Source organism: Xyrauchen texanus, chromosome 17 (genome assembly GCF_025860055.1).
Source record: "Xyrauchen texanus isolate HMW12.3.18 chromosome 17, RBS_HiC_50CHRs, whole genome shotgun sequence".
NCBI lineage: Eukaryota > Metazoa > Chordata > Actinopteri > Cypriniformes > Catostomidae > Xyrauchen > Xyrauchen texanus.
In genome coordinates, this window is record NC_068292.1 from 3,908,993 (window position 1) to 3,981,081 (window position 72,089).

Below are 72,089 nucleotides of genomic sequence, written 5' to 3' on the forward strand. Positions count from 1 at the left end.
TCCACTGTGCATTATAATGAGTGCACTATTATTTCTGGGCTTAAATGATGCAATAACTGTGCAGAGCTTTTTAATCTTTTATCCTCCATTTTCTACTTAAAGGTGGCCCCTGTACCAAAATAAATGCACGCCCCTGCTCAGTTGAATAGGCTATGTAAGCCTGTATATTGACAAAGCAGATTTCCCTGAATCTCAGAGAACACACAAAATAACTGCATCAAAACTAATAAACTATTATCAGAAGCACCCTTAGTGATATTTATTTGGAACCGGGCCTATCCATGAGTTAGCAGCTACACCCTAAAACAAGCTACTATGAAGAAAAGTATTTTTTGTTATAAATTATGTAATACAATCAGCAGGAATGTATATTTTATTAACTCTATACCCTAACCCAAACTCCAACCCTAAACCAAACCGTCAGTGGAGTAAAAACTTAACTTTAGAGTGAAAATGATCCTCAGAATTGTACTGACAATTATTTATGTGAATGCAATTACTTCTTGATTCCCATGGACCAGAACCCAGGTACAGGGTACGGTAAGGTTTCCCACACAATGTGCTGATAGGATATCAGTAATTATCAGTAATTCAGAAGAATGGGGTTGATTTCATGTTACATGAACTTTTAAAAGCTACATATTGATTTCCCATGTGATCATGTTGGCATAAACCCTGTTACCATCATATTCCCCCTTATTAAAGTATTTATTTTCATAAATAAAAATCTTGATATGACATTGTCATCCTTTCAAGAAATGAACTTTCAAGGTTTCAGGAAGGTCTACTCTTTTTAATCTGTGTTTCAAAAATGAATTTTGTATTTTGTTTATCAGTAAGGGATGAACAGGTTCAACCCTGTTGCCATGATTTTGTATATTAAAGAAATTACTGTGTCGGGAGTAGTTAACTAAAAGTAGTGATGCTACTAACTTGAGTAAGTTCATGTAAGGTATGAAATATGAATGGTGCAAACTGATAGGTTCTTTGTACTTCTAATTTGTTAGCCAATTAGCAATTTACACTGGTTTTTGCTGGGGCTTTTTCTTCTATTAGCTTGCACAGTAAGGTCTGCTTTGGCCATGACACATAGAAGCTCACATTTATCAAGGAAAGCCCTAGCCAAATCAATTTTTTTTGTTTGTTTTTCTGAAATAGCTTCCCCAAAACTGATAACTGATTGCGGATATTTGTAGAAATATGTGCATTAATTATCTAATAACCTTGAGCACAAGATTTGTAATCTCAATTAAACTGTGAGTAAGGTCTGCTTTGGCCATGACACATAGAAGCTCACATTTATCAAGGAAAGCCCTAGCCAAATCAGGCATTGTAACACATCGCTATCTTAGGTAATTATTTGAAATAAAACTACACATAGATTAAGTCACTAGTTAAATATGCTCTGGGATTTCCAGGTCCAGGTAAACATTACGAGTCAGGTCACTAGCTTTTTAAGCTATTTGGCCAAGCAGGCCAAGGCACACTTAGCACACATTCACTCGATGCACATGGCTCTTCAGATCAGCAGCAGTAAACAAGTCTTGGCGGTGGATCTGATTGTTTGACGGATTTGAGTGAGTGTTTAGTATAATGAGTTTGTGCAGCTTCCTTGCTTTGTTGGGGGATTGTATTTATGTCTAATGCATGTCTTGTGTTTTTCAAATTGTGCAGCAGCAGCAACATGTCCACATGCTTAACTCAGTATGTCTGTGTATGTTCTAGCAGTGGCAAGTCTCACTTCTTGTTCATCAGCAGTATAGCAGATCTAGTACACCAAGACCAATATCCTATCAATATGTCATACCCAAATTAACAAATCTTTCCATGATTTACTATTTTAAATTTTTTTGAAAAGTGTAGCTTTTCCAGAGACAAAACACAACATTTGTCATATTGTATTGTGAACACAGCAATCGGCTAAGGGAGTAATCAAACACACTGCTGGGAAAACCAAATCATTTAAGTGAATCCGATTTTATAGACAGTTCATGTAAACAGTTCAAAATGTTTTATTTAGCATTGGGAACTCTGATTCATTTCAGTGAGTTGGCTCTATTGGATGGTTCATGTTAATCAGGGGTTTACAAACTACACCCCACTAGCCATCAGCGGCCCGCCAACTGCTCTGATACAGCCCGCAAGAGATTTTAGAAATAGAACAGAATTTGTCCCTCTATTGAGATATTATATGAAATTCATATTCTTAACACTTAATGTCACTTTCATGTGCAGCCACAATTCACAGTACATCCTCAATACTAGAAAAAAGGATTCACAATCTTCTCAATGCCACTTGCGAATGAGGACATAAGAGAGAGCGCTTAATACACTTGTGCATTTGTGCCTGTACTGCGCTCGCTCAGCTTGCCCATGCGACATCTACAAAATAAAAGAGTGGATACAATTTTTTTATCAAATTAAAATCAAACTTCTATCGCAAGTAACAACAGAACTGAAACTATAACTGAATTACTGAAAAGATTAATAATGAGAAGTGTTATTCCTTACCTAAATTCATTACAGGAAATATATAATCTGATTCTGATTGTGATGGTTAACACCAAACACTGCTCGGTAGCAGCTCTATGCATTGCAGTGACACTGAACATATGTCAAAAGTATCAAATTGTGAATAAGTGAGAATAATATTTCAGAATATTATAATATTATAGCATACAATATATATAGTGGCAATGTAGTAGCATCCAGACCTGAAATTATTACAGTAATGCTGCCCACGACAATATTTTTATGCATTTTGGCCCCAAAATAAAAAGTTTCGACACCCCTGATGTAACATAAATCAGGGGTGTCCACACTGGGTTTTTTTTTGTTTGTTTTTCTGAAATAGCTTCCCCAACACTGATAACTGATTGCGGATATTTGTAGAAATATGTGCATTAATTATCTAATAACCTCATCATAACCTTGAGCACAAGATTTGTAATCTCAATTAAACTGTGTAATTGTCAACCCTGTTACAGACACAATTATATCCCAAAATAAATTCAAATGTATGCCCATTCTTGTGTTACTTAGTAATTTTTGGGTCATTGACTTCATTAGATGTTTGTTTTGGGCATAACTCAATCTCAAGAACATTGCTAATACCATTCCATGCAAGAGGAAGTCACTTGATCACCTGAGCAGGTAGGGGAGGGTTTGACCAAAGGACAGCAAATAAAATCAGGGCTTCCAGTTTGTTTACATGCAAAGGGCGTATGTGTGTGAGAGGAGTGTTCAGACAGGCCCACCGCCAGCCTCTGAGCAATGCTTACATAGTCAATGTGGTTACCTTTGTGGTGGGAAAGCGAGTGGTCTGGTTTGTAGGTGTAATCACTGCCACTGTTTTATTGGTTGAATGAGCTCTGGAATGTGAGTTCCAGTAGAGGCGGAGATTTACTAAACAATATCTTCCAAGCAGCCTTAATAAATGATTATTGTGCAATAAAAGCATATTTAATCACCACATAATAAGAGAGGTCTGGATAGCTGTGTATGTTTGATATGTTTTTGTTTCACCTGAATTAATTTTTATTCCTTCCTTTTACATTCAAGCTGTTTAATTTTTGCAGTGGAAATCCCTGTGTTTCTCAAAGACATTGTTTCCTCAGTGCGTTGCTCTGGAATGCATTCAGCATGTCTAGACATGCCCAACTGTCACCTCAATATTCTTGGCATTAGGTTTGTCCACAACAAAACACACGCGGAAAACTGGCATTCCTTAACATCATCATGCCAAAACCAGTATAATATGTCCCAGTCATGCAATTTCCAGATTCTCTGGATTCTTTGGTTATTTAGTTACCATTTCCGATCACATCATATTTAATCAAAAAGTTTGTGGAATGTCAGCACTGTTGTTTACTAGGATTCAGACATCATGTTTTGTACAGTCCAAAAGTGCTCTAGTGTCAGTGCTTCTGTTTAGCATTTTTCTAATTTAATAATAAAAAAAGATAATTCAGTACAAATCATTTTATCAGAATACCAATTTAAGAGAAATGTTGAATCAAGATTGACATGAATTTCAGAAAGTCTTAGTATGTGTTATGTCACCCTTGTGCTTTAATGACAGCATGCTCTCTGGCATGAACTCAAAACCTTATGATCCATGTTATTCAGCATGATCTGAGAATGTTCAATCTCGTGTGCTTCAGTGGAAGAAAGGAAATCTGGCCTTTTGTACATAGGAGTTAGTTAACATGCTCAAAGTTGCATATTTGATTAGTGACATGTAAAGGTTGACTGATATTGGATTTTGCCAATACTAATAACTAAGGTGGTGGAAAAAGCGATCACCGATTAATCAGCTGATATGGTTTTGATTTATTTATTTTTCTCTTCAATTTGGAATGCCCAATTCCCAATGCGATCTACATCCTCGTGGTGGCATAGTGACTCACCTCAATCTGAGTGGTGTAGGACCGAATCTAAGTTTCCTCCGCGTCTGAGACCATCAATCCATGCATTTTATCACGTGGCTTGTTGAGCTACTGTGGAGACATAGCGTGTGTGGAGGCTTCACAGTATTCTCCACGGCATCCATGTAAAACTCACCACATGCCCAACCGAAAGCGAGAACCACATTATAGCGACCACAGGAGGTTAACCCATGTGACTCTACCCACCCTAGCAACCGTGCTAATTGGTTGCTTAGGAAGCCTGACTGGAGTCATTCAGCACACCCTGGATTCAAACTTGTGACTCCAGGTGTGGTAGTCAGTGTCGTGTTGAGCTACCCAGGCCCCCTGGCTAATATGGTTTTTAAAATCTATTTAGTGATTTTAAAGAAGTTTCTTCTTAACATTTTTCTTAGACTTTCCTTACTATGAAATGTCAGATTTAATTTATTATGCTGCCAAAATCCCAATGAAATCCAGAAAAAAGATTTGGTGCAAAACAAAACTGAAATACACCTAGGACTCTTTAGGAGTATCTGTGCTTCCAGCTGCTCACACGAATACATGGGTCCTAATGCCCCAGTACATTGATGGGGACACTGTACTGTAAAAAAACATCATCTGTCAGATGAGATGTTAAATCAAGGTCCTGACTCTCTGTGGTCATTAAAAATCCCAGGACCCTTCTAGTAAAGACTAGGGGTGTAACCCCTGTGTCCTGGCCAAATTCCCCCTATTGGCCCTTATCAGTCATGGCCTCCTAATAATCCTGATCCATTAATTGGCTGCATCACTCTATTCACTCCTCTCCACCAACAGCCTTTGAGCATTCTGGCACACTATGGCTGCCGATGCATCGTCCTGGTGGATGTTCCACACTGGTGGTGGTTGAGGAGAGTTCCCTGGTCACTATGTAAAGTGCTTTGTGTGTAGGATCAAAAAAGCTCTATATAAATGTAACACATTAATTCATAAGGAAACCAGCCTTTTACAATCATCTACAATGCATTACTTTGTAAACACTATAAAAAACATAAATTAAATGAAACCATTGGCATACCAATTTGAGTAGTAATTCATCAACAGCAGATCATCAACAATTGCTAGTCACAAATGCCTGTTTACAAATCTGTGTGCCCATAAAATCTTTAGTGTAAATGGTAAAAAAGATTTGGTTTGTTGTTCACAATGGAGGGGCTTGAGGAAGAGACTCAATCCTATGGAACAACTTATGGATAGAGACAAATTACCTAAAGTATTGGGAGAGGTGGAGGGATGAACTTTGCAGCTGTTCACGCAGATATTCTGTAAAAGTACAGAGGGGTGCATGGGGGCAATAAGGTCCACAGTGCCTCAGCACTCATGCTGGGATCCCCTACTCACCTTGTGTGTCGTATATCACGCAGGGCTTTACTGTGAAATGAAGTCACTCTGCTGTGGCTCAGCGCTTTTATTGCTTGTGCTACTAGATATTTTTCAAAGGGCCCCTGGGGCATGCTGGGTACGAGATGAAGTGGGCGAGGGGTTCATAACTCTCAGCTCTCCAACTCAGCATGATGACCACTTTCAACTTCACAGATGGGACAAGCAGAAGTGATGAGGGCAAAGGCGAAAAAAAGATAAAGATTTTGGGGAGAAATTTGCCTTGAAGTGTGTATGTTTCTCATATGGCCTTGTGTATTTGGGTCTCTTTGATGAAAAGTTTACTTGACAGGGCACTATTGAGACATGGTTGTGCTCATTAAGAATTGAATTGAGAGCACCATTTAAATCAGTGTTTCTCAAACTTTTTATGAGTAGCCTTGCTACTTCATTCTCTGACCCTTGAATTCAAGCAAATGACGGCAATGTCTGGGTCCTATATGTAGCTGCTGGGCTATAAAAACCACATGGATACAAAAATGTATTTTGGGGTTTATCTGATGGGCGTTTTTATAATAAAACAACAACAACAGCGATCGATGGGGCTAAACTGTAACTAAGGATAAAAAGAATAAAGGAAATACAAAAATGAAACTATAGAAATGAAATATGGTAGAGGCTAATGTAAAAAGAAAATACAAACAGAATATACATTACCTTTATACATGCTTATGTAATTCACAGCATTATATGCATTCAAGTACTTGCTCAAATACTCACAGTACTTTATGCATTTAACACAGCTTAAATAACTCAAAGCATTTTGTGCATTTTTAAACAGGCTTTAAGGACATGTATTGCAGTTTTAAACAACAGAACTCACAGTTATTCACTAAACTGGAAAACTCTCTGGGCTATAAATCATTAAATAAGACATGATTTATTCTAAACTTAAATACCCTGTCATACATGTGTGCACAGAATGTGGTCAAACTCCACACATGCAATCCATTTGCATCCTTCAAAAATAATCAAAAATATTTAATTCAATTTTAACATACAACTCTTCTGAACACATATTTAATGCAATTTATCAGCATTTTGTGTGAAATTTGATATTTATCCAAAGAAATCTCAACCGATGAGCAAAATCAAGACCTGCTGTCGTCCATCCTGTTTTTTCCGACAACAAAGCACGTGAACACTATGTACTCATAATTACATTTTCAGAAGTAGGGAATAGGATAATTCCAATAACACATGAAGGCAGCATTACATCTCTAATCAGGACGCATGTGCAACACTGATGAGGTCTTATAGGGGTCCAATTTATGACGAGTTGAATTACATGAAATTTCTACACTTGGCTACATATAATAAGAATATGTAAAGACAAAACAAATAATAAAAGTGATATTATTATTATATTTCAAAAAGAAGTGAAATTACCAAAAGTAGTGTATATTTTGTCCCACTGAAATCTACTCATTCTACTGTACGGTATTGATTTTGAGTTGCAAATGCAGATCTACAATTTTTGATAATGACAATAGTAAGGTTATCTATAACATCTTTAAAAAGTACCAAGTTAACACATAAATTATTTTGACAGTGTGACTTATTTGGAACTGTTATGATGCAGGAGGAGGCAGACAAGAGGTTGGATCTAATCGCGGCTTTTATTGCTCAAAACACTGAATAAACAAAACACTGGGAACAAAATAAAACATCCACGAGGGGATAACCAAGACTGTAAACATTACAAATACGAAAACCTCAAAGGAACACGAACTGGGGAACCAAGGCATAAACAGGAACAGCGAAACATGGGAGAAACGTCCATAACAACATTCATGAACATGAAACGACAACGATCGACAATGGAGAGAGGAAACGACAGGGTTTAAATAGACAGACACAGTGATAACAAAATAGGCGACAGGTGCGGATAATAACGCTGAGACAGCGGTGATGAGGAGTGAGGAAGAAGGGAAGTGTAGTTTTAACAGAGACAGTGAAACACAGGCGGACAACAAGGAATACATGACAGGGAGCGTGTTCGGTGAAACAGAAAACACGGGACGGACAACAAGGAAGAGTGACATGGAACGTGACTGGCGAGGGTGAAACGGAAAACACGGGGCAGACCACAATGAAAGGTGACATAAACGTGACTAGTGAAAACAGAGAACACAGGGCAGACAACAGGGGAAAGTAACAGGAATGTCTTTCTTCAGGTTTTTATTAATTTAAATTCTGTCATCTCTTGGACTTTCTTAAGTGAAACAAAACCAGTTATATTTTCTTACACCCAAATTGAAATATATATATATATATATATATATATATATAAAAACAAAAAAACAGGGTAAATATATATTTACCCTGTTTTTTTTAGGAATTCTGCTTTTCTATTTCATCTTTAAAAAAATATATTTTGCCTTTGTCCTTGTGAAAATTAACCATTGCTATATATATATATATATATATAATGTTCTGACATAGCTGCATGTAATGATTTTAGATGCGTGTTTAAGACCTTGAGACCGGTCTGTGAGTAAAAACGCACCTGCTTTGTGCTTGCGCTTCTCTATCTATTAAGCCAGTATCAGAGATATTTAGCAGAGATTGGTCACTTCTATTAAAATGAATGGGAGAAATCGGAATGCCCAACAGTCACCAACTGTCAACAGTGTGGAAAGTATCTTCAAGCTTACAGGTAAAAGAGCCAATCACCTTTTAGATACAGACATCGCCTGTCAATCAACTCGAGAATTTGTAACCTAACGTCCCCTCTCTATTAATTTGTTCTCAGTGCCTCTTGCCATCCTTTGAATGCCCCTCTGGGCTGTACCACCCTGTTGAGAACCCCTTATTTAAATTTTAATTTGCTATTCAAGAATTTGAATTGAGGAAGAAAACAGGATGCAAAGTTGTACATCAAATTTGAGTTTAAGGACATGCAATTTAAATGAAATTAAAATGAAATTTTTAGTGTAGTTCTTAATAATATATTACATTTTTAACTGTAATGCATACACATAATATATGGGCTATTTCCAACAACATTAGATCATATTAATGGCTCATATAGAAATGTGTTATATACTGGATACATAATATTCTAATTTACAACTACTGTATTATTTTTTAATTTATACCTATATATTTAGGATGTACTGTACAAGTACACTGCATGCACAATTATTAGGCAAGTGAGTATTCTGATCTAATCATTATTTCCATGCAAATGGTGGTATGTATTTGTGTAATGAGGGAGGGTTTGGCAAAAGTGACTAACATCTTATATCATGGTGTGCATGATTTTTTGTTACGATCCCTGGTTGTCTACCCCGTGTTTTCCATGTCACCGTCACCACGTTTCCCGGTCTTCATCACCATGTCATTGTTCGCACCTGTTTGTCATTTGTGTAATCATGTGTCTGTGTATTTAAGCCCTGTTTGTTCCTCCATTACCCTGTCGTTCGTTGTTTCAACTGTTTTGATGTCCCATGTTCAGATGTTTGCTCGGTTACCTGTCTTCCCGTGTTCTTTCCAGCCGTGTTCAACCAGTTCGTGTTCCCTAGATGTTTCCGTGTTTTTAGTTTTGTTTTACCCATCGTGGTTATTTCCTTTGTTCCTGTTTGTCTTGTTCTCACTCTTGTCAAATAAAACCTGCACGTAGATCCAACCTCCTCGCCTGCCTCCATCTGCACTCATAACATTTTTAGGCATCTTCATTACCTCAGATAAAATAGGCCAAAAAAGAGATTTAACTGACACTGAAAAGTAAAATATTGTAAAATGCCTCTCAGTTGGATGCAACACTATTGAAACAGCTAAACTACTGAGGTGTGACCACCGGACAATCAAACGTTTTGTTGTGAACAGTCAACTGGGGTGCAAAAACGCATGGACAAGAAAATGCGTAAATGAACTGCAAAAGACTTGAGAAGAATTAAACGTGAAGCTACCAGGAACCCATTATCCTCCAATGCCACCATATTGCCACCATATTCCAGAACTGCATCCTGCTTGTAGTGTCAAGAAGTACAAGATATCAAGTGCTCAGAGATATGGCCAAGGTCAAGAAGGCTGAAACACGACCACCACTGAATATATTCACAAGTTGAAGCATCAAGATTGGGCAAAGAAATAGAAAAAGACAGATTTTTCAAAGGTTTTATGGACAGATGAAATGTCAGTGACTCTTAATGGACCAGATGGATGGGCCTGTGGCTGGATCACAATGGACACAGGGCACCACTTTGAGTCAGGCACCAGCAAGGTGGAGGAGGGGTACTGGTATGGGCTGCTATCATTAAGGATGAGGTAGTTGGACCTTTTTGAGTTGAAGATGGACATAAACTCAACTCTCAAACCTACTACCAGTTTCTGGAATGTACTTTCTTCAAACAGTGGCAAAGGAAGAAGTCCTCAGCATTCAAGAAGTGTCACGATACACACACAAAAGGTTAAGATCCAAGTGCATTTATTAGGGTAATCCAAAATCCGTAGTCAGCCAGGCAAGGGTCAAAATCCATACAAAACAGTCCAAGAAACCAGAAACAACGAGACAAGAACTTAGAGGTGCTGGTAACATTAAACAGACATTAAGCAAGGACTCAACAACTAACACAGAAACAGACAGGGTATAAATAGACCAGTGCAAACAATGTGAGTGGGAACAGCTGTGTGTAATGATCAGTGATGAGTGACAGAACAGGATGATGGGAAATGTAGTACATGAGGAAATGTGACGATCAGGGAAAGAACTTCTAGAAAACCCAGGGAACAAACCAGACACTGTGACATGACCCCCCTCCACGGAGCGGCTACCAGACGCTACAAGACACCACTAAAAAACAAAACAAAAGTCCAGGAGGGAGGTGGAACAGTGGAGGACCAGGGGGAGGGATGGGGGGCCAGGTCCATGAAGGGGAACAGGAACAAGAGGTGATGGCTTAACCGGCAGCCAGGGAAAAACAGAGAGTCCATCGGGTGGCCAGGGAGAAGCAGACAACAGTCCATCGGGTGGCCAGTGGTGAAGACCGTGGCAGAGCGACACGTCCCATCAGGTGTCCATGGCGATGCAGACGACCTATCGGGCGACCAGGGCGAAGCAGACGACCCATCAGGCGGCCAGGGCGAAGCAGACGACCCGTCGGGCGGCCAGGGCGAAGCAGACGACAGTCCCTCGGGTGGCCACGGCGGTGAAGACCCCTCGGGCGGCCAGGGCGGTGTAGACCCCTCGGGCGGCCAGGGCGGTGAAGACCCTTCGGGCGGCCGTGGCGGTGAAACAGGAACAGACCCTGGCTCAGGAACAGGCACATACACCGGCTCAGGCACAGGAACAGACACCGGCTCAGGCATCGGCTCAGGGACAGGAACAGACACCGGTTCAGGCATCGACTCAGGCACAGGAACAGACATCGGCTCCGCAGACGTGACGTGCTTGGATGGCTTGGGCAGAGCAAGACGCTTGGGTGACGTCGTAGGAGGTTCTAGAGGCGGTGACCTGGAAGGCTCTAGAGGCAGTGACCTGGAAGGCTCTAGAGGCAGAGCCGAGGGAGGCTCAGGATGCGGAGCCGAGGGAGGCTCAGGAGGCGGAGCCATGGGAGACTCAGGAGGCGGAGCTGAGTGAGGTGGCGCCATAGGAGGCTCTAGAGGCAGAGACCTGGAAGGCTCTAGAGGCGGAGCCGTGGAAGACTCGAGTGACTTGAGGGGCAGAGCCCTGGAGGACTCCAGTGACTTGAGGGGCAGAGCCCTGGGAGGCTCGAGAGGTGGAGCCCTGGAAGGCTCGAGAGGCGGAGCCCTGAAAGGCTCGAGAGGTGGAGCCCTGGAAGGCTCGAGAGACTTGGGAGGCGGAGCCCTGGGAGGCTCGAGTGACTTGAGAGGCAGAGCCCTGGAAGACTCGAGTGACTTGAGGGGCGGAGCCCTGGGAGGCTCGAGAGGCGGAGCCCTGGAAGGCTCGAGAGACTTGGGAGGCGGAGCCCTGGAAGGCTCGAGAGGAGGAGCCCTGGAAGGCTCGGGAGACTCAAGAGGAGGAGCCCTGGAAGGCTTGGGAGGAGGAGCCCTGGAAGACTCGGGAGACTTGAGAGGCGGAGCCCTGGGAGGCTCGAGAGGCGGGGCCCTGGGAAGCTCGAGAGGCTCGGGAGGCGGAGCTGTGGGAGGCTCGGGAGGCCTGGGAGGCGGAACCAGCGACGAGGGCTTTGTGCTGGACGGAACCCGCGGTGATGGCCTTGTGCTGGACAGAACCAGCGATGAGGGCTTTGTGCTGGACGGAACCCGCGATGAGGGCTTTGTGCTGGACGGAACCCGCGGTGATGGCCTTGCGCTGGACGGAACCTGTGGTGATGGCCTTGTGCTGGATGGAACCAGCGGTGAAGGTTTTGTGCTGGATGGAACCACGTGCACAGGAACCTGGCTGAAGGGTGACTGGACGGCAGCCGATGTTGGAGTCCGCGACGATCATGTCCCCCTCCATGGCCTCCACGATTCCCTGAGAATCTGACTAGACGGGTTCCCTCAAAGGATTGACGGCTGGATGCTATCCTCTCCTCTGTCCTCTGAGCACACATGGCGAAGACCTGAAATAAAGTCATCTGAGACCCTGACTCTCCTCCAGTGTTGGGGGAATGGACCCAGAACCCCGTACTGCTGGATCCAATCATCTGTCACGATACACACACAAAAGTTTAAGATCCAAGTGCATTTATTAGGGTAATCCAAAATCCGTAGTCAGCCAGGCAAGGGTCAAAATCCATACAAAACAGTCCAAGAAACCAGAAACAACGAGACAAGAACTTAGAGGTGCTGGTAACATTAAACAGACATTAAGCAAGGACTCAACAACTAACACAGAAACAGACAGGGTATAACTAGACCAGTGCAAACAATGTGAGTGGGAACAGCTGTGTGTAATGATCAGTGATGAGTGACAGAACAGGATGATGGGAAATGTAGTACATGAGGAAATGTGACGATCAGGGAAAGAACTTCTAGAAAACCCAGGGAACAAACCAGACACTGTGACAAGAAGGCCATGATCTTTATGCAAGACAATGCTCCAGCACATGCATCCAAGTTCTCCACTGCTTGACTAGCCAGCAAGGGCCTCAAAGATGTCAGGTCTACAATTATATATTCCGGATTTATAACTATATACTCAGAATTACAACTATACATTTACTATACACACTGGTCTGAACTGACAAAGTCTGCGGTAACTCAGATAACCGCTCTGTACAATTGTGGTGAGAAGAATATTGTGGCAGGGCGGAGGGCGGGGCCGGGTCATGATCCTACACACCCGGTCCCGTATTAGGCTAATTATGCCTCCGTGAGGGATAAAGGTTGACTGCAGAGGATCATGCGGGAGAGAGAGATCGTTTACGGACATGTCCGTCATGTGTGTGTTTGTGTCTTCTTTTAAGTTTATCATTAAACCATTATTTATATTGAAAAGCCGGTTCTCGCCTCCTCCTTTCCATTGATCACTTTACAAATAGTGGGTTGGTGCTGTTTTGGTGGCAAGAGGGGGACCTACACAATATTAGGCCGGTGGTTTTAATGTTGTGGCTGATCGGTGTATTATATAATAGATTAAAAATAGTTATTTTTAATGCAATGGGTTGTTTTAAATAAATTTACATAATAAGTCAGAATTTATAATGTAATTGTGTTTTGTCATAATGTTGTGTACTCTAACTGCGCTAAAATGCAATTCATTAAAATCCTGTCCCTCTATTTCCAGTTCAACATACTGTGGGTTGGGACAAATTCAATTGAAATTCCATTGGGAGCTGATTGAGGTGAATTCTGCTCAACCCTGTTAGAAGAGACAGAGTGAAAAGAGCAAATGACAGCAGAGAGAAGGCAGATATCTCACAAAGTCTGCTACATACATACCTATATCTTATCTGCAGAGAAACAGGTTTAGGATCCCATTAACTTGAACTGCACAACCCCCACATAAGTCAATTTATGTTGATTCCCTTATCCCCAAAACAGTCTTTCTGTGTGTGTGTGTGTGTGTGTACATATGCCAGCCAAAAGATCAATTTATTGATTCCTCTCTGCTACTCAGTCAAAGGAAGAGTATGTACAGATGCATAAACACATGTATACTGTTCTGTTTGTGACACTCAAAAGAATAATCCATTTAAAGCCTAGGCAAAAGATTCAGATGCTACCATGATGGAATCATGCTACAGTACTACCGCTAAGTTGCAAATGTTTACTGTTTCCTCATTCACAGTCATTCTAATTCTAATTCTAATTCTAATTCTAATTCTTATGAACCTTGAAGTATCATGCAATGTGAATGGCACTGATTACCATTAAATATGAATCTGGAAATCAATCAGTATCATAGTGTTCAACCTGCTATGTGCAAGAGCTGTCTGCCTGTACATATTTGCTGTATTTATAAATCCCAAGCACTGTGGTTTGTGGTTTATTCTAACCCCTAGCGTATGTACTGTATTAACCTGTTCAGAGACAAAGATTGTTCCAGGGATACAAAAAAATGTGACCATGCTTTACACTAAATCCAGCATTAATGATAATCAACAATAATAATAATAATAATAATAGGGTTCTTCATCACTGTAACACACATGCCACTTTGGCATCTTCCCATAGAGGAATACCAAGTGGACTGTCAATACATGACAAGTGTTACTGAGATTACTGTTTCATGTAAACATGACTTTACTTTGCAGCAAATGTTGGTGTCCTTACTGATGTTATACACATTCATTTGGGAATGACACAGTTTAATCTACAGCATGCATTTCCCAAGGTTTATTTAAATATTTATAAAAGGGAAATACAGTGTATAATTTCTGGGAACATTGAGTCACTATTATATTTGCTATGGCAAAATCATTGAACCATATTTGTTGGATATTATCTGTAAAATTCCATTCAAAGGCCAATAAAATAGCTTAGCAATTACAGTCTTCTTTCCTGTGTTGACACATTTCTTATTGAAGGTGGATGTTTATGTAACGGTAGCCAGCTGGTACATGATAGCTGGGCAGTGTGTAAACGTCACTCTCCTGGCCTTAAGAGATGCACTATCGAGAGATGCTACAGGCCATGGCTTTTCTAGCCTCCTTGTTAGCACGTCTGAGTCCCATGCCAGGATCGATTGTTCAAATCCTGCTTGGGGTAGGTCGAGTAGGGCCAGTGACATTTGGGTGGGACATTGTCTTTCTAGAGAGAATGTGATTGGACAAAAATCTGTGAAGTGCAAGATGAGTCATCACTATTGTGGTCCGTTTTCTCTGGGGAAAAAAAAATCTATTTCAAATGTGTAGTGTTGGGAGTTCTCCAGGACCAGGTTTGGGAAACATTACTCTAAGCATCCCGTTGGCTTAAAAGCAAATAGACATAAAATACAAACTTCAGTTTTCGTTTAACGGGTTCCTTAAAACTATCCAAACACACTGGAGTTTCAGAGACTTAAGTAAAACAGGAGCACAATCTTGGCTGAATGGTGGATGCAAAGTAAGGTTTGATCAGAAACGCTTAAGATCTAAGAGTCGGGTCCATTTTTCCCATTAGTAGAGAAGATCTGGAGATCATAGAGAATCATAAGACACCTCAGAGATCTCACTTTTCACTGAAGAGGAACTCACATTTCACTTTCAACATACTGTAATATCACCCACTGATATGTGAAACTGACTTAATCTGGATGCAGTCCATCATCTCCAGTCAGTGCTAGTCTCAACTGCCCTCTAGACAGGAAAATGTAACATCAGGGGTGTTTGTTTAACAACTGACTCTGAGTGCCAATTATTATTCAAGCACGTACAGTATCACACGCAACAGTTATTCAATCCATTCCAAAGTCTGATAAAAGCTAAGGAATGAGGGAACAAACACAATGTATAATTATTCCTTTATTTAGTGAGTCAGTTAGTGAATCGTTTTGTTGCTCATTGACAAATGTAAATTCAGGTGAAGTATCACATTATTCAGTGGCTGGTGCTTTGCAAGAATGGAGAAGCACAAACTACTGTATTCTGTCATTTCTGGGTCTGCAATGTTGCTCCCAAAAGTCCCGAAACTACTACTCAAACAGTGAAATTACTGAAGCTAAATAATTGACCATGCTCAGAACGTTTTTTTGCCATAATTACAAAAACCAATAGGCCAATGAGCATTTTGTTTGGAGAATTTGTTTCGGAACCTGATGTGTTTTCTCCCTTTGTTTAGTTTGTTTAGACGTACAGTACATGAATATGGAAACTGCACTCAGATCCGCACCAAAACAATCGGTTTGAGACCAGTCAAGACTGGAGTGGTTTGACTGTGATGAGAATGTAATCTGACCCACACAGAGCCACACAGTATCCCTATAAAAACCATGAACAAACATGATGGATCCACGGATGAGAGAGTGAGTTGATAGAGACTGAACATTAGAAGTTTCACTTGACAGAGGGGAAGGATCATGGAAGATCCAGCGAGAACAGATACTGTTAGCTGAATGGATGAATGCACCTCAGGTAGCAGATCACAAGTTTAATACTGACTGTAATCTCACAATCTCAATCAGTTAATCTTGCAAATTCTCTTTTCATGCTTTGCTAAAGGGGTCATGACATTCTTTTTTAGAAATGTATTATCTTCCCCGAGGTCCACTAAAGCACAGAAACAAAAGACAACAGTGAACATGACAGCATAAAATAAACTACAAAGGACTACAAAAACCAAAACAGGAACTTAACATAACCCCCCCTCAAAAGGACCGGATTCCAGACGGTCCTAAAGAAAACGACAAGAACAACAAACACAAATAAATGTCCAAGGGGTGAGGGACTGGAACAGGGGGAAAACAGACAGACCAAAGGGGGCACAAGGGGTACAGGGACAGTCCAAGGAGGCACAAGGGGCAATTAGGCAGTCCACGGGGGCACAAGGGGCAATTAGGCAGTCCACGGGGGCACGAGGGGCAATTAGGCAGACCAGGGAGGCCAAGAGGGCAAACAGGCAGTCCACGAAGGCGCAAGGGGCCGACAGGTAGACCAGGGAGGCCGAGAGGGCAGGCAGGCAGTCTATGGGGGTGTGAGACGGGGCCAGGGTCAGGTGGCCTGGGGAGCCTCCACCGGGTAGGAACAGGTTTAGGAGGCCAGGGAGGTGGCCACAAGACAAGGACTGGTTCAGGAGGTCTGGGAGGTGGCCGTAGGGCAAGGGCTGGTTCAGGGGGCCTGGGAGGAAGATTGGACACTAGGGGAGCTGGCGGAGCCAAGGAGGACTTCTGAGGCGGAGCAGTCGAAGACTTGGGTGGCGGCGCCGAAGGAGGCGTAGGCAAGGCCGCAGGAGACCCTGGGGGCGGAGCAGAGGCAGGCAGAGCCGTGGGAGACACTGTGGGCGGAGTAGAGGCAGGTTGAGCCGTGGCAGACTCAGGTGGTGAGGCCTTGGGTGGACCAGGAGGCGGAACTGTGGTGGGCGCGGCCAAGAAGGACTTTGGAGGCAGAGCCGTAGAAGACTCAGGAGGCAGAGCTGTGGGAGGCAGAACCATGGAAAGCTTTGGAAGCTTAGTGGGCAGAGCCGTGGGAGACTCAGGAGGCAGAGCTGAGGGAGGCTCAGGAGGCAGAGCAGAGGGAGGCGGAGCCGAGGAAGGCAGGGCCGAGGAAGGCTCGGGAGGCTCAGGAGGCGGAGCCGAGGGAGGCGGAACCATGGAAAGCTCTGGAGGCTCAAGGGGCGGAGCCGTGGGAGGCTCAGGAGGCAAAGCCGAGGAAGGTTCAGGAGGCGGAGCCGAGGAAGGCTTTAGGGGCGGAGACCTGGAAGGCTCTGGAGGCGGAGCCGAGGGAGGTGGCGCCGTAGGCAGCTCTAGAGGCGGAGGCCTGGAAGGCTCTGGAGGTGGAGCCGAGGGAGGGTGCGCCGTAGGATGCTCTAGAGGCGGAGCCCTAGAAGGTTCTGGAGTCTCTGGGAGAAGAGCCGTAGGAGGCTCGGGAGGCGGAGCCCAGGAAGGCTCGAGAGATTTGAGGGGCGGAGCCCTGGGAGGCTCGGGAAGCTCGAGAGGCGGAGCCCTGGAAGGCTCGAGAAGCGGAGCCCTGGAAGGCTCGAGAGGCGGAGCCCTGGGAGGCTCGGGAAGCTCAAGAGGCGGAGCCCTGGAAGGCTCGAGAGGCGGAGCCCAGGGAGGCTCGAGAGACTTGGGAGGCGGAGCCCTGGGAGGCTCGAGAGACTTGGGAGGCGGAGCCCTAGGAAGCTCGGAAGACGGAGCTCTGGAAAGCTCAGAAGGCGGAGCTCTGGAAAGCTCGGGAGGCTCAGAAGGCGGAGCTCTAAGAAGCTTGGGAGGTGGAGCTCTGGAAAGCTCGGAAGGCGGAGCTCTGGAAAGCTCGGGAGGCTCGGAAGGCGGAGCTCTAGGAAGCTCGGGAGGCGGAGCTCTGGAAAGCTCGGAAGGCGGAGCTCTGGAAAGCTCGGAAGGCGGAGCTCTGGAAAGCTCAGAAGGCGGAGCTCTGGACAGTCATGGCTACTGGCGCTGGCTCTTGGACGGTCGAGGCTACAGGTGCTGGCTCAGGGACGGTCGAGGCTACAGGCGCTGGCTCAGGGACGGCCGAGGCTACAGGCGCTGGCTCAGGGACGGCCGAGGCTACAGGCGCTGGCTCAGGGACGGCCGAGGCTACAGGCGCTGGCTCAGGGACGGTCGAGGCTACAGGCGCTGGCTCAGGGACGGTCGAGGCTACAGGTGCTGGCTCAGGGACGGTCGAGGCTACAGGCGCTGGCTCACTGACCTCTGAGGCGACAGGCACTGGCTCACTGACTTCTGGGGCTAAGGGCTCTGACTCGTTGACCGTGGCTGACGAGGGCCCAGGCTCGTTGACCGTGGCTGACGAGGGCCCAGGCTCGTTGACCGTGGCTGACGAGGGCCCAGGCTCGTTGACCGTGGCTGACGAGGGCCCAGGCTCGCAGACCGGGGAAGGCGTGGGCTCTGGCTCGCAGACCGGGGAAGGCGTGGGCTCTGGCTCGCAGACCGGGGAAGGCGTGGGCTCTGGCTCGCTGACCGGGGCTGACGAGGGCTCTGGCTCGCTGACCGGGGCTGACGAGGGCTCTGGCTCGCTGACCGGGGCAGGCGTGGGCTCTGGCTCGCTGACCGGGGCAGGCGTGGGCTCTGGCTCGCAGACCGGGGCAGGCGTGGGCCGGGAGGCGGATGCCTGTCTTCTCCTCCTCCTCCTCCTCCGGGCGGACGAAGTTGGCCGTGCGGGTTCAAGGGAAGCCATAGGCGTGGGGGGTTGTTCGCTGACAGGATGGGCTGGTGTGTCAGGGAGCGGTGAGCTGCACGCTAGTAGGGTCGTTCCCAGGTAGTCGCGGAAAGTGCAGCCGGGCGCTGCCTGTGGCACCTGCTCCCTCAGCGAGGGGTTCAAGCTGCTCCTGAAAAAGATCATCAGTGCAGAGTCCGGGAAGTCAGTAGCGTTCGCCAGGAGGAGGAAGTAGCGAGCGTGGTCTACAAGTGGGTAGTGTTTTTGCTGCAGATTGAGCAGCCGACATTTGGCCCGAATAGCTGCTGGATCCATGTGTGGTTCGGTCGTTCTGTTACGTTTGAGCAGCGAGGCAGACGAGGAGATGCGGATCCAAATGCAGTTTAGACTTTTATTAAATGAACAAACGAATAAACAAAGGAAAAACCCACAAGGGGGAAATAATCTTAAACGGAGAACCAGGACAAACATAAACAGAGAACTAGGGCAGCAAACATTCATGCACACACATCAAACAACGACCGACAATGACTAAACAAAGAACCAGGGTTTAAATACACAAAGGAACAGACGAGGGAATGAGGGACACCTGGGGCAACAATCAGGGGAAAACCAATCATAAAAAGAAACTACAAAGGACTACAAAAACCAAACAGGAAACAGGAACTAAACTAAACTTCAACATAAAAGCACAGAAACAAAAGACAACAGTGAACATGACAGCATAAAAGAAACTACAAAGGACTACAAAAACCAAAACAGGAACTTAACACATACGACACCAGCTGTTAAATTAATGTCTTCTAAAGTGACACAATTGCTTTTGGTGGAAAAAATTATAAATATCATGGACATTTTTATTGGAGAAACACCATGTGATGTGTTCAAGATCAAGATCGTCTTAAAGAGACAGTAACCATATTGCTATTGTCCATAACATTTATATTCCAAGTAAAAAAAAAAATATGTTTAGTTTTTATATTTATTTTTTCTTATTGTTTGGCTCTTTTTTTAATGGTATGTAAAAATTTGAAATTCTGAGTGATCCTTTACATCTGGAAATATTTATGTAAAGTTACAGTTCTCTAGTGTTATTATTTGCTTAGATAGACTTTAAATTATACTTGACATTAAAATTCACTTATTTTTTACAACTGATTGAATGAAATTCCAGGGCTGAATACAAATCCAACTCTGGCCGTGGTTGCATGTTTAAAATGGGTGTTGTTTAATATTTCCTGAGGTAATTCTAGCATGAGTAGCGGCAGAACAGGCAGATACAAATGTGGCTTCACTCTTTCTGTGTATTTGTGTGTGCAAGTTTGTGTTCTGGCATGAGAGGTTGATAGAGAGAGCTACATGACCTTGAAGGTAATTTTCAAAGCAGAAATAATGCAAAAGCAACTAATAACGGATAAACATAAACACAATGAAGATTTTACAACTCATATCTACCCTTACAAAAAATCTATAGTTGTGGCAAAGTAACCGCAAACTTGCCACAAATTTTTTAAACTTATTATTTTCACATGCGAATGAGCTTGTTTGCAGCTCTTCATCAGTAGTGGTATCAGACATTTGGCAACAATGGACAATTTGCCTCAAAGCACATTTGCATGTGAAAATGATCAGTGGCAAAATTTGACATGAACTCTTGATTTTTGTAAGGTCAACCGTTTGTCGGGTAAGGTTTATTTGCAGCACAATCTCTGATTGGAAAGTACATTCTGTAACATGTGGTGACATTTTGCATAACTGTGACATAAACAATACTCTAATATTTGTACCAGTTGACACATTCTTTACAAGTATATCATTTTATCCATTATATTGACATATGAGTTAAATCATGAAAAAGTGCACACACATTCTGACCAGTGAGTGCACAGTTTGCTCACATGTGACTTCAGTTAACACAGTTTTGGTCCTTTTTGTAATATTCCCTTATGAAAGCGAACTGAACCATGAAGAATATCTAATATTGTTACAATTTTAGCCCATGTTTCTGAACATTCAAGCAAACAACAGGTCTTACAAGGCCCTAAGTTAATCAGCTTCATCAGCTAGGTTTTACTGGTTAAAAGAATGGCTATACTTATCCACCAGCTAGACTAGCACCAAACCAGCACTAACCAGAATAAACCGGCCTAGACCAGCATGGGATTTTCTTCAATTGGACTGTCTTGGACTTCATGGAAATATAAATGTAGAAATAATGTGGATTATGTTACTTTAACGAACAGTGTGATGGTGATGTTTGATATTTGACACTTTTATATAAGATACTATATATTTAACATGTCATTGCTGCATTTTGATGAAATTGTAAGGGAAGCTGTGCTTCCTGTGTAGTCTTATAGAAATCACCACTATGCTTAAAAGAATCATCATTTACTCACCCTCATGTTGCTCCAAACTCATATTACTTTAACAATACTACAGTACTTCAAGGACTTTAACACTAAAACTAGTTCATAAAAAAACATTTTGTTTACCCACTGACCCACAACACTTACTTAGTTTACTAATTTTAACCACTAATGTTTCTGAACATAAATAACTAATAACTTCGCATTATATACATATTTTTTTTTGTTATAGCATAATTTAATGTACAGCTGCTTTGAATCAAGACCTGTTGTGAAAAGCGCTAAACAAATAAATTTGACTTGACTTGACGTTTGGTCACGAGGAGTGCAAGAACCAACGAGGGTTGATTGTATCAACATACAGTAGCTGCCATAATGAATTTCAGTGTTGTTTATTGACTTTATTATTTCAGGTGAAAGTTAAACTGTGTGTGTGTGTGTGTGTGTGTGTGTGTGTGTGTGTGTGTGTGTGTGTGTGTGCATGTGTCTGTGTGTGTGCGCATGTTTATGTGGTTTACAAGATCATTTTTTTGGTTACAAACTGATCATTACCAGGGTATTATGCTATAAATGTGGTTTATGAGGACATTTCTAGTGTCCCCATTATTCCAATCGCTTAAAAACGAAACAATGTTTTTTGGAAAATGTAAAGTTTTTTGTGAGTATTTGATTTAGGGTTAGGGTTTGTACAGTATAAAAATTAAATGTCCTCATAAGGATAGCAGCACCAACATGTGTGTGTGTGTGTGTGTGTGTGTATGTGAGCATGTATTTATCACTTTGTGGGGACCAAATGTCCGAAAAAGGATAGTAAAACCCGAAATGACCCTTGTGGGGACATTTTGTCGGTCCCCATGAGGAAAACAGCTTATAAATCATACTAAATTATGTTTTTTGAAAATGTAAAAATGCAGAAAGTTTTCTGTGAGGGTTAGGTTTAGGGGTAGGGTTAGGTTTAGGGGATAGAATATAAAGTTTGTACAGTATAAAAACCATTATGTCTATGGAAAGTCCCCATAAAACATGGAAACACAACATGTGTGTTTGTTTGTGTGTGTGTTCTGCTATAGATCACATGAGAGATGACTTGTTATATTTCCTAGGCAGCTAAATATAGGTCAGCATGTGAAAACTGTTTCACTCTCTCTCTGTTTGACACACACACACACACACACACACACCACACACACACACACACACACACACACACACACACACACACACACACACACAGACTCTAGGGGACTGGTGAGCTATGCTGAGAACAGGTGACTGGATGACGTATGCTGGATCCTTGTGAGGGCAGTTTCCACAGCAGAATACCTGATCGCAGGCACGTTGCCCGGGTGACGACGTGTGAACTGGGAAAAGCTTGGATTGACTCTTAAAGTGACACCTAACTCACCCAGTGCACATTGAATATGCCACCTAGTTGAATAATAATCTGTTTTAGAGAGGATTGGAGTAGTTTTTAGGATTAATATTGCTAGCTTCTTACATAGAGTGTAAGGTTCATGGTTACAACACATCGGGGTGGGGGGTGGGGGGGTGTTGTCAGCGCTTGGGGAGGTTAATCACTCACCCTTCAGTAGCTCAATGCCTCAGGAGACCCGACTATTACTAAACATTGAAACTGTCTTGCCTACTAAAGAGCAAACCTTGGTCTGTCTGTACAAAGGACAGGACAGTTCCTCTGGGTTTAAGCTTGTAATTTGCTGAGTCAGTGGCCACATTCAGCATAGATGTTTAAAGAAAAAGTCCACAGTAGCAAAGATGTTTCTCGATCAGGGGTCAATGGAAAAATTAAATATTTCAAAATCATGTTTGGCTTGTTTTTGGAAAGGTTAAAGAGATAATTTACACATACGGTAAATTAAAACGATGTCATCATTTACTGACCCTCATGTAATTCTGACTAATTTTATTTTGTTTCTTCTGTGCAACACAAAAGACAATGTTAGGAAGAATGTCCCAGCTGCAAACAACAAAAGTGCTTCATGATTTATACAGCCAAGTTCTAAGAAGGACATTAATCTTTTTATTTCCATTCTTTGCCAAACATCTTTTTATAACAAAGCTCTATGTTACTTTGGAAGACTGTATATGTAATGAAAGGTAGTGCGTGAGTCATATGGACTATTTTAAAGTGCTTTTTTTGTCACATTTGGTGCCTGACAGTATAAATCACCAACCAATATCCATATACTTGTAACATCTACTTTTGTGTTTTCCTTAAAAAGGCAACCATACAGCTTTGGAATGACATTATGGTTATTACTATACATTTTGACAACTTTTTAATTTTAGTTAATTTGTCAGGCCACATTCTTGCATGCAAAAGTGATGATCAAAAGTCAAGGACATAATGCACTTTTTGTAATTTGATCAAAGGCCTGTATTACCTGTATGATGTGTTTATAGGACCCATTATCTATTGTAGTCATCTCCATAAGGATGCTTCATAAGTAAAGTATTTCTGTAATTCTTGTTTGCAGTGTCATGAATGATCTACTAAATGATGATGTGTTACTATCCCTTGGATTTTGTTCACTCTCAGTTTCATCTTAGAGCATATAACAGGGTTCAGTGGAAAGGAGAAGGCGAGAACCGGACGAAGCATCAAAGTAATATTTAATTAAACAAAAACAGACAAACATTTCACACATACAGGGCAGCTGCCTGTAGCTCTCTCCTGAACTGCTGTCTCTGGTGGCTTTTATCTCTCTTGTCGGCTTGTTTAGCCTGATTAGGGGCCAGGTGTGCGTCATCATGGCCCGAGCCTGCCCTCCTCCTTGCCACACCCCTCCCTCCTTTCCTTCAGACTGGGGAGCCTCCGGCATGACGTACATCCCCCCCCCTTTGCCGACAGGTCTTCCCTGCCTTCTCGGACCTGGGAGGGAGACAACCAGAGGGAAAAACAACAAAAAGAAAAGAGGGAAAGGAGAGAGAGAAAAAAATTACTTGCCGGTTCTCTGATACGCCGTAGCCTGGTCCTCAGTCACCCTTCCACCATCTAGTGGATAACAGCCGCTCCTCCTTGGGTGGATCTGAGGCAGTCCTCTGGCCCTTGGTGGACGGAACACCCTGACGCATTTTGGTGGATGATAGGGGTCTCTTCCGCACCTGGCAGCTGTTCTCCCACTCCAGGCGGTCAGCAGTGATCCCCTCGCCGCTCACAGACAGTGGTCTTCTCTTTAACGCATTTTAGCGGCCGGTGAGGTCTCCTCCGCCCCTGGCCGCGGTAAGGAGCCCATCCTCCCCTCGTGGTTGACAGTCATTCCAACGCTTTCAGGCGGCCTGGCTCCTCCATCCCTCGGCGGATGGCCACGGATGCTCCTTTGGAGTGGATGATAGTGGCAAGGACTCTTCTACGGTGCATCCCTCCTCCTTCCCGGGCTTCGGCACCAATGTAACAGGGTAACTGGGAAAGGAGGATTCGAGAACTGGACGAAGCATCAAAGTAATATTTAATTAAACAAAAACACACAAATATAAACACATACAGGGCAGCTGCCTATAGCTCTCTCTCTCCCGAACTGTCGCTTCTGGCAGCCTTTATCCCTCTCGTCAGCTTGATTAGGGGCCGGGCATGTATCATCACATCCCGGTCCCGCCCTCTTCCTTGCCACAGTGCTGTTATAACACAATATCTGAATCACTATTTATAGTAATTGGTGCTCAATACTGGACATGTAGGCAAAACATCAGGGCTGGATTATGAACCTCAGCACATACTGGTTAAAACCTGACCAACATGGGCCCGGGCCCCATGGCACATAAAGTGTGAGCTGACATTTAGGGACCCCATGGCACATTTATACAGCACATCCAATCTTTTTGTTGTTTTTGTCATTTTTGGTGCTTGACAGTATAAATCACCAACCACTTTCCATATACTTCTTTGTAACATCTACTTTTGTGTTGCCTTAAAAAGACAACCATACAGGTCTGGATCGACATTAGGGTTAGTACTATACATTTTGACAACTTTTAAATTTTTAGTTGAGATAGTTTGTCAGGCCACATTCTTGCATGCAAAAGTGACGATCAAAGGTCAAGGACATAATGCACTGTGTGTAATCTGATCAAAGGCATTACCTGTATGATGTGTTTATAGGACCTATTATCTATTTTAGTAATCTCCATAAGGATGCTTCATAAGTAAATTTTCCTGGAACTCTTGTTTGCATTGACATGAATGATCAAATAAAGAATGATTTGTTACTAACCCTTGGATTCTGTTCACTTTCAATTTCATTTTAGTGCTGTTGTAACACCATATCTGAATCACTATTTACTGTAATTGGTGCTCAATACTGGACATGGGCCAATGGAGCCAGTGGCCCGGAACCTCAGACTGTGAGTGGCCTCCAAACTGCCACAGGAAGTTGAACTCCATGGTTCTCAATGTATACAGTGCAAGTTGACCTCTAGTTCTCATGGGCCTCTTGACTTTTAAAGTGCAAGCTTACCACTAGGTCCCCGAGCCCCCTTGGGAGATGGCATATGAAGTGCAAGCCACTACGAGCCCCATGACACAAAAAGCATAATCTGACAACTAAGGGCCCTCAGCACAAAATGCTTAATAACTGACCACTAATGCCCCAAGGCCCCTCAACATATAGTGGTTAAAAATGGACCAATAGGGTATTTTTTCCCCATGGCACATAATGGTAAAAAGTGACCACTAGGGGCCCATGGCACATAAAGTCAGAGCTAACAATTGGGAGCCCCAAGGCACATAAAGTGTGAGCTGACCACTAAGCCCCCACCTGGCACAAAATGCTTAAAGACTGACCACTAGGGCCCATAGAACCCCTTGGCTCATAATGGTAAAAAACATATCGCTAGAGCCCCAGTGCCCTCAGAACATAATGGTTAAAAACTGTCCATTAGTACTTCCTAGTTTTTTCACACAATCTGTGAGCTAACTACTAGGGGCCCCAGGCCCTAGTTTTAAACTGACCACTAGAGTCCCTGGGCCTCATGAAAATTAAAGCATGAGCTGACTAACAGGGATCCAAATTCCCTTAGCACAAAACTAGCACTAACAAAACACAAGGACCCCCAGACTTCACGTTTCACGTTACAATCGCCACAATGGCACATAAAGCGTGAGCTGACCACTATGGCACCCGGGCTTCTCTACATATACAATGTATGCAGATCACAAGGGTATCCAGCTACCATTATTAATTGTAAAATGTAAGTTTACCAAAACATATATTACCTTTTTTTCAGCCAAATCTCTCTTGTAATTTTTATTTGAAAAAGGGGTCTGTGTCAAGGGATTCTCCAAAGATGTGTGGCCAGGGGGCCTTGCAAGACTATCATCTGAAACTTATAGTTATTGAAGTTGCCCCATGGCACATACAGTGTGAGCTGACATCTAGGGGCCCCATGACACATAAAGTGTGAGCTCACCACTAGGGATCCTGCCACCCCCAGACTGACCACCAGGTCCCCCAGGACCCCTCGACACATAATGGTTAAAATCTGACCAATGAGGCACCTGTGTCCCTCAGCGCAAAATGCTTAAAAACTGACCACTGGGTTCACAATGAACCTTGGCACATAAAGTGTGAGCTGACATCTAGGGGCCCTGTGGCGCATAATGTGTGAGCTAACCACTAGGGACCCTGGTCCCCCCAGACTGGCCACTAGGGCCCCCCAGAACCACTCAGCACATAATGGTTAAAAACTAACCAATATTGCCTAAAAGGCCCCTCAGTACATAATGGTTTAAAACTGACCACCATAGTCACTGTGTCCCATGGCATAACATTCTTAAAAGTGTTCACTAGGGCCCCCAGGCCCCTTTGCACATAATGGTTAAAAACTGAATAATTGGGCCCCTGTGCCCCTTGGCACTAAATGCTTAAAACTTACCACTAGGGCCCCAAAGCTCCTCAGCACACAACGGTAAAAAACGAACTATTAGGGCCCACAGGCCCCATAGCACATAATGGTTAAACCCTGACCATCATAGGCCCTGGGCCCCATGGCACATATTATTATATTTTATTTTATTTCAGACTCAAAATAAAGGTCCATAAGAAACATACAAAGAAGACAGACAGACAGATAAAAACAAAGGATTACTATAATCCATATAAACAATTTCTCCAGTGCCTCCAAAGCAGCGAACTGTACCTAGTACTGCTCTGGTCAGGCCATATAAAAACAATTATAATTTCATTTTGCGAGTCCATAAGTCTCATCATGAATTTATAAACAGCATTTCTTATTACAGCATTTAATGTGTTCACATCATTCTGCACACATAACTGGCTTGCACTGGTCCAACGAGGTACTTTCAAAAGAATCCTAAGAGCATCGTTATATGCCACTTGTAACTTGTGAAATACAGCTTTTGTGTAACAGCACCACAAGTGAGCAGTGTAGAGTGGTGTGCAGTAGGCTTTAAACAAGGCTATTTTTACATTTTCTGTACACATTCCAAATTTCCGTGCCAGCATATTTGCCTGTGCATACAATTTACAGTACTGACTCTGGATGTCATCATTATCAGAGAGGTCACTCCTTATAATGTGACCAAGGTACTTCACTTTTTCCACAACTGCCAGATCCCTTCCTGACAAGTGGAACATGGGAAATACAGCATTACGCTGCTCTCCAGACCTCACAATCATCACAACAGTCTTTTTCGGATTAAACGAAAAACATAAATTGTGAGTTAAACACAAGGGCCCTGTACCCCTTGGCATAACATGTTTAAAAACCATCCACTATTGCCCACTGTCTCCTCAGCAGACAATGTTTAAAACACTGTCTACTAATGCCCCCTGGCCCCATGCCCTCTGCGTAAACAACACATGCAGATCACAAGGGCCCCAAGCTACCACTGACTTTAAGTTGCTAAATGTTAGCCTACCAAAATTTTAGCCTACCTTTCCGTTACCTTTCCTTTCCTTTTTTTTTTTTTTTAGAAAAAGAAGTCTGCCACAAGGGACACTCCAAAGATGTGTGCCCAGGGGTGCATTGCAAGACTATCATTTGGCCCTGACACCATTTTAATTATAGAAGTTGTTTAACTTTGTGTATTTGTAAGGAGTAAATCACATTAGTGAGTTTGAATTGTAGTCAAGAAATTTGTCTATGTAGTATACTTCAAGGGTAGGAATTGCCACAGACCTCCCAATTCGAAATTACAAATACATTTATTTGCCAATTTAACATATATTGCCATTTTCAAAGTATTGCAATTCTGTTACATGTAGTATTGTGATTTGTCGTTAGAATATATTTAGCTGTGTTAAACCACGTTTTAAAGAATGTTCATTGAAGAACAGTTGTGCCTGACATGACAATTGTTGACTCTGTAATACAGAATTTGCAGGTAAAAGGTAGGGATGTGAAATACTACCAATATTCACAATCAACTAGTTGGTGTGCTGTCTGAGACATCGGTGTTAAGGAACCCATGTATAATGAGGCTGCTTTATGTCAATGTGACCCTTATCAGACATGTTTCATAAGGACACAAAGCACAGCCCTTTAGCAGGTTAATGGATATTTAAAAAAATAATCTAAATAACTAGCATGATATAGCACAAAACTTTCAAAGTAAAACAAATGTAAGAAACAAGAAAAGGTAATCCTCGCTCCACGTTCAAAAGTGCAGAACTGTTAGATTAAAAATTAAGGGTGTGCAACATGTACTGTGATCCACAACAAGCAACTGTTTGACAAGTCTTTTTTACTGCAACTATTTATTATGCCAGTTTCAGACAGAATCTGCAGAATTACTCCTGAAAAATACTCTCCACAACACCTCACAAATACATTTGTGGATTATGCATAACAACAGGAGCATTACCCACAGCAAAGGATCTGACATCTGACAGTGAACAAGCAGTGCTTTGATGGCTGGAGCAGCAGTGCATTAAAAGGACTAAACATAAAGAGTAACAATAAAAATTATTTACTTCTTAGAAGAGAAAACCTGTTCATGTGGAACTCTGCACAAATTTACCTTCTTATAGATCTATCATTGTATCAGCATATTACGATAAACATAATTCTTTTACTTCAATTAATAATTGAGTTTTCATTAGGGAGTCGATAAAAAATAGCTTGTCTCAAGAATCGCAATTTGTATGGGGTCTTGGTAGCTCAGCAAGTAAAGACGCTGACTACCACCTCTGGAGTCATGAGTTCAAATCCAGGGTGTGCTGAGTGACTCCAGCCAAGTCTCCTAAGCAACCAAATTGGCCCGGTTGCTAGGGAGGTTTGAGTCACATGGGGTAACCTCCTCATGGTCGCTATAATGTGGTTCTCGCTCTCGGTTTGGCGTGTGGTGAGTTGTGTGTGGATGCCGAGGAGAATAGTTTGAAGCCTCCACATGCACTATGTCTCCATGGTAATGTGCTCAACAAGCCACATGATAAGATGCGTGGATTGACGGTCTCAGACGCGGAGGCAACTGAGATTCGTCCTCTAACACCATGAGTCACTACGCCACCACAAGGACCTAGAGCACATTGGGAATTGGGGAGAAAAAAGAATAAATTTTTTCCACACACCTAGTATTAACTACTTGTAGCAGCACATTGTCTTGGATTATCCATGAAGAATAAATACTGAAGGCATCATCAAATGTGTCATTCCCAATGGAAGCAGTTCCATTATGCATTGCAACATATTGAAGAAATGTTTCAAAGATGGTAGATTAAGTAAAGAACATATTGATTGTAATTAGTTCAATTAAGATTTTCAGTTCAGTGTAATTAAAAAATATATATTTTATATGCATATGTAGAGCATTTGAAATGAACTTATGAGGTTCTTTCCATTAGGATTCCCTCTTAGAAGGCAACTGCCAATTCAAGTAGTAAAATATCAAAAGCCCGAACATCATCATAAACATGGTATTTTCTTGTAAGCTTCACAATGTGGTTCAGGGAATGATTGGATGATGACAGGCTTCTGATCTCAGTGTATGGTGTGGCCGGAGGTGGAATGTATGGAATTACATCAGCTGCTCGGCCCATTTCTGCTGCAATATGAACAAAAACAGTGGGCCAAATCACTGTGCCATTAAAGGAATAGTTCAACCATGTTCATGTCTCAACCCCCTATTAAATCTTTCCTCTTAAAAACATATTAGATGCTAGGCAGAAGGTCTGAGCTGCTCTTTTCCACACAAGGAAAGTGGATGGTGATTTATACAGCACTTCCAATCTTCAAAATGGACAAAAAGCAATCTCTCCCCCCTTGCCTTTGCAAATGCTTTGTCCTACAGTGCACTTGTAGATAATTCACTTTTTGTACTATAGGTATAATTTCAGCGAGTGAAACTGGAATGTTTGGACTGGCAAAAACAGCAAACTCACCAGACAGAAATAAATTTTTCCTTTAATAAAAAACAATATATTTTCAAAATAAATATTTTTAATAGTTTTACTAAAAACACAAAATGATGTTAATATTTAAATGTACAGCACCAATAAATATATTAATGTGAAAATATACTGAAAATGTGTCTCTACATGGCAAACAAACAAACAAAAAACAATTCTGGCACTTTCACACAAAGAGAATGTATCAATCACAAAACCTTGACACGATGCTGGTTTCGTTTCGCCACCAAACTGATCGCTTCTAAGAAAAACCATTTGAACTAAAAAAGGCGCTTTAAGGAATGTTGAAGTTTAATTTCTCTTTTCAGTTTTCTTTCTATAACAGCCATCTACTGCTTTTCAGAATGGTGACAATGTCGATAAGAAACAAAGCAAAACATAATCAACAATAACACTGTATATAAATAGATCAAATTAAATACACAGAATACTGAACATTTTCTAATATTATAAATTAGATGTAGTGAACTATAAAAAGGGATATTAAACAGATATTGTGTGATAATTAACTGCTAAAGTGATATGCAATTTTCTCTTTGGAAAACGTTATGAACCTTAAATAATTGCGTTATCCGTTACTACTATGATGAGCTGAATGACATATCTTGGCAGAAGAAAAGTTGTATTTTATGCCATATTTTTCTAATTTCCATATATGTTATACCTAGATTTAATATCCCTTTAGTATTATCACACCAAGTCCTATTGGATGTTAGTCAGTACAGGTGTCTTTTGACATAGACTTCACCCATGTAAGGGTTACGTATCACAGAAATAGATAGTTCCGCATTCCTGTCCCATGCCTGGACCCACAGTTCCAATCAGTCCGGATAAAAATGTCTTTATGTCACTTCCCCACCTTTGCTTGTCAGTCCATAACTGTTCATATAAAAATGTGGAGGAGAGTTATCGTTATTAAGTCCTGGTCTTGAAGTATAAATCCACAGCAGTCCAGTGAACATCGAGCACTGTGTGGTTTTGAAACTAAGCTCACAGTCCAATCACAGGCCCAGGTGCAGTGACACTGAAATACATCCTGTTCACACGCGAGCAGCGTATTCGTTTACTTGTATATAGTGTGTCAGACGATAGCAGCGACACACATTGTCATATACTGTATATATATATATATATATATATATATATATATATATATATATATATATATATATATATATATATATATATATATCTTAAACTATACATTGGGATGATATCTCCTGCCCTCGTTTCAATCTCTGTCTTTTGTTGGGAGTGTTGTTTTCAGTAAGTCCAGGGAATGAATCCTCAGGTTTTAAAAGTGCTGTGCTGTAGAAAGAAATTCCTTCATTCAGTGTTCTGCTCAGCGGACTGCTCATCATCTTGGTTTTTCACATCTGAAAGAGAAAATGTGATTGGTTATTTATCTGTTTTGCCTGCATAGCATTGTTGAAGAGCTAGTCACAAGTTATCTTATTCACTTTTTGATCTGTGACTCCTCCCACCCTGTTCACTCACTCAACTTATCAGTAGGGCTGTGTTCAGAAAGGAATACTAGCATCTATTTTTGGTTTTTAATAGTATGTGCATTTGGTACATACAATGAAACGATAACAGTTAACACAAGCTCTTTCGACATTTAATTAGGTACAGGTTATGAATTATAGGTATCAAAAATGAGCATTTTTACTATCAATGCAGTTGTTGATACCAGGAATGTATATTTAGACTAGTTACAATTAAGTTATTGATATCCAAATTTTTTTTATTAGTAAATAATACATTGCTTATGTGTTAAATAAATGTATTATATTATAGATTAATTGCATTATAGAAATAAATTATAGACTTCTGTTTCTGAGTTTTAAACATGAGTGAATGACATATAGTTGTACAATTGTACTTGTCGAAAAGTCAAAGGGGACAGGACATTTAGTAAATTCCCTGGTTTCTGTTACAGCAGCGTTGCTCTGCATAGCCGTCCATTGTGACATCTTGTGAAATATTGTTAAACCGCAATCTGGAAAACTCAATTTTGATTGGTCAATGGCGCCATCTAGCGGTCTGATATCTCTTGAGTAATAACCGCACATCCGGGGATTAATACGTATCAGACTGCTCATCCGGTTATTGCAAGTCTTTCCTGCTTCTCTTATCACTGTGTGATCTCTACAACTAAGTTAAGCCAGTTGTTATCACAAAATAAACCCCTTCAGGGTGATACAATATGCTCCGCTTTGGGTCTGGTCCTGATCTGTCAGGGTTTATTTCGCCATAACAACAGGATGACTGTACAATATTCCTCTCTTATTTTGCATGTTAACCTAAATTTTGTATGAATTTGTTTTTTTTTCCTGGATAATTAATTACATGGAAATAGAAGGGTTACTTGAGCATGTTTTGGCAAATGTCCTATGTTCTACAGGTTTTTCATGCATAGAGAAAATTGTGTATAGTATTCAAGTAGTATGTTATTGTGAACATAGCCAATGTAGTATCCAGAGTTCAGACATTACACTTTTGGATGAGGTCAAAATTATGTTGGGGTGGAACAATCGCCGGACCACTGGATGTGATCTCCCTTAAAGTTTGAGTGCTAGGATTTCCCCTTACTTAAAATACATTTTCTCCAAATTATATTCAGAACTCAAACAAAGGCCGCATAAGCTTACAGTTTAACCATTAGTTAGGTATGTTGATGATTAGGGCCATGAGAAGCAAACAGCATGGACACATTTTACATATATTCAGTTTCTATTAATCATTTGCTGTATCAGTCAATAGCTGACATACAACTGTACACAAGTATGAACAGTATCTGAAAACATGAATCGTTGATGGTAAGATTTTGCTCATGATGACAAAATCATTATACTGTAACTACAATAAGTTCTGACACATTAGGCACATACAATTACATTAAATTAAAAGTATAAGGTGTGTCAGTAGCATTCTCATGTCACACTCTAGTAAATACTTCGCAAACACACACAAATGCAAACACATACCTTGATACCCCCCCCAGAGATCCCATTTCTGATTTTATTTAAACACACTATTATATTGCTCTTTGCCAGAATATGTTATCTTCAGCAATGTTCTACCATATATTGGTTAATCATTTCTACTCTCAAAATAAAAGTGTTCACACCACAAAATGGAGCATTGCACACCACAGACACTACACACAGAAACAATGTCACCACAAACATGCACACACAGTCCAAATGTATGAGGGAAATGCAACAAACTAGACAATCATCTAAGCGGCATGCATATTTCGCCTGGGCTTTATATGGAACTAGATGAGACGAGGTCAAAGCGTGTTGCACGTCGTGACAGTTCATAAACAAACCTGCAAGTTCTTTCGTTTAACTCAAGTTGTCTGGACTTGCATTGCAATTGTGTGAATTTGCAGGAGCATTTACAGGTGAGGGGGTCCTGCATATACAAGCGTTTTCTTCTGTCTGAACAAGGTTCACAGTGGCTGCAAGAGAAGCAGAAGGGAGAGACACAGAGACATCTAAGCACTAGTGATCTGAGCAGTCATACACAATCACACACAACCTTCCCCCAGACAATAAGTCAGATCAAGATTGCTCCATAAAAGCCAGAGAGAGCGATAAATGAAAGCAATCACTAGTCAGATTTTTTTTAGTTTTGCTGATTTTTGAAGACAAGATAGCATTAGTGGTGGGAGGAAAGCAGAGATTGTGTGTGTGATTGGACTGATTTCTGTCATCTGTAGTCTCATTCATTCATTATCCATCCATCCATATGTCCATTCATCCATCATTCATTCCTGCAACATCCATCCGTCCATATGTCAATCATTAATTCATGCAACATTCATCCATTTTTTCATCATTCATTCATGCAACATCCATAGAACCACCCACCATCCCTCCATCTACCATCATTCAATCAACATCCATCTACCCCCACCCACCCATTCCATTCTTGAAACATCCACCCACCCCTTCATCCTTTATTCAGTACCCATTCATCATTAATTCATGCAGAATCTATTCATCCACCCATCCATCCATCCATCCATCCATCCATCCATCCATCCAACCACCCACCCATCATTCATGCAAGATTAAGTTATCCATACATATATCATCATTAAGTCATCCATGCAACATCCATCCATCATTCATGCAACATTCATTTATCCATCCACCCCTATCCATCCATACTTCTATCATTCATTCATGCAACATCCATCCATCCAACATTCATGCAACGCTAATTTATCCATCCATCCATCATGCAATATCCACTCACCCCCTCTATCCATTCATCCATCCATTCTTGCAACATCCACCCACCCCATCATCCTTTATACAATACCCATTTATCATTCATTAATTAATTCATACAACATCCAACCATCCATCCATCATTCATGCAATATCCATCCACACCCTCTATCCATTCATCCATCCATTCTTGCAACACCCACCCACCCCTTGGTCCTTTATGCAACACCCATCTATCATTCATTCATTCATGCATCATCCATCCACCCCCCCATCCATTCATCCATCCATTCTTGAAACATCCACCCACCCCATCACCCTTTATCCAACACCCATTTATCATTAATTCATTCAACATACAACCATCCATCCATTCTTGCAACATCCACCCACCCCTTGATCCTTTATGCAACACCCATCCATCATTCATTCATTCATGCATGCTTCATCCATCCATCATCCCTGAGCACACATGTGACATGGTGATTAGTGGCAACAGTGAATTCAGACAGGAACAGTTATTAGACTGAGACAAACACACAGACTGCTGCATTCACATTCACACAGTAGGAGAGAGCGGTGCACAAACTAACACTTTTAAGTTTTCTTAAGTTTGTGTAAATAAGACGGAGCACATTGTAACAAGACCATTTAACAGCTTATAATCACCCTCTAACAACTTTATCTGATCTAATTAAAAAGCCTAGAAGATAAAATACATTTTCATGTCAATAAAAGCTATTTATTAACTTTGTCATATATAATATAGCAATAATTTTGACACTTGACAATATATACACAACAAAGCCACAGCATTGACCGAAAAAACACACACACAAACACACACACACACACACACACATTTAGGGGAATTATGTAAATTATATATCTGACTGCATGGAATTGCATATAGTTTTTTGGAATTGGGGCACATTGTAACGCAGTGTTACAACATGCCCCATCGGCGCAACTGGGATTCAAACCTGGCTGGTCACTTCTGCTGGCTATCTGAGAATTAAAAGACTATGTAAGATGCTAGCTAAAAGATTGGAGATTAAAATGATACCAAGTTTGCCTCATTTTAAATAAACAGTAAAAACAGAGATGAAAATTTACTTTGATGTAAATTTTTACTTTTGCTAATTTAAAATGAATTTTGGAGATATCTTCCAAAGTTTTTTTAATTCTTCTGCATTTTTATTTGATCTACACAGTGTTGATATGGCAACAAGTAAACAAATGAAGTTTCATCTTACCAGCGTGAGTGGAAACGTTTAAACCACGTGTGTTATATCTAACCCCACTCTCCCCTAAATTACCATGTTTGAAATATACTAAATTTAACACAAATGTATCTCGATCCAAATATCATAAAAAAACTCAAGGCAAACTGTGGAAATAACACTGAAAATAAACTTTCTGGAGCTGATTGATGCGGTACCTTTTGTGTCAATGTTACTGTTTTGAATGATTTCTAAAATGATAGACTTTCTAAAGTGTCAATCTAGAGGAGAGAGTCAATCTAAAAGCTGCTATTGTTTGAAACAACAACAGTCAAGTCAATGGAAGTCAAAATACAGGTGAGAAATCAGATGAGCATGATGTCATTCCAGCTGTGACAGCATATTTGTACAGTAATGACAGAGACAGCCAAGGAACCTCTTTTTATTTATCTTTGCTTTCTTTCTTCTTTGAGGGCATTGGGCCAACAGTATGAATATGAGTACAAATAAATGCAGACTAAGGCTTTAAGCCGACAGGACAAGTAAGATTACAAAGAACAAACAAGCTGCCTTGAAATACAGCCAGCAAGCAACAGCAAACTACTGCTTGAGCGCAGGTGAGCCAAGGAGCTGGCATTGCCTGTATCTCTCTTTCGGCTTTTAACCATCCTCACTCTGGGTTTCCTGCAAAACAGGAAAATAACGCAAGAAAAGGACATCTAAATGAAGTCACAAAGACTCCAAATGACAGAGAAAGATAAATCAGCACAAGGGATTTTTGAAGACCAGTAATTTGAAAAAAGTAAATACTGAAATAAAAAAGTATGTAATGATATTAGACTTTCTATAGTTCATACGAAAGAACGCACATGCTCTGTGAAGAGCATTTGTGTCTCGCATTGATGTGACTCGGCACGTAAATGGACAACTTCCTGTCTAGGTGGGGCATTAACTGATTGGTGTCAAAATATCAGATCTGTGCTTTTGGACTTTCCTGACGCTGGCAAAGAGCATGTTTGAGGCAACTGGGATTCGATACTGTACAACTGGGAGTCACTATGCCACCACGAGGACTTAGAGCGCATTGGGAATTGGGCATTCCAAATTGGGGAGAGGAATGGAAAAAACTATTTAATAAATAAAAAATAAATAAAACAAATATTTTGTTTAATGTGCACTGTTTAATCAATATTCTGTTATTTTATTTGTTATATAGATTCAAATTAGTTTCTTTGTTCTTTATTTTTGTAAACTTGACTGTTTACTTAAATAATTACTTAAAAAAACTTCAAACACTGTTTACTCTCATTTTTGTTGTTTAATCTAGTCCTTGTTCTATTTTTATTACTTGTTCTATTGCTTCAAATTAGCATTTAAGTTCTTTATTTATGACTTGAAAAAAAACAAACAATAAAGCTGGATTTAATAGCATATTAGTTTTTCTTGTGATATCGAGATTATTATTAGAATAACTCTAGTACAACATTTTTGTATTGTGACAACCCTAATCACCATCAATTAAACAAAGGAGCAAAGCCCTAGGGACAGCTTTATGAGGAATCAATGGTCAGATCTATAGTCGAAATAAGCAGTTGAAGAGATTAAGCATGTGTGTTGTGTGCGTGTGTGTGTGTTTGAGGAGCTTAGGTAAGGATCGAAGTACAAGGAGCTGAACTTGAGCTTGTGAATCACATCCCGGAGTAACTCCCGCCCCTCCTGGGTGAGTGTTTTGCCTACGTGCTAAGGGAGACGACGCACAGAGAGTCCCGATGACGAGCAGATTTTATTTAGCTCTCTCAGCTAACCTGATTCAACTCAACACAGCCGCAGCAAGGTGCAGAATTGCACACACCCATTGCTCATCCATTTAAAGGAATGGTCCCAGTTCAATACAAATTTTTCTCAATAGACCTTTTTCACACGCTTGGTTTTGGAATGCGGAAGTAAATGTTAACAGGGTAAACTTTGACAGCAATGAATGGGAGTGAATGGGAGACCACAGCAAATATTATTTTCACTTAACCCTTTGCTCCAAATTTACAGTCACTCTCTAAGCAGCTGTGATAGAAACTCATTTTTTAAAACTAATTCTGGGGTAATATAACACAAAGCATAATGTTATAAAATTACACTCAATATTTAAAACAATTATCATTTAAAAACGTTTGCTAGATTTTCGCTGCTAAATAAGGCAGAAACGTGTCATCACAGTCTTTGAAATAGGTCTATCGACAGCATTGGTGGCATAATGTCAATTGCCAAAGAAAAGGATTGTCCCTGCATGTTAACTAATGTACTCTAATCAGTTTAAGTGTAAAAACTCCGTTTTCAATTTCTTAATGTTATACTTTTATATACAGTAGTTTTTATAAAGAGCGTTTTCAAAAATCTCGGTTGAGCACATGGCCAACGAACAAAACTAAAAGAAAAAAAGAATTCCACTTTTATTGTAACACTTACAATGGAGGTCCAGAATTATGTTGGGTTTAAAAGCCAATATGTAAAAGTTTAGCAAAATCTGTTTAAAATATGAGCTGTAAATTCTACATCAGCTTTTTCTGAAGTGGAACTGTATTTCAAGATGGAGGAACGTCTTGACATAATTCCTGTGGGTGCAGTTTACACCATGTAAAAGTGCTTTAGAGAGTTATGTCAACACATGTTTTTATTTATTTTTTTAAACGAGGAGTTGAAATTATTTCTATGGTAAACAACATTATTCCAGAAGTCAGATTGCAGATTAGTGCAGCTATCCTTATGAGGACTCTGCATTTAAATTATGATTTTTATACTGTAGATTCTATCCCCTAACCCTACCCCTAAACCTAAACCTCACAAAAAACTTTCTGCATTTTAAAACATCGTTTAGTATGTATTTTTAAGAGATTTGAATTATGGGGACATGAGAAATGTCCTCATAAACCACATTTATAGCATAATACCCTTGTAATTACTAGTTTGTAACCTAAAAAGATTTCCTCGATACCACCCAAACTTGCCCACGCACACACACACACATACACAAGTTAAGACACAATAGCACTAAATGAGGTATGTGCCACTGCTGACCGTGACCAACAATAACCTGTATCTTAGGATCATCTACTATTTAAAAGGCTAAAAATAAAAGTAGGTTAACGGCAGACACTTGTTACTATGAATAGAATAGGGATGTAGGCAAGGGTGTCTTGAGCAATGGGGTGTGAAAAGCGGGTGGTCTTCACAGCAGAGTCTCACTCCACAAGAACAAAGAAAAACGAAAAAGTAAAAACCAAACAAACCCATAAAGACTCTCTTATCAGCAGGTCAGAGATCTATAGAGATACATCTAGCAATCCAGTTCTTTTACACAAGCACTATGGGCTGTAAAATCACAGAAAGGCCTAATGGAAACACAGAAAACTGCCTTTTTTTACTAAGGCAGATTATTTAACATTCATACAGTGCAACTCGTATAAGTGCTTCTATATTTTGCTTTGTGAAAATCAAACAGTTAACAAATGAAAAACATTCAATTATGAATGGTTATCTGGTTCCCATCACAAATAAAAATGTTTTTATGTCATGTCATGATAAAAGGCAGTGAGTCTTGAGCTTGTGTGAGGATTAAGAGGGATCCAGGGGACGTTGATTCCACTGTTTGGGTATGAGTGCAACAAAGTTTAGCTTTGTTGTGGGGCAATGGGGGCGTAACAAAGTGTTGTGGTAGTCACAACACGTTGGTGTCATAAGGTTTTACTCAAACTGAATGCTGGCAGATTTCATATCATATTTGCTCAATTTGTATTCATTTAAGAAATATTCCAGGTTCATGTGGGGCCTGGCTATCTCAGAGAGTATTGACTCTGTCTATCACCCCTGGAGACGTGAGTTTGAATTCAGGGCATGCTGAGTGACTCCAGCCAGGTCTCCTAAGCAACCAAATTGGTCCGGTTGCTAGGGAGGGTAGAGTCACATAGGGTAAACTCCTCATGGTCGCGATTAGTAGTTCTCGCTCACGGTGGGGGCGGGGTGAGTTGTGCGTGGATCATGGAATCAGCATGAGCCTCCATATTCTGTGATTCTCTGCGGTGTCATGCACAGCAAGCCACGTGATAAGATGCGCAGATTTACTGTATCACAAGCGGACGCATCTAAGACTTGTCCTCCACCACCTGGAATGAGGTGAGTAACCATGCCACCACGAGGACCTACTAAGTAGTGGGAATTGGGCATTCCAAATTGGGAGAAAAGGGGATAAAATAAATAAATAAACAAATATTTCAGGTTCAATACATGTTAATCTCAATTGACAGCATAATGTTGATTACCACAAAAAAAAATAATTTTTTAACTTGACCGTCCATTTCTTTATAAAGAGCAAAAATGGAGGTTACAGTGAGGCACTTACAGTGGAAGTGAATGGGGGCAATTTTTGGAGGGTTTAAAAGGCAAAAATGTGAAGCTTATAATTTTATATATCCACTACAATTTGCACAAATTTTTTTAATAACATGTTTATAGTGTGATTAAATTGCTTACTAACCTTATCTCTGTAAGGTTAAATCCAATTTAAAAATTTGGTATAATACTAAAATGACTGTAAATATTACAATTTAAACAACTTCACAGCTGGAATAATACATGAGTTTTAACAGAAGAAAAAATGTATATAAGTGCTTTTATAAAATTATAAGCTTGACATTTCTGCCTTTTAAACCCTCCAAAAATTGGCCCCCATTCACTTCCACTGTAAGTGACTCACTGTAACCCAGATTTGGCTGTTTTCAAGAAAAGGAGTAACAAGTATGTTATTATTTGTTATTATTATTTGTATTATGGCACAAATGCTGTCTATTGAGCTTAACTTGTATTGAACCCGGAATATTCATTTAATTTCTTTAGTATGCCAGGACAACGTTTTTGTATAGGGAGCTACAAACTCCAGATGTGGGGGTATGGGGACTTTGGAATATGTTTCATTTGGCCACTTTTTTTTCTGGATACAGACAGTGATAAGAGGACAAGTTCTAGAAAATGTAGCAAGCTGGATTCAAACTTGCAACTCCAGCATGAGCTTGGAGTCAGTTAGTTCTGCTATTAGTTCTCCTTCTATTTAGTTTATGTGAACATTCGCTCCATTTACACCCTCTAAATCAACACAGCACTGTGCTCACCACAAACAGCGATGACTGCTGATGCCGCATGGCATGTAAGGAGTCATTAACATAAGGTAAACAGTAATGCATATTAATCAACTTTCGACTAGTAAATAGGAGTAGTAGTGCAAGCCCTCTAACATGAGCACCACAGCAAAATGAGTTGGACAACAAACTGTCAGGACATTTAATTTGACTGGTCGAGTCAGATTAACTTTTTAGAAAGATACTTCACTTTCAACACCTCACACTAGCACAGTGTCCAGTGGCTGCTTCTCATCTCCGGTCAGTCAACATAGTCATTGTGATTTTAACCATATATACAACTCTCCGCACTGTCAACAAATGATTCCAAATCACTTAATGTCCCACATAATGTCCCATTTAATGTCCCACAAATAAGGAAGTATTTAAGTGTGATTGTTTCAGAAATACGGCCCACTAAACAATAAAATGATTAAACAAGGACACGGTTAATCACCCAAAAGGCAATTTGAAAGCACATCTTACTTTTCTTTCTTTGCTTTGACTTCTTCCTTTGGCCTGAAAAAAGATAAATATATACAACAGTTTTAATTCACAATTTAAAGGAATAGTTTTTAAAAAGATTATATACATTTTTTTTTCACTCTAGCTTTCCGTGTAACACAAAAGGAGGATTTTTAACATTCTTTACACAGCACTTTTCCATACAAATAAGGCAGTTAAACACATCGATAGCTATGTTTCTATCCAAGTTAAGAATTTAATTTATGCGAAAAATCATACTAAACCAACAATGTGCGAATTAAGCTGCGTTTCCATTCTATACGTTCAAAAGAGCAACATCACTTTCAGATAAGATCTAGAAGATATTTTTCAAAAGTGTCAATAAACATGCTCTTTAAACCCTTTCCAGGCTTTGGATTTTCAGGTCAACGTTATTTCAGGATTTTACTTTCGTTATACGGCTAAGGATACATTCAGGAGAAAAAAAAAGAATCAAATAGTCAACTTTTGTGTTCCACAGAAAAATAACTGGATTTGGAATGACATCAGGGTGTATAAATATTGACAGAATATTATTTTCTTTTTTTTTCGGTGACTTACCTGCAGTCACACTTGGTGTGTTCTGCGAAACTCATTTGAAAATTGTGCTGCGATACACGTTGTTTAACTCGTAATACCTATAGAGATATACATAAGAAGCATAATAAGCATGTTGTTTTTGATTGTGTTATGTATAATTGTCATATAATAGTGTGTTAGGTTCTTTAAATTGCACTGAAAAACCCCTGTCCTCACAATTTTCCAACCAGTGTGAAATATTCAGGTAAACAGCATCGATAAATTTTGATCCATTTCTTATACCTTGCTCCTCCCCTCTCTTTAAAAAATGGAAATAGCAGGACTTAACTGCAGCCAAGAGCAACTTCAGCCACATAAATAGTGTATAAACAGTGTGCAGAGATAAACAACATAGCTGACATGCCAGTTAATGCCACCTCACTGTCCACATGCCAGGCAAGTATGAAGTCATAGACAGCAGGGTGAAGGATTGCAGGTGCTGGATTGAACCAGTCTCACCTCCATGGTGACATTGCGTGTCTCTGTTGGGACACACTCGAGTGCTTCGTCATTGCAGCAGCCTGCGCAGCGCATAAGAACCACACAGGATGGGATGTACGTGTGCTCAATCTCGTCTGGATACTCTTGGATGATGTCTACAAGCATCTCCCGTGTCTTACACGCACTCTTTTTATACACATCCATGAAAGGAATCACTAGAGGAAAGGAATACAAGAGAGAATTTTCGGTCACTTTCATTCCAGTCATTACTTGCTGATAAGACACATATATTTCCTATAGGAAATACATTAACGGAATAGTTCACTGAAACATTAATTATAATTTACACATCCTCGTGACCCGTTTGACTTTCTCTCGTGCATCACAAAAGGTGATGTATTGCAAGAAAATTCTGGCTGCTCTGATCCATATGATGAAAGTGAATAAGGGACTGGGCGGTGTGCTAGGGGTGTTCCCCACCCCTGAAGGTTATTTCTTATGGGGAGTACCCATTTTTATATTTTATCTGAAGTCCTTTTTAGAGCTTAACATTTTGGTCTCTTTGACCTGTCATTGTATGAAAAAGTGTCTAAAATGTATTCTTTTGTGTTCCACGGACAAAATAACAGCATACAGGATTTATGACAGATTTTTTCATTTTTAGGTTAACTATTCCTTTCAGGTAAACTTACCATATACAGTATACTCTCATTGGGGACTCAACTTTCCCAAGAGGAAATAATGCATATCGCACATGTTAAGGTGCACAGGCACATGTGTCCCGCTGGCATGTCTACCCCACTCAACCCTAATCTGTGTACCTCCTAGGCTGGCTTCCCATCATTCTCTGTGACCCCAGAGCCTCATGACTTGCAGACTCCCAGGGAAAAGCTTGACCTCAGGCAATGTGGCGCCAGGCTTCACATCAGACACCTGACCTCTAGGAGAAGCCCACCCTCCATGAGAGCTCCCTGCCACCCATGATTCTGCCAGTGTCCCAAACCCATGCAAGAAACAAAACTCTGTACTCATGATATTGGTGCAACCAAAATTCAATAATTGCATGTATTTTTTGGTTATGTCCAACACAAGTGTTGCCATAACTTTTGACCAAAGAACTTCAATGACATTCCCATGAATGTTCCAGTCAAGCAAATGCATCATTTTCTAGAGTTTGCACTCACAAAGAACAATTTCCACCCAGTGAAATATTTAGACCAGAGTATAACTAGAAAAACGATATTCACTCAGACATTTGCATGCCTGACTTTTCCAGGCATGCAAATGCCATTTTTAAAGTTCCATGATACATGTGGACCACAATCCTGTAACATGGCCACATATTACCCATGCAGTGCCCTATCATGACTCTTCTTCATTTATGATCATGATGTTTGTATCTCTTTATGTAGCAAGATGCAAAGTCACATGTGGTGTGTGATTTAGTAGCTCTTAGCCAGTTGGTTCTATCTCTGTGGTAGGCCTATAATACAAATACAATCTAACTATTTCTAACTTGTGGGAGATTGATTACAAATGGAAACCGATGGGGAATTATGTACAAATAACAATACATGTTCCCCCAGTAACATAAATAGCGTTCCTTTACAAACAACCTAATTTGACCAGGTCTACTGCTGTTAAATATTGTTGTCTTGAGGACAGATTAGGAGCAAAACAGCCAGTGTCTTTGTTAAAAAACAAACATGGCCATGGTCAGTGACTCCACAGAAGGTTGCTTGCGGGTAGAATAAATGGTTCAATAATGAAGGAGGCTAAATAGTGAAATGTACAAAGAGACATTGTATGGAATAAAAATAACATTTGATGACATAGCTAAACTTTGGGACTTTTGTAGTTTCAATTTTGGAGTGACATTACATCTACATCCTCCAGGTGGCATTGCAGTCTAAACATGATTTCAAATACACTGCTCAGAGATTACATCTCATGAATTACATTACATCACATCAACATTTATGAACATTGCACATTTAGAGTGACTTACCGTCATTTTTGCTCTTCCCCCCTTCTTTGGGTATGTGGGCAGTCTGTAAGGACAGAGAAGTTGCAGTTATAAGTGATATACAGAATGTCTTAATCTGGATATTTACTGTATATTTTTATGGTTTCATTACTGGAAAAAACAAGCAGTCTTAATTAAATGTTTCTTGATGTCAGGTTTTGAGCTCATAACTCAAATATCTAAGTTCCTTGAACGTATTTTTCTTACAAATCTATAGACTTAAGATTTTAAGTGTTAATAACTCAAACTATTGAGTACAAAATTTGGGCTTCGGGGGATACCAACAACGTCTTGTGCTGGAATTATTTAACAATGTGTCCTTAGAGAGCCTGGGGAGCACAGCGAGTATTGACGCTGGCTACCACCCCTGGAGTCGCGAGTTCGAATCCAGGGTCTTCTGAGTGACTCCAACCAGGTCTCCTAAGCAACCAAATTGGCCTGGTTGCTAGGGAGGGTAGAGTCATATGGGGTAAACACCTCATGGTCGCAATTAGCGGTTCTCGCTCTCAATGGGGCGTGTGGTAAATTGTGCGTGGATCGCAGAGAGTAGCATGAGCCGCCACATATTGTGAGCCTCCACGGTGTCATGCACAATGAGCCACGTGATAAGATTCACGGATTGACGGTCTTCAGTAGTAAAGCCAGCCGAGACTTGTCCTCTGCTACCCTGATTGAAGTGAGTAACCGCGCCACCATGAGGACATTGTAAGTAGTGGGAATTGGGTATTCCAAAATTGTGGATAAAAGGGGATAAAAAATAAAAATGACAAAACTATGTGTCCATGGTCAAAGGGAATTTATGAGGACATTTATATAGTTATTATTATGAATTCATAGATGTTTTAGCTCTTTTGTAGCATTATTTACGTTGTTTTGTTGCAAATAGTTTTTTCGTGAGTGCCCTTTGGTCAAGTTGGACCCTGTTAACACTATCTCAGTTTTCCTTGTACATGTGCAACTTAAGTAAAGTTACAATCATCATTATTCAAGCTGTGTTATTGTATGATCTAAATACACTGCCTGGCCAAAAACAAAACGAATGTTTGGATTTAAGACAGTGTTATGATCTGGGGTTGCTTCAATTGGTCAGGGTGCAGCAACGTTATGTGGCAATAAAATGAAGTCAGCTAACTACCTGAATGTACTGAATGACCAGGATATTGGCACGGGCATATTCCAGGACGACAATGCCAAGATTCATTGGGCTCAAATTGTGAAAGAGTGATTCAGGGAGCATGAGGAATAATTTTTACACATGAATTGGCCACCACAGAGTCCTGACCTTAACCCCATTAAAATCTTTGGGATGTGCTGGAAAAGACTTTCATCAATACAAGATCTTAGACAAAGATTATTCCAACTCTAGACGAAAATAAATGTTGTGCCGTTGCATAAGGTTGTCGAAACAATGCCACGATTAATGTGCGCCATAATCAAAGCTAAAGGCGGTCCAACGAAATATTAAAGTATGCAACTTTCTTTTTTTTTTTTTGTGGCCAGGCAGTGTATGATCCGTTCAATTACATTTATGCATTTGGCAATTAAAATGATTAAGCTGAAACTACAAAATTTAAAAAGAAAATCTGAGTTAATTCTACTAGCAGCTAGTTACCTTAACTTAAATAGCCTAGTTAAGTGCCTTCTAAGTTATGTGAACTTTAATTACACAAATTAGTTTTTTTGGAGACACCATTACTCAACTGAATTGACCTAAGGAGTTTACTCAATCAATTGAGTAGTCAACAAATTGGGGTTTTCAGCTAGGTGTCAGAAATTTGAATCTTATGATATTAAAAAGAGAGTTTAGAATATTTTAGAATCTTAAGATAATTTACAGTTTTTTTTTATCTTAGTAAGAGAGTTTAAAAATAGTTTAGAATGTTTTAGAAAGGTGTTTGGATTTTTTTATTTTTTATTTTTTTAAACCTTAGAAATGTGGTTAAGAATCGTATGAAATATTTTTAAGTGAATTAAATCTTTTAAAATATTAGCAAGGGAATTTGGAAAGGGAGTACAGTTGTCATTCAATGAGCTTCAGGGAGAGGATAACCAGTGATTCTAAAGCTAGAACACAGAGAAGTATTTTCTTCCCGCCTACAGATTAGTCTCGCCAGCGAAAGATCGTGTGATCGGTCTCTGGTTGGTCGCGCTACTGCAGGTGGTAGACTGGCGCAACAGTTCTCAGTGTTGCGTGAGAATCCATGGAATCACACAAGAAGCCCATCTGCTTCATATCTACCCAGCAATCCTTCATATTCGGAACCCAAACATTAGGACAATGCAGACGCATTGACAAACACAAACACGAAGGTAAAATGACTGTATGTTTCCCTACAACACTCCTACGTGTTTTACCACATACATGTTTCAAGTAAATGTGAATTAATTAGGCGGGAAACAAAGAAACAGAGACCCCCAGGTAATACGTTGTCATTATTTTTGTCAAGAGAGCCGTACATCTGTAAGATAGTCTTTTAAGCTTTAAGGAATCGTGTTAAGAAGCCTAGGTTAAATAAATGTAATAAAATAATAGTAATAATAAAAAACATGCAGCAAGTCTATATTCGTAGCAGTGTAACAAGAAACAAGAATCCGTTCTGACCGATTGAGAAGAACGGAACCCGTTTTACTGCATTTATGACAAGTTACAGCACGTCATTTATGTTATAATGTCTGATATAACGACAATTGGGAATTTATATTTTACTAATGAAAAACGAGTGACCTAGAGGCAGGGCCGTAGCTACTGGGGTGAAAGGTGGTAACGATTCTAGGGGCCCACAGGTCCAAGGGAGCCCCACAACAACTGTATTTTTGTAATATAAAGGGGCCCTCAGCAATGTACAGTCAGGGGTCCCCGAATACCTTGCTACAGCCCTGCCTAGAGGGTATAATCCCAGTGTAGCCTACTTTGAGGACAGCAAATCACAGTATGGATGTGGTCAAATAGCCTACCACTAAATGCATAAATAAGTCCGGCAAAATTGTGACAAATGTGACACAGTGGTCGGATCACATTGTCTTAAAACTCCTGCAACTCTCAAAAAGCCGTGTGCAACTTTAGCCCCTTTAACTAGTGTGTAACGGCACTGGGTAAACCGTGACCGGTGCCTTAAATGCATTTCATCCTCATTGCTTCCAGTCTTGGCGTGTAACCTGACCTCCGTTTGAGCACCACAAGGACAATTTACACATTAATGAAAAATGAATGGCTTTCTCCTTCTATAATTTCCCTGATCTCGTTTCAAACCCCATCTCCTCAAATTAAACAGAGCACTTACCTGTACTACAGAAGACAGATGGAGAACTGCAAACAAGATTTGTACCGAATAAAAAACCAAGTTCATGATTGTAATTCCAGTGAGCTTTACAGAACAGTCTGGTTTCTTTTTTGGCTCTCAAAACAATTGGAGAAGCGAAGCTGTTGAATATGAATGAACTTTGTGATATCGTGGGTCAAAGTAACAATTCCATTCTGCCCTTCAGTAGCCTACCGAAGCACCTGCGTAAAATCCACTAAAATTGCGTCGTTGAACGTTCCCTTGTCCCTCAGAAAATAGATGAATATAAATAGGCTAGCAATAATATAAAATAAAAAAGAACCAAAACTGATGGGGAAATCCACCGTGTATTTCGTTGTTTAAAATCCACAATAAAACGGAGATTTATAAAGCAAAAAAAAGTTTCCTAGACTTCCAATCGCAACCTCCACTTTGTACGGTTTTTGCGCATATGATTATCATCAAAAGCAAAGCCGAACATGTGCCGGTGTCAAGTGATCCAGTGGCAGTCCTTGTGTTAACGGTAGCAGAACTTGTCTTCTTTCCCTCGTCTTATTCCCGTTATTGTTTGGGCTTCTGTTGTGAATGTTATAGCGCAGAATAGAGAGGTCTTGTCACTTTGCGCTTTTGCAGCTCAATGCTGGAGATCATGAGACAATCGGCATACGACGCACCTTACGTAGATCCCTCTGACCAATCAGTGCACTACTGATTGGTCAGAGGGATCTACGTAAGGTGCGTTCATCCAATGCAGGGCCAACTACATGAAGGTGCATGGGAAATTATAATATGATAACTGTGCCTTGAAATACAATTGAATATATTTGCAAAAGCGTTTAATGCGAATAAATCTTATATATATATATATATATATATATATATATATATATATATATATATATATATATATATATATAAATAATGGGAGATTCCATATATATATATATATATATATATATATATATATATATATATATATATATATATATATATATATGGAATCTCCCATTATTTCTTCAAACAATTTCCGTTTTGTTTTGTACAAGTTTGACCAGTTTCTTCTTCATCTCTGTCATGATGATTAATTCATGTTAACTGCTATAAATTGCTTCTCCTAAGTGTCCCATATATGCCATATGTGAATTATTGCATTAACAATTAGAGTTAATATATTTTAGAATACATGTACATGTTCAAATCCCAATAGTACTTGGGAAAATATATGTTGCATATATGAAAACGACCAATTTGTAGTATTTTAAAATATATGTTCCATATACTGTATAAGTATGTGACTTTTTGTTTCAGAGAAAAGCACACATGAACATATATTAAAATAAGATGTGCAGTATATATGGGGTATGGTTTGCCTACATACTGTAAGTGTTCACCAAGCTCATCAAGTGTTTATATATTAAGTTTAGACATTATGTAAATGTACTGGTCTGATTACATTTTATTCAAGATTGATTATGCAGCACAGAGAGTAAATGTAATGACATTGCACAACCCCTCTAATAAACATTTTAGCTGAACTACCACAAAAATATTTACAGGGCTCTAATATTACAAATTCACACGAATGATGCCTAGTTACGTTTGATCTGATAAATTAAACATTAACCTGATTTCTATTTTCACAAATGTGGCTCACATCCTGAGTGGTCACAGATACCTTTCCTTTGCAGTCCTATCGTATTTTGAAGCTCACAGGTAAAAAAATAAAATAAAAATCTGTCACTGGGTACACTGCCTGAATGAATACAATTTGAGCTGATGTTTATTCCCTCGGGGGCAGTAGGAAGTAGAAGGGGGTATAAGCTCCCACGTTCCCATGAATACAAGCTTCTGGGAAAATCAAATTCAGTCAGCTGGTACGTGAAGACTCAAGGATGGCGCCCCAGTAGAAGACGGGAGATTTAGAGGTAGCTTCATTTCCCTTTAAAATCAGCATGACCTCCTTCCCCCACCATGATTAGTTTTTTTTCTATTGTGGTGGGGATTTTCCATTGAATATTATTTTTATACTGAGCTAACGATATTCTCTATCCCCTAAAACTAACTTTAACAGAAACCTTTACATTTTCATTAAGACTTTATTTAGTATGTTTATTAAGCATTTTTCCTCATGGGGACTGTTGGCTCAGTTTATTGTAGATTATTTAAGGTTTTACTATCCTTAGGCAAAACCTGAACCACACACACTCAATAACCATTGAAAAGACAAACACAGACACTCCACTTTTGTGTTCCAGCAAAAAAAAAAAAAAACTCATTCCCCACATAGCCTAACACAGAGATGGGTCATGGCCTTCTCTCCGAGTCAGGCACTTTACTCTGTTACTATGGTTGCCAACCACTTACACTCTTCTTCTCTTTTATATGCACTCTCCTTATCCTCCCTAACTTGATCCTCAAGTGATAAGTTTAATCGTGTGGGTAAATCACTCGTGTTTCCCATCGCTGAACTGAACTTAAAAATCTGTTAATTATAGTAAATCATGCACTATCTTGCTTTGTCAAGGTATTCATTGACAAATCTCAATCCAGAGAAAAACAAGTTTCGTAATGAAACACAATTACACTTTAATAAGCTTGACTGGGGGCACCAACTGGGTATTTAAAGTGTAACCCAACAGAAAATCCTCATGCAATACCATGTTTTAATAGCATTCTGAATGCTTACAGGTGTCTGTGAGATCTGTGTTGTCTAATCAATCTAAAGTTCTTTAGTGTTCAGAATAATTACCCTGCAGAATTGTTCCATAAACTGCCTATATTCGGTACTACCCACTGCCTCACAGATGAGCAAATAACTGATTATCTACAGAAATTATGTTTGTACCGGAAACAAGTGTTGTACAAATCAAAAGCAACTATGAAAATTCTTCTTTTAAAAGATATTCAGATATTAATAGAGATGTTTATTTTTCAGGCTAAATGGCTCATTGCCATCTTTGGAAAAAAAAATATGAAAGGCCTGTGTCACTCTCAAAACGTTTTTCTGACTAACAAATTATTGAACTTTTCAAATCAGTTCAGTTTTCACCCATTAAAGCCGCAGGTAAACCTTTTTTTAACATATTGACATAATTTTTATTCATAAAGGACAACTTGACTGTTTTCTTTATTTTATTATTTCATTTTGTTTCATGAATGAAGCAAGCAGCAGTGACAATATGATATGCCTAAAATATTAATTTTCTTAGATGGTGTGCATCACAAATCTTACACCACTAAACAGACTAAAATCAATAGATCATACCATTAAAAATGTTTTTTTTTTTTTTTGTTGTTGTTTTTTTTATTGTATTTTTTTAAATACTGTTAAAATGTAAATGAATAACTTTTTCAACATGGTAGGAAAATCACAGGGTGCTTCTCAAATGAAAGGCTTCAGCCTTGCTCCTAGATCAGTCCTTCTAAGGCTGTAGGCTAGACTCCTCAGCATATCATTCTATGAATGAAACGGTCTATCTAGTAAGTCTGCATGGCTATGTCATAAAGGTTTCCACCGCCTCAGTCACGGCGTGAACATTTCTAAAATAAATTATATGTGAACCACTATAAGTACTTTGTAGAAATGGAGGAAGCCACCAGGAAGGTGCACATCTATTTGATTTGTTTTCCGATATATTCTTTAAAAAAAAAATTGGAATTGTGCAAAACATTGTGGGTGATTGAAGGTTGTGATGGATGCACCTGATGCATCCTCCAAAATCAGCCAAACAAAAAATGAAATGACGCCACCTTCCAGGTGTCCCCAAAATTGAGATGGCCTTCGACAGTGCTTGATGACATGGCTGCCAAGATATACAGCCTAACTAGGCTACTGCCTTATGATTGTGAACCACCAAAAATAGTATGCACACTTTTCCTTCCTCTGAATTTTGACATTGGAATTTATTTTCAACAATTTGCTTTTTTCAAAATAATAATGTTTTTAACATTGATAAAACCAATGACAAACATTAATATTTAAAATAATTTAAAAACAATGACTTGTTTTGTTTAGCTTTTTCTGAATATTTGTTATGTATTGCACTAATGCTTGACCTGAGAATACAAAATTAGTAAAAAAGTCATAAAAGTGGTGTACCAGCTAAATGGGACAAGGTTTTTGTTTTTAGGTTTTTTTTTTTTCAGACAATTTACAAATTTAAATACATTTTCTAAAAAAATTGTAAAACAATATGGTATCAAACCATTTCATATAATTTAATAAAAGGTTAAGTTTTAGAATGATGCTTCTGAATGGGGTTTCTTGACTATTTTAAAGTCCCTGTAAAGGCAATTCTAAAAAAAAATTCTAAACACATTATAAATGTTAGAAATGTATTGCTAAAACATATTACAAAGACTGTGAACTGTGAAGGACTGAATTGTGGAGTTAGACCGTTAACAGTTTTTCACCATTGCTATTTTCCGGATTTTTTGGGCGGGGCTAAAACGGGGGCTCGATGACGCACTGGAGCCCCTGAGCTCCTGGACACGCCCCTACTTGATGACGCACTGGAGCCCCTGAGGCTGGCCGCTCCTAACAATATAAATAGAGCACATTCAGCATCAGTTTGGCTCAATCGCGAGTTACTGTCAGTACTATTATTAGTTACTACAGCCTACAGTTTGCTAGTTAGCTATGCCTTCGGCACAGAAATGCGTACTACCTGGATGCGATCATGTACTGAAACAGATCGGTGTCCTTATTTAAATTTCCTAAAAACGATCACATCAAGAAGAGGTGGATTAATTTTGTGAAGAGCCACCTTGATGGAGAGCTGAGGATCACCACCAAAACCCGCCTCTGTAGTGATCATTTTACAAGGGATAGTTTTATAAACTTTCGTCGAAGACAACTGGGATTCACTGATAATCCGCTGTTACTGGTGAATGGGGCCGAACCGACTATCTCCCGCCTTGGCCCTCATCCTCCCGTCGCGCCGACAACTGGAGCCATCATCGGCAGTGCGTGCCCACCAATGACGGTAAGCTGCCTTGTGTGCTTATGTTACAATTATAGTAGGTAGTCCACAGTAACTACTAAATTCTGCAACCCTCTAACGTGATTTTGTTTGTTTATTTATATGATCAATATGATTCCTTAGCCAAGTAATTTAAACTATTATCTGTTCACAAAGCAGTCCCTTCCGACCACAAAAGAGACCGAGTCTTTTATGCATAAAGTCACTCGAGAAGTTGGATGTCAGACAGATCACTTTGTGGGGAAAAGGACTGTGGCCACACAACTGTCTAAAAGAACACTAGCCAACATAAAGAGTACAGGTAAGTTACCGTATGTTAAGAGGTCAAGTGCCTAATTTGTCTTTTTGAAATCTGCACGTATTTTGTCTTGCTTGTTTTCACATTCAATAGATTTTAAACCATTTCATCGATAAAAGAGGAAAAGGATAATTTAATTCCGTTCTCGCGGCTCGCGCGCTTTGTTTGCTCACTGCCGCACACACACAGAGAGAGATGCGCGTTTCAGAGAGCGCGCGAACTCCGAATTGAATATATTTACATTAAATTTTTCGATTTTTGTACCTGAAATAACTTACTTTATTTTTAACTTCGATAGACTATATTGTATTTATCTATGCTTGTAATTAATGTATTTTTTTACTGATTACTTGCTTTAATAATGTTTTAACTTCAATAGTTTTGTGATTTGTTGGACCACTATCTCACACCAATGAACACAAACAGTACGATTATCGTTAAAATGTTTACTTCCAGTAACATTCTGATGAATGTCATGCGTCCTGCATGAAATCTTGCAAGTACAGAAATGTTTTTTTTTAAATTTGTTCTTTTTACATAGCTCCAATCTCTCTTACAAAATACAAATATAAACTATACATAACTCTTATTACTATCCTTATATTTTTCAGGTTCTCAAGCTACTGTGGCCACAAAGAGTGTTGCTGTTGGAAACACCACAGCCATGCTTCTTCCGCTTTGCTCTTCAACTCCAATGTATATAGACATGATAGTCCAGATTTGACAGTAAGTTGTGACGCATATAAACATGTAATTACTCAAACTGGTTGATAGTTAAAATGAAATTTATTGAAAGTGTATTGAATAATTGTGTACATAGCACATTTCCAAAACAAGTACAATATACAGATTTTCTGCATTTAAATGGGAGGCCTAAAGCCTGTGTACTCCCCATCTTCATCCGGGTACTCCTGGTGAATACTGATGCACAACACAAGACGGTATGACAACCCTGTTGTGCTTTCCCAGGTATCCCCAGCACCAGGAAACAAAACATCTGTAGGCCAGATAGCGAGCACGACTGTAATGACAAAATAAAAACAAAATGTCATGTCACATAATAATATTATATTTACATAGGTTTGTATTGGGTCGGTGGTCTTCTGTCTAATAATTGCAATAAAAACTGACATTGTGAAGTTATCAATATCTGGTTTCTTTGTGCAACAAAAAAGGCCTTGGTCTTATTTTTTCCTCACTTTTTTGGTCAGGTGTAACAGAACGGGACCCCAGAAGATGACAGTTTGATTCATCAACCTGCAGTCTGCCTCATATCATTCACGTATACATTAATAAACATAATTTCCTAATATGATTGCATACATAGTGCGACTTTGTTCTTGTGTCCTAAACCTTACCAGTTTTTGAAAGACAGGCATGTCATTTTATCAGCACAAATGTAATTTCTACACATTCAAAATTATTTGGTCTAACTTGCACAGCTCTTTCCTTCATCTCCAGTGGCCCATGGTCTGCCTGGTAGGTGTTTAGGGCATTCTGCAGAGAGTATGGGTTCAGGCAGACAGGCTCAAGGCCTGGATGAAGAGTCATGCACCGTGGCTCTTCAGGAAGCTCTCTGCATCTATTCTGAACCTGTTGGATTATGTTATAAGGTGTTTTAGTGCTAGAGATCTAATACTCTACTAGTTGTGTATTCATACTTTTAATGATCATTATGGGAGGGAGACACATTTTTTTTATCTTTACATACAGCATTAATGTCTTTGCAGCAGACATTCTCATCCTCTGTGGGCATTGTCCTGCATTCACCACAGGTGCACCTACAGTTTAATTCACAGTGTGACTTAGATTTGACAACTCAAATGTATTGTGTTATAAACAATCACAGAAAAGTTATCTGAACAATTTAGAGCCTATTCTGTTTCTCAGCTTGTGTGTTGCAATAATAATATTCAGCAGTCCATTATCTCATGGATTTATGCACATCGTTTTTATCCTTACTATACCAACCATTATGGCTGTTAGTTTGATCTATAACTATAAAGTGTAAAAATATGTTTTAATCTGTTATTTATTGCTAGTCTAACTTTGTGTCTTAAATTAGGTTATGCTAGCTAGTTAACGTTACATATAACTTAGCAAACTTGCATACAAGGGAGAGCAAAATCTTACCATTCTGTTGCAGAACGATGTTGACTTTCTTGGTCAATGTCCTCTGAATCAGATTCAGGCTCTGGAGGCTCAAACATATATGGCTTGGTAAAACCTAATAAACTGCTAGGAGCATCCATTCCGGCTGTAGTGGTGACAGTTGAGTGTGTGTGGCGACGGCAGCTTTCACGCGAGTGGGCGTGGTTTCAGCGCAGCCAGTGGACACGCCCCCAGCGTTTGAGAGCAGAGACCATTGCTCATTTTTTCAAGATTTTGATAGCTTATTTTATGTACTTGCCGACTTTTTTTATCATTCAAATTTGGCTGGGTGGCTAATAACACATTTTTCTGTGATATGACAAACTCAGAACACATACTTAATTTTGACTTTACAGGGACTTTAAATGTTTTTCATTACTGAAAAATCAAGGGACATGTTTGTCACCATACTCTATTTTAATAATGTACTGCCCACTGCTGTATATCTTGGTGTCTAAAAGAGATTTATTCATGAAATTTTAATAATTTATTGAACATAATGACATTTGAAATGTAGCAAAGTGGATGGCTTGACCAATGTAATTTAAATGTTCATTTTTGAGTTCCTACTAAAGTGGAAATGTCTACTGGTCATATCAAATATTTTTTGTAAACTGTACTACTGATTTACCTTTTTATTTTAGTTTAAATTGGTGACTTTTGTTTTTGTAGTCATTAATCATTTTTATGGTATTTAAATATTTATATAATTAAGTATTGTTTTGGGTTTTTGTTACAGACAAATTCAAATGAAGTTGTGGAAAATATGCACTAATGAAAAAAAAAAACACAATGTTAATACAAAATATATAAAACATGTAATTTTTTAAATATTTATTTCATTTACAGTGTGTTTTGATGCCCTTTAACACTCTTTCTCTTACTGTGACATTAATGGACTCTTTGAGGGTCGTTAGCTTAAAACTTTTTCTTCAGCTTCTCAGAGTAGCTTCTTTTTCAGTGTGTTTCTGGCCTGATTGTACAAGATTTTATCCCCACTTTTGTAAGCATCCTCTTTGGCCTGACAAAGCTGCATGATTATTGCTGTAAACCACGGTTTGTCATTGTTGAATGTTAAATAAGTTCTACCAGGAATGCACATATCCTCACAGTATCTGTGAGCTTGTCCATATTGGTGACTGCAGCTTCAAAAACACTCCAATCAGTGCAGTCAAATCAGGCTTGTAGTTCCAGCTCTGCTTCATTTGTCCATCTTTTTACAGTCTTTACTACAGGGTTAGCTGATTTTAGTTTGCCTGTTGGTCGGATGAAGATGAGCCAGATAGTGATCAAAGAGTCCTAAAGCTGCTCTAGGGACAGAGTGATATGTATCCTTTAATGTTGTGTAGCAGTGATCCAGTATACGTGCAGTCTGTGTTTTGGCAGTTCTCGGGTGAGGTTGGCGCTGTTTAAATCGCAGAGAATTATAATAAATGAGTCTGTGTACTGTTGTTCCATGTCCGTTATCTGATCAGCCAGCTGTTGCAGCTTCTTTAACGTTGTTACATCTGTACACCAACTTTCATTTATGTAAAAGCATGTTCCACCACCTCTCGTTTTCCCCGTTAACTTTGCAATACGATCCACTCTGAACAGTTGAACGCCCAGCAGACGTAACACGCTGCCGGAATGGCTTCACTCAGATAGGGTTCTGTGAAGCACAAGGCTAGTTTGAAAAGTCCATGTTTGTATGGGTGAGGAGATGTAGTTTGTCCGTTTTGTTAGAATGTGGAGAAGCCTGAAAGACATTACTAACTACAAGACACCATCCCCCAACACGATAGGGAACCAACAACATCACTGGACCCTTTCTGGATCCCCTTCTATTTGTTTATCGAGGAAACAGGTCTGTGGATGTTGCAGTCAACATGGGATTGCATCATATCCTGCAACATCTGGACAGACCAGGGGCATATGCAAGGATCCTTTTTGTGGACTTCAGTTCGTCTTTCAACACCATCATCCCAGCTATTTTCCGGACTATATTAAACCAACTCTCTGTTCCCACCTCTGTCTGTTAGTGGAACACCAGATTTTCTGGCAGCAATTAGTGAGACTCTGGAAATTCACTTCCAGCTCCTGTACGATCAGCACTGGAGCCCCCCAGGGATGTGTGATCTTCCCACTACTCTAATTCCTGTACACAAATGGCTGCACCACAAAGGACCCCTCTGTCAAGCTCCTGAAGTTTGCAGATAACAATACTGTCATCACCTTATCCAGGATGACGATGAGTCTACATACAGAAAGGAGGCTGTACAGGTGGCTGTCTGGTGCTGTCAAAACCACCCCGATCTAAATATGCTCAAAACAGTGGAGATGATAGGTGACTTTAAGAGGAACCCCAACATTGACCCCGCTCACTATTCTGAACAGCACTTTGGCAGCAGTGTCATTCAAGTTCCTGGGATCTACCATCTCACAGGAACTGAAGTGGGAGACCCACATTGACTCCATTGTGAAAAAGGCCTAGCATAGGTAGTACTTCCTTCGCCAGTTGAGGAAGTTCAACCTGCCACAGGTGCTTCTGATACAGTTCTACTCAGCAATCTTTCTGCACTTCAGTAACTGTCTGGTTTGGTGCAGCTACAAAATCAGACATCAGAAGACTACAAAGGACAATTTGGACTGCTGAGATGATTATTGGTTCCCCCCCTGCTCTCCCTACAAGAACTATACAGTTCCAGAGTGAGGAAAAGGGCTGGAAAATCACTCTGGACCCCACTCACCCAGCCCACTACCTTTTTGAACTGTTGACTTCTGGCTTGTGCTACAGCGCATTGAGCACCAGAACTGTCAGGCAAAAGAACAGTTTTTTCCCTCAGGCTAACCATCTCATGAACAGTTAAAACTGCACCATTGAGCAATATTTATGTGTAATACACAGCTTAGTCTATTTATATTTATCCAACATATACTACCTCTTCTGCCATTACATTCCCTTGCACTGTATATAACAGATTTGTATTTTTACATATGTATATTGAAAAATATGTTGATTTGTTTGTGCACTGGAAGCTTCTGACACCAAGACAAATTCCTTGTATGTGTAAGCATACTGGGCACTATTGCTTCTGATCTTTGCCCTTTTCAATTCATCCAATCACATGCCCTGATGTAAACATACACATATATCAACATGTACGAGGGTAGCCTTCTTATTGTGTGTCTGACAACACATCAGTAGGGCTAATCAACCTAAAAGAGGGAAAAATGCAGCCGGATGCAGCAGTTCGGGAGAACAGTTTGTGTCTTTTTGTTTAAATTAAATATTTCTTTGACTGTTCAGTCAGTTCCCACCTCCTCCTTTCCCATTTTAACCCTGTTAATTGGCTCAGTTCCAAAACCTAGTGAACTGCCTTGCTGCATACTACCTACATAGGCAATTGTCTTCTGAGGCAACATTCTAACAGAAATGTTACCTCATTAGAGACTCATTTGGAAGGCTGTACATTAGCAGCAACACTGTGCGTCATACAAATAGCACGTAGCACACAAGAGACTCGACTGGGTCACTCAAGGACATTAATCTTTCTGTCCTTAAAGAGCTGCATGGTTATGCTGGTAGTGTGCTTTTGGACATTGTGTGCTTTTTGCATCTTGAAACCACAATTTTTATTGCAAACCTTCCATACAATGCAGATTTTAGGAATGCTTTTGATATTGATGTTGCATGCACACTATTACCTCCTTTAAAGATTCCAGCAGTCTCAGTGAGTGAGTGTCTCATTTTAAACTCATGAGTTTGAGACTCAGTGGTGGGTTGTTTTGACCAATTCATTAAAGAACTGGCTTGTAAGAGTCATTTGTTTGTAAATTGGATTACACTGGTCATTATTGTTTATTGTAACCATAGAGGACAACAAAATAGAGTGCACTACACACTTTTTCAGCTTGGTCTTGGTTCTGGAAGATTTTCCCTTTTTTTCCCATAGGGATTCCCATAAAGTAGGCTAGTTCATTAAAGATTTCTAAGCCAACCAGCTCTGAGGTGAATCAAAACTGAACAATCTTTGATTTGAAGCAAAAAAAAAAGTATTTGAAAATCAAACAAAACGACAAAGGTACTAGAGAACTACAAGCCCATGAAGCATTGCCAATGACAAAATCAAATTAAAAACAATGAAAAAATATAAAACTATTTATTTATAGTTTTGATTGTACTGTAAGTATAGAAACAACATACTGTATTTTAGTTTAGTTTAAATTGTTGTTGCTGTTGTTGTTGTTGTTGTTTTTGTGTGGTCATTATAATTTTTTATTTAAATTTGGATTTAGTAAAGTGTTTTGGGTTCCACGTCTGTTGCTCACTTTGACATTGTGTCAAAGAAGCAATACTAGGGGTCTCTCTTGAGAGCCTTGCACATCTCTGAACTTGAGATAAGGCCAATGAGGAATTGGAAGACAGAATTTGCATGTCCCTCCCCCGGAGATACGGGTATAAAGGGAGGGAAATATGCACCTGTCCATTCAGATTTTTTCTTCGGAGCCGAGCGTTTTGTGATCAGCAAGCTGCAGTCACTTACTGTTTGTTCCACTCATCTCTGTAGAGCGCATGCTGTTGGATCTACGGCGCATATCAGCGACTTTTGCCTTCATCTAAAAGGAGAATATTTTCCTTAAAATAATTTATTTTCTATTAAAGAGCAATACACAGCGGGGTTGAAGGTCCTTTTCAGGACGCATCTATATAAAGATGCCCTTCCGCCCCTGTGTAGTTCCTGGATGCGGTCGAGTTCTGTCTGCTCCTGATGGTCACAGACACTGCCTCGTGTGTCTGGGCAGCGATCACACCGAGGCAGCATTTGACCCTTTCTACGGTTTGCATTCAACTGCCAGACGTATCAGTACAAGGTCCTCCCCTTTGGCATGTCCCTGTCCATGAAGGTTGCAGAGGCAGCCCTTGCCCCGCTAAGGGATGTGGGCATCCGCATACTCAACTACCTCGGCGACTGACTCATCCTGGCCCACTCTCGAGAGTTACTGTGCGTCCACAGTCACGGCGGTCTCACCACTGGGGTTGATGCATATGAGACCGCTCCAGTACTGGCTCCAGACTAAAGTCCCGAGATGAGCATGGCGCCACGGCACACACCGTGTGTTAAATCACACCTGGACAGACCTCTGTTATCTGCGAACAGGAGTCCCCCTATGGCAGGTGTCCCAATGCGTTCTGATCACCACAGACACCTCCAAACAGGGTTAGGTCCCATGTTTTTTCAGGTCCAAGCAACTGACCGGGTGTACCGCTTGCACCTAGCACCTTTCCCCTCCACTGAGGCGATCACGTGCGCTCTTATAACTCCCTGGATGACTCCTCCCTAGCCCTCTGGTCCGCGAAATCAGCGGAGGAATTCCCCAACCAGACCCACTGGTTGGTACTGAAACTACTCTGTACTGGAATAGGTGCTCCACAGGACGGGCCCCTGTGTGGATTAATGCCCCTGTGTGTATTTTCTGCAGTACGGGCGGACCTGTGTCTCCCTTGGGCAGTCTCTGCTGCCCCCCTGTCATTTTAGCAACTCCTCCCTCGCAGCAGGTAGGATCAACCACCGCGCCATTCCCACATGTGGCCAGAAAACCCATGTGATGTATCTCACCACTCTTTACCTCCCCCCAGCCTGGGCAGGTGGTGGTCTCCGCGGGCCCTGAAAGAATAGGAGTTGGAAAGGAACACCTTCCCCAATGCGTGTGATATGCGTGTTAAGTTGGCCCCAGACACATTTACATTTACATTTATGCATTTGGCAGACGCTTTTATCCAAAGCAACTTACAGTGCAATTATTACAGGGACAATCCCCCCCGGAACAACCTGGAGTTAAGTGCCTTGCTCAAGGGCACAATGGTGGTGGCCGTGGGGTTCGAACCAACGACCTTCTGATTAACAGCCCTGTGCTTTAGCCACTACGCACGCCACCACCACACCAGACACTTTTACTCTATTCGAGAAACATAGAGAGAGAAACAATGCGGCTGGTCGGCCTGCTTCCATGCTTGGCGCATCGCTTTGTTCCCCCCTTCGGGGTGCCGGGAACCTAAAAAGTTATGGGGATTTTATGGGGCGTTAGGGAAGGGTACATGCTGTCTGACACAGCATGTCGCTTTGGCACACATCAGCGGCGCACGTACACGGTTCAGCGTATGCTGTGATTGAATATGGACCCCTAGTGTCGCTTCTTTGACACAACGTCAAAAAGACAAAGGTACAATCCCATGAAGCATTGCCAATGACGTAATCAAATGAAATTCATTGGAAAAATATAAAAATATTAATTTAAAGTAGATTGTTGTAAGCATAGAAGCAGCATATTTTTATTTAATTGCACATTTTTCAGAAATATGTTTGAGTGTGTAGGGAGATCAACTCGATTGCATCATTCACAGTGCACCATGTACTGTGCATTGCTTTGCCTTGTTTGCCATGATTCTCTGATTGGTAGATCATTTCTCTTCAAGATCATAGGTATTGCAGTTATATATCAAGACATCAGCTGTTAAACACAATTAAAAAAACTAAATAAAAGTAAATATAACATGGACTGATGGCTTCAGCACAAACATATCATCGATTAACAACCTTTAAAGGTTGTAAATGATTGTTAAAACAATTTAACCTTGTATTTTTAACATTCTATTATTTCTGATTTGCAATTTATAATATTTCCAATTATTTCCAATTAATTCCGGAACCAAACATCATGAGCATCTTTCAGTACTGATTTTTTGGAAATAGTCTTTTAATCAGAACTGTATTCCCAACTCTTGTCAAGTTTAATCCCAGAATGAACATTTACATTTATGCACTTGGCAAATGCTTTTATCTAAAGGGAATTACAGTGCATTCAAGGTAAGTTTATAAAGGTTTGTGTTCTCTTGGAATCGAAACCATGATCTTGCCATTGTGAGCACCATGCTCATACAGTTGAGCTACAGAAACTCAATGACAGAAAATGAAGTTCTTCAGAAAATGAAGACCCTCTTTGTTATTACAGTATATGAGGTGCACTCAAATTTAGCCTGTTCTCAATCCCTCTAGCATATAATGTCATTTGTACTGGTCTTTGTCTTACACTTTAGAGGTAGGGTGTGGGTCTATATCTGTGTCATGGACACATTGTCCTAAGCCTTGAACTGAAGGTTTATGCTTTAGTCTCCTGTGCTATTTCAGTGGTGATTTTACATCAAGAGCTTCACCCCAGCCAAGGTCTGTCTCCTAGGTTTATCTGTCACCTTGTCCAGCAGTCTAAATCTGAGAGTATTATGTCTCTGTTAAAGATTTGATAGTTTCTTACACAGAGTGGAAGACACACTTACTGTACAAATTACCTGAATTATAATTCACACCAGGAGTATTTTCAGTTACACAAATGCACAGCTGCACAATGAATAAAAAAGAAAGCCATAAAGACTGATATGTGAATTTATGTCTGTATAATTAGGGGATTTTCTTAACTAAACATGTTAATTTCACACACCTATTCTGCTGAGTCCAGCAACTAGATCCTAGCAGACTCACGTTAGCCAGTTGTTTAACTACCTGCGGTTGAGAATTTAGAGATAGTTTTTTATGCAGAAGTGGTTCAACAAAATAAATAAATAAATACTTGAACCAAATAATTTATATGATGTGTGGTTTAATTAGCATCTACATTCTTCCATCGACGTGGACACAACATCATACTGAAATATTCTGACAACAGCATTCTGACAGTTACATTAATACAATCTACAGCATAACAATTGGACAAAAGGACAAATTGAATTGACAAATGAACAAGAATTGATGAATACTATTTGATATGTCCTCCTTTTGCATTTGACAACATGCACTCAACGTGGCATGGATTCGACGTTTGTTCAACACCAGATGATCAATGTTATCCACCATGATTCTTTAATGTTCCAAATAGCATCTTGTGTTTTGGTGAAAGTAAGGAAATCTGAAGGAAGTCTGCACAAAGGAAATAACATGGTCAAATGTCACAAATAAATAATGCAGAATCTTTAACATTTCTTATCCATTTTATGTCACTTTCTTCAACAATGTCAAGAAAACCTTTAAGAATTCACACAAGGTGGCAAAATCATGAGAAATCATATGATTCACATAGAAACCAACCAATCAACAAACAGCATTTCAAAATGATACAATACAGTAATTAAATTGTAGCTATCATAGTTAGATTTAAGGTTTAGGTAAGTGCTTAAATTGTAGGTTTAGGTTGGGGGTTAAACTTACTAAAACACTGATGTTTCTCTTTCTTCTGTGTTACCCAACAGTGATTTTCTATTAAAATAATGGCTAGGTTATGAGTTTGGGTAAGGGGATACATTTTATGGTTAGGTTTGGGTAAGGGGTTACACAGCATAGTTTGTTGGTTTTATTATTTTTCTCTATCAGCCATCTCGTACAATCTCGTACAATTTCACCATTTCACCATCTTGTCCTATTATTACGACTTTTCATGAGACCCAGTTGGGTTTCTTTTATAAAAATATAAAAAATTCTCAAACATTCGGATTATTTCTAGGTTCAAATAAGATATTGAATCCCAGATTTTCAATGTAGATGAATCTTTTGAACCCCAATGTATAAATGTTTGTATCAAAAGTGCTAGAAGGTTTGTTAAGGAAACAGAATCATTAAGTAAATTCAGAATCATAAAGAATCATTAAATTCCTTATGATTCCCATCTCTACTACTGACCTACCCTCACAAACTCTGCTGCTTAATCCTAAAGGGCAGTTGGAGTTCTGTAAGACGTCTCACATGCTTTCTGTGAAAATATTTAGTCTGGGCCACATGTCCAAGGGAGTCACAACGATAACATGAGCTGCTGAAGATCAAGACAGAGCTTGTAAACGCATTGCATAATAATCGAGAGCGTTACAAAGACAGAGTTGGTGAGGAATTTGAGAGAGTAAAAGAAAGAGAAGAGCACATACACTTCTGTACACGCCCAAAAGGCTTTAATGTACAGGTTTACCTATTTCAACTACACCCATTACTAACAGGTGCATGAAATTAAACATGCAACAATCTCCTTAGTCAAACATTTTTTTGTATACTGGGCCACTTTTCTGTTCCAGCATGACAAACATTTTTTTGTATACTGGGCCACTTTTCTGTTCCAGCATGACAATGCCCAAAGCAATTTCCAATTAGAAAAGGTTTTGGAGGAACAACTCCTTATTAATGGCTATAGCTTTGAAATGAAATTTACATTTATGCATTTGGCAGACACTTTTATCCAAAGCGACTTACAGAGCCCTTATTACAGGGACAATCCCTCCAGAACAACCTGGAGTTAAGTGCCTTGCTCAATGATAAAATGGTGGTGGGTGTGGGGATCGAACCAGTGACCTTCTGATTACCAGTTTACCAGTTATGTGATTTAGACCACTACACCACCACCACTCCATCAAGAAATGTTCAACAAGAATATCTGGATGATGTTTAGGTGTCCACACACACTTTCAGCCATATATTGTAGAGATTGGGGACGTTCCTTCAGTTGTGAAATGACGTGACTTCAGACCACTGTGGCATTCCTTGGCTTGGGATTTAATTGAAGAACAACATGAAGGTTCATCTGCTGTGTAAATGCCTCCCAAGCTTTTGCTGATGTCAGGAACATGATAGCATACAGCAGAGAAATGTAATGAGCCCTGTCAGCATCAACACCCACACTAAACACACATGGGTCTGTTTGTGTATATTGTTGAATTACCACTGCTGGTTAAATCCACAAGCGCCCTGATAACTTGACACTTTAAGTGATGACCAGCATTTAATGGAACAGTGAGGCTACAAAAGCACCAGAATGGTACTGGTCCATCCAATTGCAACTACCAGAACGCACTAATGGTATGGAAACTGCATTTTGTCAAATGCAAAATACTCATGGTAACACTTTAAGTTAGTAGTTCTCTCACAGTATCATTAAAGATCTAGGACATTTGCTTAGTAATGCTGTAGAACAAATATTTGATTCTTGGCTCCTGTGGCGAGTTGAGAGCATTTTTGAGTGGTAAGGTTTTGACATAAGTTTGTGCTGTTGAGAACTCTTCACAGCTCAAGTTGTGCAGTTTTGGAATAACAGACACTGATTAAAAAAAGGACTTGATTAGATTGGAATTGTTTCAGATGTCTGCAAAACAGTGGATTTCTAGAATCAGATTTCAAAGTTGAGTATTTGAGTGACTTTAACTTAAGTCAATCTTAAAATTTGGTATCATCTGAAAGCTTAGAGTCTGAACATTTCAGAGAATACTATCACTTTTGCATTTATGCTACATAAATAACAAAATAAAGCCTGAAATCCTCTGTGTCCTAAATGAGCACCACCTAGAGGTGATGATGTAGAATATCAAAGTTTTTCACATAACACTTTAATAGGCAAGTCCTATATCAAATTAAATCTCTAATTTTAGGGAATGTTACTGTACAGTTTATTTTATTGTCTAAATACCACATTATGAATGATTATTGAAAGAATTGTGAAGTGAAATATGATTTCTGTAAGACAACAAAGACAAACGTCTCATGTCTGGTCAGATCAGTGCTTCTGCCACAAACTCCACATCAGCTCTTACCTTTGGCCGGTTTTCTTTCAAATGAGATAAGTTAGATTTGTCTGTGAGCTTGCTTGGTTAAATAATCCAATGTTATTTCTTAGATATAACCAGAATAAATAATTCAATCCAGCAAAAAATAAATAAATAAATAAAACAGGCTAAACAACTCATCAGAAAAATTTGCTATTAACTATTGATGATGAAATATATCATCACAAAGCTGAGGATCTCAGCTTTCTAACAACATCTAGATTAAGCTTCTAGTCATTTCAGAGCCTGAGATATTCTATGAAAAAGTGTGGAACATGATTGACTGGACGTCTATGGTGTGAGTACTCGGCTGCATTAGAGTGCCACCTATTTTTCAGATCTGTATTTTTCGATGGAATGTGATAAAGGAAAAAATATTTTTACTAAAACTTTCTGTCATCTAGTGGAATCAAATAAGACTTTTTGCAGTTAGATAGAGCAAACTGAACCAGAATAACATGATTACAAATTATGAAAACGAACAAACAAAAAAATATATATTTCCATTTTTTGTACAAACATTTTGCTTCTCATAAGATTGTTAACACTTACAGCATAATTTATGAATTATTGTAATCTGAAATTGGCAGTATGGTATGTGTATATGGTTACAGCTTTTAAATTTGGGTGTGAATAAATTGCAGGCGGCAGTTTATAGGTAATTTAGGGAATTTGAATTTGAATTTGAAGTATCATCAAATGCAAATGCATACATGTCAAATCTGTACTGATTTGGTTTTAATTGATGCATTATTATGCATGTCCATGAACTTTTTCACATCATCATCATGATTTTGAGTCAAAATATATATGAATACTGAAAAGTGTTTATTTTCGCTGTCCTGATACTTATTTGCAATTGGCCCTGTATAAAAATGAATTTTAATAGGTACAAATTTTCCAGTTAGTCTCATGATGAATCTGATATAAGTAGAGCTGCATTAATAATAATTATACAATAAATTCTGTTTAAAATAAATTTAGGTGGAGTTGTCACAATGTAGAACATGTCAATCTCTCAAAAGTATTTAAGGTCAGCAGCCAATTTACTTGTCTTTCAGGAAAGTGAAGTCAGTTCTGAGAAAAGCTTGAGCTGCATTTGTTTGCAGATGCCAGTTTAAATATTTGGCTTGATGCAATGAAAGTCAACGTGTTTGAAAATGTTTCTAAAGTGTCCAAATACTTTCTGGGGCCACTGTATATATTCATGTGCCTCCTTAACTTTAGTTTTGAACTTCTTTTAAAATGTTGAAATTAAAGACCCCCTCCAGTGAAAATCAAGTAATTAACCTTGTTTACATGTTCATATGGTGTTTTCTACATGCTAGAATACATACCATGAGCTAAATCAGCAGTCAACGCCATGCCTGAGCATTTGTGTCTTAGAACTGCAGTGTACTAAAGACAGATTCAGACAGCCAGAGTTTCATACCTCACAAACCTAAGGAAACAGTCCCCTCAACTTGCAGGGTGGGGCTTTCCATATCAATAGCATATGCTATGGCAAAGCAAGGTGTATCAGAAGATGCCAGGTGTAGCCAAGTATCGGTATTTCGCAAGACATGCTCTGTTTTCGGATGCAAAGTTGCAAAAGGACAAATGGTGAGCCTTCATGTATTACCAAAGGATCTGAAAATTGGAGATACATTTTGATGGAAAAAAACTTTTAAATATGCAGTTTTGATGAACAAAGATACGTTTTTAGGGGTTAAACCAGTGACTGGAGAGGGATTTAACATTTTTGAATTTGCCTGTAGTTCACAATGTTAAACTAACCCCAAGTTATATACAAACATTTTGTCTGTATATACTGTATAGTACAGATATAAACATACCAAATCTACTGAAGACACCTAACAGCTGTGCCATTAATTATGGGGTTTACTTATTAGTGCTATATTCACATATCACATGTTCCCTGCTTTACGGTTCTGCAATATTTTGTCTTAATGGCCACATAAAATAACAGACTAATCGAGAGCAAATGTTGACTCTTCATTTGGCCTGAAACATTTAGCAGTGACTGCAGCTCTCAGATGATTTAGAAATATTTACAAGGCAATTGTTTCAGTGAGTAAGGGCTTACATTTCAGATTATTCCTCAAATAATGATGTCAACATCAGAAGACCTGGAATATTGTCCATGAGATGTATGTACTATTTTTATATACTGTATATATTAATAAATATAACCGCCTGGTTTCACTTTCTTTCTATTGAAAGGAGCAGTATGAACATTCTACCCACCAACTCATGAGGGTGAGTAATTAATGATAGAAGTGTCCTTTTTGAGCGAACTATCCCTTTAATAAGTGCCTCAGGAAGAGGTAACATGCTATGGAGTGACTTAAGATGATCTCCAACATATGGCTCAGAATCCACAGGAATTTGTTTCATAAAAATAAAAAGACATGTTGACCCCCCTGTATAAGGTCTAATAGGCATTATAAATTCAATATTGTAAGCAAGATGAAGCTAAGTTCCCAGCGCTCTGTGCCAAGACCCAGATGGTCTCACAGTACACCCAGTGCAGAACAACACCCAGACAAGCTTTCTTGGAACAGTCTTGAATATATGATTCATTGTATAAATCATGTCTAGAAGGCTGTACTTTTTATGAATGAGGTAAATTTAACTTGGCAGCTTAATATCCATTGCTTATCTGTCACAAAGGAAAGGAATAGTTAACCTAAAAATTCTAAATCTTGACAATGTTTTACATTAATGTTCCCTCTGTTAAGGGATTATAAAGGATATCATAACTAACTAATAAATAATTAATGCATTATAACATTTGTAACTTATGAAAATGTACCTTAATGTAAAGTGGACACATATGAAGCATTTATTAAGGAGTTTCCAATATTAGAAAATTACTTCCATTTAGAAAATGTACATAAAGTTCAGTATAGTTTAATGGTCATCGGGCTTTATGATATGATATTGTGAATGATCATGAAGACCTGAAAAGTGTTTTTGCAGAGGACTTTAGGTAACTAGGACTAGATAAGTTGGGACAGCAATCAGACTAACACCATTCTTATGACTGTCACCAATGTGATGGATGCTTATTCTATAAACTGAACCCCCACCCCAACCCTCAGTGGAGTAAAAATATAAAGTTAGAGGGGAAAATGGAACCTCCAAACTGATTATGCTAAAGTGATTAATTCCTGGTTTCAACTCAGGATTTGAACCCATGTCTCCCACATTGCTGACACAACACGCTTCCGTACATGCCACAAGGGAAGGTAAACAAGCAAAAATATCTAATGGGAGATGGCGCTTGTCAGTAAGTCAGCATATTGTGGCCGATCCTAGTGTACCAGAAGTATCTAAAACAACCTGCAGACTTCCTGTGTGATCATGTTGGCACAAAAGACATTGTAGTAGACACAAAACATGCTCATCCTTGTTTCAACCTGGGTTTATGGTAGTCTGAATTTCCTTTTACTACCAGTTCATGGTTTTTTGTTAGATGAGAACATGTCTAACAATCTATCCATGTTGGTATCTGTCTAATTTGGCTAGCTTCTGCCAAGTATCAGATTGTATGCCAAAATATCGTAAAGTTTGATTGGACACATGGCCTTTGACGTCAACAACATAAGATAAGAGAAGCATTTTCTCCTGAAAAAAAATACTTAAGTTGATTACCCTACATATTTGCTGTTCTTATACAATACACAATTATATAATTAGTTGCATGTTATAATTTGCATTTTGCACTGTTTTCTGCCCTACTGTCTGTAATCCTAACATACCTGCAAACCAACCAGTTAAGGACCACCTCTGTATGTTACATCTGATAGAGTGTAAAATGAATAGTACTTAAAATGCAATCAGTAGTTTATTTTCTTAAGCGTGCCATGGTGTGGCAGTTCCCAGATTAAGAGACCCAAAAGCTTTAGAGGATTTCTCTCTCTCTCTTGCTCTCTTACACACACACACACACACACACACACACACCTATGCTGAGTCAAGTTATGCCCTTTTCCCTGCATAATTTCATGGAGAACAATAGGACCACACTATTGCGGTCAAGTTAAGTGTTTGCTTACATCAGGTAAACAGTTGCAGAATTGATGAGCAACTATTTGCCTGACTAGCCGGTCATTACAGGCCATCTGATCTATCATGTGTTGCCTATCCTGCTAAAATGGCCTGTGTAGTCACCCGCACCACGTGCTGTCGGTGCTATTGCTCCCAGCAAAAATGAATTATTCAATGCGAAGTAGAGGGTACATCCGCAACTGTATCTGCTGTCACCTTGTACTTTTCACTGGCAGCAATTTTTCTCAGTGTGCCTTTGTCTTTCAAGAGTTTATCGTAAAATCCACAGCAGTCCAGTCCAAAATTAAGACGTACGAAAAGCATTGCCTTCATCACTGAGTCGAGATTTATCCAGTGACCATGCTGCATTCATTAATGAGAACACATGCTCCACAGATGCAGATGTCCCAGGCAGGCATAAAATAAAACTTCACAACCTTGGCTAAGACTCTGAAGTTGATGTCTTGCTCTCCAGCTCACGAAAAAACGTCTGTCCATCTCTCAGACACGGGCGTCTTGTTCATGTTCCACTCAGTAATGCGACGAGTGACAATGTTTTTCGTGTAAGTCCACTCATTAAAGAGTTCAACCAGGACATCCAACTGCATTTTAATGTCTTAATGAGGGTTTGAATGATTCCTTCAGCCTGACCTGCAAAACTTTTCTCAGGTCATGAATGTGCAAAGCTATGGCCGTGCACAACATAATGATAAGTAAAAAGTCCTTCACTTGCATGCACCTTATCAGATATGGAACTTTACTTCACCAAAAAAAAAAAATCACTAACACTTGGTGTGGCACACTTTTAGTAGCATCCACATGCTTTTATGTATGAACATGCTGTGCGATGTCGATGTGGCCTCCATGTGCGATGGAAAAGCGAGCTCCCCAAATCTCACACCTCACTTTACTAGGCTCTGTCTGGACTCCTTATTTAGAAATGTAAACTCTTTTTGAAGATCCTCATTAAATGTACATGCACAATTCCTTGACATTTTTTCAGCCACAATTTCATCTCTGCGCTCTTTACTGACTCTTCAATCAGTTCACTAACAGGATGTCTATTGATAGGGGATTGTGATTGGATAGTTTAATCTATTCATGTACTTCAAATAACAAGGTGTGATTTTTAATTGGTAATGTTTAATTGGTTTTACAAGCCATATCCTTGGCTACCTTTGATTAGAATAATCACGTGACTGAGAAAGCCGCATAGGCGATAGAGACATTTTAGGAGTGGGGAAATACGGGACAAAACAGGATTTTTTCAGAACAAGTCAGGACACTAAATAAAGTGCTTGAATACATGACTGTCGTGGGAAAAAACTGGACATCTGGCCACCCAACTGTCAGCGGTTCTAAAATAAAATTTCAACTTAACTATGACACATAATAAAGCAGTAGGCTAAAGATAATAAATGATAGCCTATAAATAAATATTTTAAAAACAATACTCAGAAAATCATTTGGGCTGTGGTTAAAAGGTTAAATAACTACTGTATGTTACATCTGATAGAGTGTAAAATGAATAGCACTTAAACTGCAATCAGTAGTTTATTTTCTCAAGAGTGCCATGGTGTGGCCATTCCCAGGGTAAGAGACCCTCAAGCTTTTCTCTCTAGAGACTTTCTCACACACACACACACACACACACGCTCGCACGCATGCACACACACACACACACACACACAGCTATGCTGAGTCAAGTTATGCCCTTTTCCCTGCATAATTTCATGGAGAACAATAGGACCACACTATTGCGGTCAAGTGTTTGCTTACATCAGGTAAACAGTTGC

At 39.8% G+C, this 72,089-nt stretch overlaps 1 protein-coding gene across 3 annotated transcripts; it reads right to left on the reverse strand.

The window, feature by feature from the left end:
• Positions 1-31,950: 31,950 nt before the first annotated feature.
• Positions 31,951-48,824, reverse strand: vegfaa (vascular endothelial growth factor Aa). 3 transcript variants are annotated; one of them, XM_052146367.1, is made up of 7 exons: positions 48,201-48,824; positions 44,902-44,944; positions 42,912-43,108; positions 42,435-42,511; positions 41,856-41,888; positions 34,075-34,206; positions 31,951-32,116 (listed from the first exon to the last, which is right to left on the reverse strand). In XM_052146367.1, the coding sequence occupies exons 1-7, from the start codon at positions 48,264-48,266 to the stop codon at positions 32,098-32,100; spliced, it is 567 nt and encodes a 188-aa protein (XP_052002327.1). In that variant the 5' UTR covers positions 48,267-48,824; the 3' UTR covers positions 31,951-32,097. The 3 variants fall into 3 exon arrangements, with proteins under 3 accessions (XP_052002327.1, XP_052002330.1, XP_052002329.1); XM_052146370.1 differs by lacking the exon at positions 34,075-34,206; XM_052146369.1 differs by lacking the exons at positions 31,951-32,116; positions 34,075-34,206 and adding an exon at positions 36,640-36,891.
• Positions 48,825-72,089: the final 23,265 nt, after the last annotated feature.

Bases quoted from the DNA above. Each gene is read 5' to 3' on its own strand.
- vegfaa (XM_052146367.1), bottom strand. From the start codon at position 48,266: ATGAACTTGGTTTTTTATTCGGTACAAATCTTGTTTGCAGTTCTCCAT. The intron at 44,945-48,200 runs GTAAGTGCTCTG...CTGTCCTTACAG, and splicing joins ATCTGTCTTCTGTAGTACAG to ACTGCCCACATACCCAAAGA. The intron at 43,109-44,901 runs GTAAGTCACTCT...CCTTTCCTCTAG, and splicing joins GGGGAAGAGCAAAAATGACG to TGATTCCTTTCATGGATGTG.